We start from the raw sequence: 72,089 nt of genomic DNA, 5'->3' as shown, positions 1-72,089 counted from the left end.
AAATTCAGCAAATAGTAGCATACAAAATCAACATAGAAAAATAAACTGTATTTTATGTAGTAATATGAATAATCTGAGAAGAAAACTATGAAAACAACTCAATTTACCATAGCATCAAAAGAATAAAATACTTAGGAAGTAACCAAGAAGTAAAATGCCATTTTTTTTGTGTAGATATTAAAAAATCAATTTGTAAGTTTATGAGGAATCTCAAGGGAATGCAAAAATAATTTTGAAAAAAATACCAAAGTTAGAGAAGTCACACTTAATTATTTCAAAACTTACTACAAAATTCCAAAATAGCATGCTACAAATAGACTAATGGAGTAATATAGAAAGCCAATATAAGTAAACCCTCATATATATGGTCAAATGATTTTTATGGGAAATGAATTGCCTTTAGAACAATTAGTGCAGGGGAAATTGGGTACCCACATGTAAAAGAGTGAAGCTGGGCCCTTAACTTATACCATAAGAAAAAATTAACTAACTGGATCAAAACCCTAAATGTAAGAGCTAAAACTACAGAATTCTTAGTATAAAATGTAGGTAAAACATGTCATAACACTGGATTTGGCAGTAATTTTTTTTTTAACAGGACACCAAAAACGCAAGAAACAAAAGAAAAATAGATAAATAGGACTCTATCCAGAATATACAAAGAACAATTCAGCAATAATAAAACAAACTACTTGTTTAAAATATGGGCAAAATACTTAAACAGACATTTCTCTAAAAATTATGTGAAATGGCTAATAAGTCCATGAAAAGGTGCTCAACAAAATTAATCATTAGTAAAATGCAAATATAACCCCAAATGATATATCACTTAATACGCATCAGCATAGCTAGTAACAAAAGAAAAGAAAACAGAAAATCACAAGTGTTGGTGAGGACGTGGAGCAATTAGAATCCTTGTACACTGTTGGTGGAAATGTAAAATGCTGCAGCTGCTGTAAAATAGCAGCATAGTAACTAAAAAATTTACACATAAACTCACCATATAAACCCGCAATTTCACATCTGGGTATGTAGCAAAAGATGTGAAAGCAAAGACACAAAATAATACATGTACACCTAGGTTCATAGCAGCATTACTCACATCACCCAAAAGGTTTTTGAATTACCCGTGTTGTTTGAATTATCATCAATATATAAAATGTGATTTACACATACATTGGAATATTATTCAGTTATGTAAAATAAGGAAATTCTGACACATGGTACGTCATGCATGAACCTTAAGGACATTGTGCAAAGTGACACGAGCCAGTCATAAAAGGACAAATACTGTATCGTTCCACTTATGAGATACTTAGAGTAGTTAAATTCTAGAAACCCAAGTAGAAGAGTGGTTCCTAGGAGCTGAAGGAGGAGTAACAGGGAGTTTTTATTTAATGTGTATTGAATTTTGGTTTTGGAAGTTGAAAGAAGGTCCCTATGAATGGGAATAATAGATGCAAAACAATGTGAGTGCAGTTAATTTTTCTCAGCTGCACACTTAAAGTAGCTAAAATGGTTAATTTTATGTATACTTTGCCAAAATGTAAAAAATATTTTTTAAATAAACAAACTATAGTTATCTGCAATAGCATGAATTAATATCATAAATATAAAGTTGCATAGAAGAAAGTACATGTAAATGTGTACATATTATATAATTTCACTTATATAAAATCCAAAAAGTGAACACAACTGAGGTTCTGACTTCCAGTAATAATGAAGTAAACTAGTTCGTTGAATAACTATTTCACAGATAAGTATAATAAAGCTTAATAAAATACTATATTTTGCTATATAGAAACGCACACTGTTTAGAAGAACCGAATGAAGATTTTAGCTATGCCACTGTAGAAGAGATAAGGATTGGGGTTTGAATCTATTCAAATTAACTCCCTCTTAACATAATAATTTTCAAAGAAATGCAACACAATCCAGAGTCCCTGTAGTTCCTGTCACACAATTTAAAAATTCATGAGATGTGTGAAGAAGCATGAAAATGTAATCGATTCACAAGATAAAAAGCAGACAATAGAACCTATTCTCAAGAAGTGCAAGATGCTGTAATCAGTAGATAAGATTTGAAAGAAAGTGTGGTAAGTATGTTCATGGGGGTAAAGGAAAAGAGTCTCATGACAAGTAAACAGATGTGTAACTGTGCATTCCCAGGCCTTTGGTCACAGGACTGGGGGCCTAAGGAAGGAAATTAAAGAAAAATAAAATTAAAAAGAAAGATAAATAAGTTTTCTTGTATTAGGTTGACTTGTCCCAGAGGCAGCAATAGGCTCAGCCCAGACCCAGGAAAAGTCTTGATAATATTATCTAATGTGCTCTGGAGACTCTCCCAGCTCTTCCCCAACACAGGGAAAAGAAAAACAAATTTCCTTTGTTTTGTGGAAATAGTTTATAGATTCTTGTTCTCTGTATCTAGTGACTTCAAGTATTCTGTTTTATCGAAGAAGTACAATGAAAGTCATGAGAAGCCTGAGTAGGCTGAACTACAGCTGTTTGGGCACCATAGTGAGGGTTATAGGATAAGCCCATGCCCAGGGAAACCTAGATAATGGACATGTGGGTTGCTTGACAACGGTCATGTGTAATCCTATCTTTGTCCTGCCTCTGTATTCCTGCTTTCATGCCACTGTAAGCTTGCTTCAAGCTAGCCCACCCCCTTTTGTGAAGTGTGTCTAAAAGCCAGGTGCTGTCTTTGTTCCAGGCCCAGTCTTTTCGACGTGAATCAGCTGGTCCTGAGTGCACTCAATAAAGATTCTCCTGTTTCAACCCGAGGTCTCTCTCATCCTCCTGAATCCCGCAACAGGACAATTCCACCATGCACCAGGTTCACGGGACAGTGCACGGCACTGAAGGAAAAGTGGGGCTGGAGGGGGGTGCACGGCTGTGAGCACCTCTTGGGCTTGCTAGGAGATGTAGTCTTATAAAGACTCACAGCCCCTTGATCACAGGGCTGCAGCACCACAATCCCAGCATACAACGGAATCAGGGACAGTGTGTATCGCTAGAGGAAGAGGTAGAGCTGTGCATGACTCGCTGGGTTTGCTGGAAAATGTAATCTCATGAACACTCCTTAGTGAACAGTGCGCGTCACTGGAGGAAAAGGCGGGGCTGTGCAGGCCTTGCTTTGCTTGCTGACAGATGCGGTCTCATAAACACTCCCAGCCCTTGGTCACAGGGCTGCAGGACTACATTCCCATCATGCACCACGATCAAGGATTAGTGGGTGTATCTGGATGAAGAGGTAAAGCTTTCTGCTCCTCCTTTGGCTTGCTGGGAGATGTAGTTTCATAAAGTCACCCAGACCTTTCATTACAGAGCTGCAGAACTACTATCCCAGTATGCACAAAGTTCAAGGATAGTGCACGTTACTGGAGGATGAGGCGGTATTGTGCACCGCTCGCTGGGCTTGGTGGGATATGTATTCTCATAAACACTCCCAACCCTTTGGTCACAGGGCTGCAGGACTACAATCCCAGCCAGAACAGGGCTCAAGGAAATTGCACGTCCCTGGAGGAAGACGCGGGGTTGTTTGCTACTCGCTGGGCTTGCTGGGAGATGTATTTTCATAAACCCTCCCAGCCCTTTCATCACACGGCTGAAGGACTACACTTGCCGCCCCAGCATGCACTGGGTTCAGGGACTGCGCACGTCACAGGAGGAAGAGGGAGGGCTGTGCGCTTCTCGCTATGCTTTTTTGGGAGATGTAGTTTTATTAACAATCCTAGCCCTTTGGTCATAGAGCGCCAGGACTGCAATCCCAGCATGCACCCAGCTCAGGGACAGTGCGCTAGTCACTGCAGGAAGAGGTAGGGCTGTGTGCACATCCTGGGAGTAGTGGGAGATGTATTCTCATAAACACGTCCAGCCCTTTGCTCACAGGGCTGCCGAACTACATTCCTAGCATGCACCCAGCTCCGTGACAGTGCGATAGTCTAAGTAAAAAGAGGCAAGGCAGTGTGCGCCTTGCTGGGCTGCCTGGGAGATGTAGTCCCATGGCCTCTCCCTGCCCTTTGGTCACAGTGCTATAAGACTACAATCCCAACATGCTTGGGGCTCACGGACAGTCCGAGTGACTGGAGAAGGAGGGGAAGGTTGCGCGCACCTCGCTGCGCTTGTTGGGAGATGTTGTTTCATAAAGACTCTCAGACCTTCTTTCACAGGGCTGCAGGACTACAATCCCAGAAAGCACCGGGATCAAAAACAGTATGCGTCACTGGGAAAAGATGCGGGGCTGGGTGCATCTCCCTAAGTTTGCTGGGAGATGTTGTCTCCTGGCCTCTCCCTGCCCTTTGCTCACAGTGCTATAAGACTACAATCCCAGCATGCTTGGGGCTCACCGACATTCCTCTTCACTTGAGAACTAGGGGAAGGTTGTGCGCACCTCGCTGCGCTTGCTGGGAGATGTAGTTTCATAAAGACTCTCAGACCTTTTGTCAGATGGCTGCAGGACTACAATCCCAGTATGTATCGGGATCAAAAACGGTATGCGTCACTGGGAAAACTGTGGGGCTGTGTGCATCTCCCTATGTTTTCTGGGAGATGTAGTCTCATAAACACTCTTGGCCCTTTGAACACAGGGCTGCGGGACTACAATCCCAGCATGCAGCGAGTTCAGGGACCGTGTGCGTCACTGGAGAAAGACGTGGAGCTGTGCATGGCTCTCTGGGCTTGCTGGGAGATGCAGTCTCATAACCACTGCAGTTCTTTGGCCACAGGGATACCGCACTACAATTTCAACATACGTCGGGCTCAGGGAGAGTGAGCAAGTCAATGGAGGAAGAGTCAGGTCTGTGCGCACCTCACTGGGCTTGCTGGGTGAGGTAGTCTCATAAACACTCCCAGCCCTTTCATCACATCTCTGTAGGACTACAATCCCAGCATGCATGGGGCTCAGGGAGCGTGGGCTAATCAGTGGAGGAAGGGGCAAGGCTCTGCAAGCCTCTCTGGGCTTGGTGGGAGATGCAGTCTCATAAATACTCACAGCCCGCTGGTCACAGGGCTGCAGCGCTACATTCGTAGCATGTACCGGGGTCAGGGAAAGTTGGCGTCACTGGAGAAAGAAGCAGGGTTGTGCGCGCCTCGCTGGGCTTGGTATGAGATGTAGTCTCATAAACACTCGCAGACCTTTAATCACCGGGCTGCAGGACTACAATCCCAGCATGCACCCGGCTCTTCCTAGGCTTGCTGGGAGATATATGCTCATAAACACTCCCAGCCCTTTGGTCAAAGGGCTACAGGACTACAATCCCAGCATGCACCAGTCTCCGGGGTGAGGCATAGCCCTGGAAGAAGGGGGAAAGTGGTAGACGCACCACCTAATATGCTGAGAGCTGTAGTCCGTTCACTGCTCTCAGCCTGTTTGTCGGTAGGCTTCAGAACTATAATTCCAGCATGTACCAGGATCCGGGGTGCATAGCCCTGGAGGGAGGGAGGGACAGTGCGCTGTGGACTTCCCAGTGTCCAAAGCACTGCTGAGTTCTTATGCTATGCCAACTTTTTGCCACGGAGAGTGAGTACAGAGGTGGACCTGGAGGACAGGTCTGGGCTGAGCGTTGAGGTGGGTATTACCCTACGAAGATACCTTACCTTTGCCCAAATTGGGGGGATTGTCCTCAACCGATTGGCCCTATGCTTCTCAGGTTCCTCTTCCAGAGCATTGCACCCTCTGCAGCCCAGGGCTCTGCCTTCTTTCCTAAACTGCTGTGGAAACTGTCCTGATGTCTGAGACAGCGTCCATTGTGCCACATCCCTCTTTTTTCTCTAGCCAGAGCGCGTGCTCAATCGCTTTTTAGAGAAATCTTCCACCTGGCCTGCTTGTGAACAGCTTAAGAGCTCTGCAGGGGCGGACAAGGGCTGTGCTTTCCTGGAAACGTCACTCTCAATGGTGCCTTTTTCACGAATGTGAAAGTCGAGGCATCAGGAAGGTTAATTATTGGTTTGCACAAAATCTGCTAAGAGCAAAGGAGAAAACCCCATTTCCAAGGCGTGAGTCTTGTGAGCCATTTTCATCAACCAAGTTAAGTGGAGAAGCTTCAAAATATAACTTGAAGCTGCTATTTAGGCATTTTACACTTAAAATCATCAGTCTCATCTCAAGTCAGGCCTGACTTGTCAGTGTCTCAGAGACACAAATGGGACCGGATCCCTCAGGAACAGATAGTGTTCCAGCTTCATGGGGGCCGCTTTTAAGTTGTGGAGCACTTGGGGTCTTTGAAACCCACTATCTTCAGTAGGGACTTTTACTTCTAGAGATCATGGGCATTTTGATTTTATCTGTCCTCAAGCTGAACCTTTTCTCATTTTAATAGTAAAAACACATTCCTGGGTGCAATGTCATTGCATGCTAATGAGACATGCAATATATGCACAAATATGTACAGTTACTGCACATGTGCACCCAGAAGACCACTCAAAACATGCTTACTATAACGCTTCTTTCCACCTTCTTATGAATAATCATGTAAAACTCCCAGAAGGAGGTTTTCTCCAGCAACAATTAATGCTATCTCACTCTTATGAGCAGGCTGCCCTGGAATCTCTTTCTCAGACTGTACCGTCTATTATGCAGTTAATTTTCAACGTATTGTTCTCTCTTTTGTGTGCAATAAATTACTCTGTGCTGTACTTCTTTTGCTGCGTGCTTCTTGTTTAAATTCTTTTAAGCTAAGAAGATAAGAACCAAGGTATTACATCAGCCACCAACATTTCTGTTGCCATGGTCCAGAGAGAGCTTTGTACGCTTCATTAATTTCAGTTTCCCTTTACTTGCAGTGAATACTATGGCACTTCCACACTACTGGGTTAACTATCGCTGGTTGTTCCAGCGCTGTTTCACTAAACTTCTGGGGGAAACCTGTTTAAATCACCTACATTCTCTAGAGAGAGAATATATGTCCACTCCCCTTTTGGCTGCTGCCTCTGTACTATCCATAAATAACACTAACCACATGGGTTGCTCTTAACATTTCATATTAGGGCTACTTTGCTGCTTAGTTTCACATCTTTCTGGCCACACTTCAGACTCAGCTTAGCGTTTGCTGTCCCTTCGGCAATACTCGATCACCACCTAGTGGCTGTTGTAATTTATTTTCTGGTCAGGTTTTCTGTTTACAATTTTCTTTTGTTTTGTTTTCAGTGGAATATTAAGATAACCCTGTCCCTTCAGGCTTTATGCGTTTCCCAGCTCCTTGAAATTGTTCTTCAACAGGTTTTCTTTGCTGAACAAAAGACGCACAGTCATGTAGATGTCCGGTCGTGGGGTTTGAATCGGAGTATTGAAGGTGTTATAATTGGGCATCATAAATGGCAAACCAGTAAATTAGGGAAAGGCTTGTCAGCCAGACATCTGCCCCCCAGCCAGCAGTGGGGGTCATCTCGGTTGGGCTGGAGATGTCCAGCACTGGTGAGAGATAGGACGGTGTATGGCAAATGACTATGACCTCCTAGAGCTTCTGTTAATGGAGTCTTGAGGGGAAGCGCTGGACACTTTGGTGGTTCCACTTTTCCCGTTGTGATGCCCATGGCCTCCCGGACTTAGTACATGTTCTGACGTTGCAAGAGTCTCTCGGCACCATGGGAGCCGCTTCCTCTACTGCCATTAAAACACCCCTGGGATGTATATTTAAAAATTGAAACAGCTTTTGGCTAGATGAACCAAAAAAAACCTTATCTTCTTTTGTAATACTATTTAACCTGGATACAGAATAGCTGACAAAACATAGCTGAAGAATGAGACTGTGAACTTTTTAACCCCTCCTACAGCTAGACCTTTTCTGTAGAAATCAGGGAAAATTGTCTGAAATATCCTATGTGCAAACATTTTTGGCCTGACAACAAAACCCAGCTCTATGCAGCACCTGTGGGCTAAAGCCTAGTAAGCCACAAAGCTCCTCAGAAGCATTAGAAGATCATCTCTTATTAAGTGGAAGGGTCCCGAGACTGCACAGCCCAACAGCAGCTCCAGATAGGGGCCCTTATAGGCCCACACATCCTTTAGAATCCCCAGCATCTCCCACACTATCAGAGTCTTCTGTAGAATCTAAGCTTGTTTCACCTCCTCCTTATACTCCTCTCTATCGGCCTTTGCCAGGTACAATAGAGACCAGCCCAACTGTAGCTTTTCTCAGTGGAGCTTCACACCATGCAGGGCCAGAGAAATTGCTCCCCTTACAGAAAGTCTCAAATGGAGAGAGGACCATCAGACTGCTTGTTCTCTCAATAAATTATCTAATCCAATGGAAGCAACAGCTCTGATGGCTCTCAGACAACTTCAGCACATTTACTGCAGCCTCCCATGTTCTAACTTTGACCACCATTCAACTTCACCTTTCATAAATGGAACCAATGACTGCTGCTAACTTAGCTGCACAAAACTTTTGCTTATTGGCAAAAAATAGAAAAGACTTAAAACTTTTGTTGCTTTCACCATTTTAATGCAGAATACTTTTGCAGCACAAATGTCACCATAAGGTGGAGGCTCTGGAATCCATTATAAACTATCTCAGAAAACCTCAATGTGTCCCCAACAAGCAGTAGAGGGTCTCAATAGACTCAACAACGTCTGGACTCCATGGCCACTGTAGTCCGACAAAACCAAAGAGCCTGGGATCTTCTCCCAGCCAGGCAAAGAGGAGCATGTTTATATCTAAAAGAAGAATGCTGTTTTTGAGATCAATCAGTCTGGTTAAGTCCAAGAAAATATTAATAATATCATCACCCAGGCAGACAAAATTGAATCTCTAGGAACATCCATGGGAACATGAAAGAGATGTCCATTGCCTGCCTTGCTCTCTTTAATAGTATCAGTCATTATTATACTTGCAGCTTTTACTTTTGTTCCAATTTTGTTTAAAATGTTAACTGATTTCTTGCTGTCTTGCTTGCGGCAGCTCCATGTTTGCATGATAGTTTTGCAAGGCTTTCTACCTTTGGCTGCCAAAATCTTGCCCACTGGCTCCATGAACGATGTTGTTTACACCCGGTCAGATCACACAGGAAGAAGCTTTAAGGCCCAGGCTAGGCAGAAGTAACACCCACTCAGCAGGAAACAGCTCTAGAAAAAAATGGCCTAACCCCTCAACTTCCAATATGAGGATTGCCCTAAAATATCTTAGGGGGAAATTGAGGCCGAATAGATAGTCAAGAAAATGACCATGATCTCGGGATAGAGAAACTGTGGTGACTGTACAGAAAACACAGTAAGCCTTAGCATTCGCATTGTAATTGGGCTTATTTGAGCAAAGCTATCCCCATTAAGGTCTTTCTGTTCTAGAAAGCATGTGCGTTTAGAATTTACCTGTCCTCAAACTTAACTTTTGCTTATTTTAATAACAAAAAATACACCCCCTAGCCAGGCACGTTGGCTCATACCTGTACTCCCAGCACTTTGGGAGGCTGAGGAAGATGGATCACTTCAAACCAGAAGTTCGAGACTCAACTGGCCAACATTGTGAAACCGCGTCTCAACTAAAAATACAAAAATTAGCCAGGTATGGTGGTGCATGCGTGTAATCCCAGCTACTCAGGAGGCTGAGGCACAAGCATGGCTTGAACTCAGGAGGTGGAGGTTGCAATGAGCAGGGATCACACCACTGCACTCCAGCCTGGGCAACACGGCGAGACTGTGTCTCAAACAAACAAACAAACAGAAATACACTCCTGGGTGGAGATCTAAGATGCTAACGAGACATGCAACATACGAACAAGCATGTACAGCTACTGCGCATGAGCACCCAGAATACCACCCAGAACATGCTTAGTAGCAACTCCTCTTCCTTCCTTCTTATTAATAATAATGTAACACTCCTATAAGGGTGTTTCTCCAGTGACAATCCACGCTGTCTCACTCTTATGAGCAACCCACCCTGGAATATCTCTCAGGATGTACTGTATTCTGCACTTAACTTTCAAATATTTTCTTTTCCAATAAATTATGCTGTACTTTTTTTCTTCGTGTCTCTTGTTTAAATTCTTAAAAACTAAGAAAACAAGAACAGATGTATCACATCAGCTGTCAACACAGCAATAAGTCAGCGTCCTTCTTGTAAGCATAGCCCATGCAGAAAAGGAGAATCGCATCACCTAGGTGCTGGATCCAGAGATATGTCACAATTTATCCCATGCACAAAGTTAAGGTCATTGAGGAGAGTCATATTAAATAGTTTCTGGGCCCAGGGATATGTCACAATGGCTCCTGTGAGAAGAGATCAGGCAGCATAATCACATAACCGGTGTGCTGGACACAGTGATAAGCCACCCGTTCATCTGTGGGCATGAACCAGACAAGGAAGAAGAGTCACAGCATTTAGGTGCTTGCTGCAGAGGTACTTAGCAATCCCTCTTATGAGCAAAGCTCAGGTAAGAGAGAAGAGTCAAATCTCCAAGGTGACTCATGTAGAAGTTTGTCACAAGAAACTTTTTAGGCAGGGCCCATGCTGGATCTTCTTATCTTCCAGATGTTAGGTCCAGGGATAGGTCAGAATACCCAAAATACACAGGGCTCAGTCAATAAAGAAGACTCACATCACCCAGGTGCTGGGTCTAGACATATGTCACATCTCTTTTATGGGGAAAGCTCAGGTATAAAAGGAAGGTCACATCAAGTAGTTGATAGGCCCAGAGATATGTCACATTGCCTCCTGCTTGAAGTGTCTAGGCCAAAGACTCTCATCACCTTGGTGCTAGGCCCGTGTTCATATATAAACATCCAACCAGAGTTGAAATGGTGGCTCATTTCTAAACTCAGCTCATAGGCAAGGGAGGACTCTCCTATCCTGACCTAGTTAATTGTAATGATGTTGACTCTCATACCTGGGCTTAATGCTACAAGTACGATCATGGGTCCCTACCATTAGGAAGCTCTCATAGTTGATTACAACTCTCATTCATACTGTATAGGGCCATTGGGTAGTACACAGAGCGTGCTAACTGGGCTGAGCACACAGGTGAGATTGTGACACTCATATGCACACCCAGCCAACAGTAACTATTGTCATCCTCTCACAGGAACATAGGTCAGTCTGCAGAGGAATTGAGGCTCTCATGCACAAATCCAGCCTGGTTTTGAGATGGTTATTCGTGGGCTTAGACCCAACATATAGGAGGTGTTGAATGTCATGCCTACAACTCAGACAGTTGTGGGATTTTTAATCTAATTCCTGGACCATTTTGCAGCTTTCATTGTGAAATTTGCCAGTGCCTAGCACCTGAGAGACTTGACGGTCTCGCATGGACCCAGCCCACGGATGGGATATTAACATATTTCTGGATCCAGCATATTGAGGATGTAACTCTGTTCTCCTTCCTTGGCACTGCCCACAGTGAGCATTTTGACATACCGCTAGACCTTGCACCCAGGTGATGTGAGTCTCCCCTTCTGCCTTGGCGCTGCCCACAGGAAGCGTGGTTATATATAGCTAGGCCTCACTCCCAGGTTATGTGACTCTCTGGCTTGTGCACTGCCCATATGGGACACTGTGTTATATTGCTGGGTCCACTACTCAGGCGATGTAACTCACCTGCCTGGGCCCTTCCTTACAGGGGCATTATGATATATCTCTGTGCTCTTCAGCCAGGTAATGTGATTCTCTTCTCCTGCCTGGTCCGTTTACACAGAAGGGATTGTGACATGTTGCTGGGCTTAGCACCAACTTGATGTTGATGTGAATCTTCTGCCAGGATCTAGTTTACAGAAGGCATTGTGAAATATCTCTGGGTGCGTCACCTATTTTATGTGACTCTCCTCTCTTACCTGAGCGTTGCCTATAAGAGACATTGTGACATATCTCTGGGTCTAGCACTGGGATGATGTGACTCTTCTCCCTGCCTAGGTCATGCCCACAGAAGGAAGTGGGACTTATAAATGGGCACAGCACACGGGTCATGTGATTCTTCTCCCTGGTCCCTACGTACAGGAGTCATTGTCAAATACCTCTGGGCCCATTATCTAGAGTATATGACTCTCTACTTCTTCCTAGGGCCTGCTCACAGTAAGGATTGTGACATACTACTTTGCCCAGTACCTACATCATGTGACTTTTCTCTCATGTCTGGGATCCATCTTGGAGATGAATGTGACACATAGCTAGACCTAGCCCCTAGGTTCTGTAACTTCTTTTTCAAAATCCTACCCACCAGGGGCATTGAAACATCTCTCTGGGCACTTCACTTAGGTAATGTTACCCTGTTGCTTGGAGCTTCCACTCAGAGGATATTGTGACATATTGCTGGACTCAGTACCTACGTGATAGTACTCTTCTTTCTTGCCTGGGCCTTGTATACATTGTGTATTATAATATATGGCTGGGTTCAATGACTAGGTGATGCAACTCTTATGTATAGCCCCTACCCACAGATATATGATGACATTTCTTTAGCTCTGACTCTCCTCTTTTTCCTTAGTCCTGCCAAAAAGAGAGGTGGTGACATATAACTGGACCTAGCAACCAGCTAATATGACTCTCCTTTTTCACCTGCACCCAGCATATTTTAGGTGTTGTGTCATATCCTTTGTCTCAACACCTGCAGGATGAAAGGCTCCTGCCTCTGCCCAGCCATCAGTCAAAATTGTCATTCTCCCACATGAACATGGGCCATAATTGAGGTTCTGAAACTCACACCCAGAGGCAGCCAAAAGTTGGAAAATTGGCCTTATAAGTGGATTTTGTCCGCAAGTGGGTTTGTGACTCCCTGACCAAGATCTAAAACACTTGTGAGGCTGTGACTACACTAAGATAACACAGTTTTCCAAAGGGATTAAGGCTCTCATGGAAAAAATCCATTCCACCATTGAGATTGTGACTTATGCACATAGATGTTACATACAGGAGGCGTTCACTCTCATACGCAGAACCGGCACTTATGTGGGATTGTTAATCTCATCCATGGACCTTCCTGCAGGTGTGATTCTAACGTACACCTCTAGCCAGCAGCTGAGTGATTTGACTTTTTTGCCTGTGTATAGCCCACAGATGAGATTGTGATATATCCCTGAATCCAGCAGCTAATTAGTATGCTTCTATTCTCCTGTCTTGGCACTGCCCATAATGGGTATCCTGACCTATCACTGGTCCTGGCACTTTGTTATGTGAGCCTGTCCTGTGCTTTGCCCACACGAGCCATTGAGACATATTGCTGGGTCCAACACCCAGGTGATGCTACTCTTGTCTAGGCTTTGCCTACAGGGGGCATTGTGACATATCTCTGCACTGATCACCCAGGTGATGGGACTCTTGTCCTGCCTGGTGCCTGTTCACAGCTGGGATTCTTACGAATCGCTGGGGACAGACTCTAAGTAATGTGACTGTGTTATTACTGAGCACCACCCACAGGAGGCATTGCAAAATATCTATGGGCTTCTCACTTAAATGATGAGACTCTTTGCCTGGGCTCATTTCTCAGGTGTATTGTGACATATGGCTGACCTCAGCATCGAGGTGATGTGAGTTTCTTCTACTGCTAGGGATCTGACCTAAGAGAGATTAAAATGTATCACCGGGCCCAGCACCTGGGTGATTTGACTCTTCCCTCTTGGCTGGGCCCTGCATATATTGTGCCTTGTGACATATCACTGGGTCCAATGCCTAAGTAATGTGACTCACCTGCATGGGCCATTTCCACATGGGTATTATGACATATCTTTTTGTTCATCACTTAGGTGATGCAACTCTCTTCTTTGCCTTGTGCCCTGCATAATTTAGCTATTGTGATGTATCACTGGGCCAATCACATAGAAAATAGGAAGCTTCTGCCAAGGCCATGACTACTGGAGGCCTTGTGATATAGCTGTGCATTTATCACCTAGAAAATGTGATACCCTCCATTTCTGCCTTAGCCCTGCTCACAGAAAAATTGTAGCATACTTCTGGGCCCACCAAACAGGTTATGTGTTTCTCCTGCCTGTGCCTTGTTCACAGGGAAAATTGTGACATACCACTGGGCCCAGAACCCAGGTGAGGTGACTCTGATGCATGTGTCGTGCTTTCAGGAGGGAGCAAGAACATATCCCTGGCAGAACACCTAGGGATGTGACTCTCTTGCCTTGTCCCTGTCCTCAGGGGAGACTGTGACATATCCCTGACACAGACCCAGGTGATGAGACTCTCCTGCTTGCTGACTACCCAAATGTGAAGTTGTCACATATATTTTGGCCTAGCACGTAGGTGTGATGATGACATTCATACCTTAAACCAACCAATAGGAGAGATACTTTCTCTCATAGCCAGGCTTAACAAAACGTGCAAAATTATGGGTCTTCTCTTACTATGAAGGTCAGAGAAAATAAGCACTCTTGCATATCACATAAAGCACTCAAATGGTACAGTGTCATCACAGGGCCCAGAACACAGGTGAGATTGTGTTCTCTGTGTGCACACCCACCAATCATCAGAATTATCATTCTTACACAGGAACAGAGGTGATTGCAGATGTCCTAAATCTCATACCTGAATGCAGTCCACAGTTGGAATTGTAACTATCATATGTGAACATCCAGTCACAGTTGGGATAGTGACTTATTTCTGAATCCAGTTTACAGCCAAGTAAAGATCCTCTTATCTGGATCCAGCCAGCTGGAGAGATGTTGACTCTCATACCTGGGCTTATGGCCACAGGTATGATCATAGCTTCATATCAGCATGAAAACCTCAGAGTGGATTATGTTTAATGCATACTGTACAAGGCCCACAGGAGGTAAATAGTGTCTTAACAGGGCCCAGCAAACAGGTGAAATTGTAACACTCATGCACACTCTGGTAACAATAAAAGTTACCATCCTCAAAAATGGGCACAACCGGCTGGGCTCGGTGGCTCACGCCTGTAATCACAGCACTTTGGGAGACCGAGGCGGGTGGATTACGAGGTCAGAAGATCAAGACCATCCTGGCCAACATGGTGAAACCCCGTCTCTCTATTATTTATTTATTATTATTATTTTGAGACAGACTCTTCCTCTGTCACCCAGACTGGAGTGCAGTGGCACCATCTAGGCTTACTGCAACCTCTGCCTCCCAGGTTCAAACAATTCTCTTGTCTCAGCTTCCCGAGTAGCTGGGACTACAGGCTCATGCCGCCATGTCCAGATAATTTTTATATTTTTGGTAGAGACGGGGTTTCACCATAATGATTAGACTGGTGTCAAACTCCTGACTTCAATTGATCCACACACCTCGACCTCCCAAAGTTCTGAGATTACCGGTATGGGACGCCGCGCCTGGCCACCTCGTTCTCTACTAAAAATGCAAAAATTGGCTGGGTGTGGTGGCATGTACCTGTAATCCCAGCTACTCAGGAAGCTGAGGCAGGAGAGTCGCTTGAACCCAGGAGGCACAGGTTGCAGAGAGTCGAGATCGTCCCACTGCACTCCAGACTGGTGATAGAGTGACACGCCATCTCAAGGGAGAAAAAAAAGAAAGCAAAGAAGAAAAGAAAGAAAGAAGGAAGGAAAAGAAAGAGAGAGAGAGAAGAAAGAAAGAAAGAAAGAAAGAAAGAAAGAAAGAAAGAAAGAAAGAAAGAAAGAAAGAAAGAAAGAAAAAGAAAAAATTGACTCTCATATAATGATCTTTTCCACAGGTAGGTGGGTGACTCTCAGAACAAAATTCATTACATCTGTGAGACTGTAACTCTCCTAAGGGGACACGGTCAGCCAGAGAAGACTCATTTATGAATCCAGTTCACTGTTGAGATTGGGACTGGTGTACTTAGGCCCAACATACAAATTCTCGTACCTGGAATCTGGACATGTGTGGAGTTATTCATCTCATCCCTGTCGCTTTCTACAGGGGGGATTGTGACATACATCTCTGCCCAGCTCCCGAGTATTTTAGCTCTGTTTCCTGTGCCCAGCTCACAGATTGGATTCTGACATATCACTGAAGCCAGCACCCAGGTGATGTGACTTTTATCTCCTGCCTTGGTGCTACCCACAGGGGACATTGGGATGTATCACTTGGCCTTGCACCTAGGTAACGTAAGTTTTCTGTCTTGCATTAGTGCTACTCACAGGGGCGTTGTGATGTATTGCTGGGTCCCACATCCAGGTTATGTGATTCTTCTGCCGGTGTCCTGTCCACAATGGCCATTTTGACATATTGTTGCATCCAAAACCTAGATGATCTACCTCTCCTTCCTGAGCTTTGCATAAGGGGACATTGTGAAATATCTATATGCCCATCACCCATGTGGTGTGATTTTCTTCTCCTGCCTAGTCCCTGCTTAAAGAAGGGATTGTGACATATCACTGTGCCCAGCATCTAGCTCATGTTACTCTTCTTCTCTTTTCTAGCATTTGTTTGGAAGGAGATTATGATACGTTGGTGGGTCCAACTCCTAGGTGACATTACTCTGTTGACTTTGCCCTGCAAGCAGAAAGCACTGTGACACATTATTGGGCCCAACACCAAAGTAAGTCTCCTGCCTGAACCCTGCCTACAGAAATTTGTAACATATGGCATTGGGACATATCTCTGAGCCCATCAAATATTTGATAAGACTCTTCTTTTTTAACAAAGGCTTTGTCCATAGGAGAGAGTGTGACATAATTTTAAGCCCAGAAAATAGGTGATGTTTCTTTTGTTTTTTGCTTGAGCCCCACATTGTGATGTATTTCTGGTCCCAACAACTGAGGGAAGTGAATCTCCTGCCTGGGTCTTGCCTACAGGGAGCTTGTGAAATATTTCCGCGTTCACCACCTTAAAGATGTGACCCTCATCTTCTGCCTTGGCCGCGTTTACAGAAGGGAGAGTGAGTTATTGCTAGGCAAAGCACACAGGTCCTGTGATTCTGCATCCTGGTCTCTCCAGAGGGGTCATTTTGATGTATCTCTAGACTCATCAATTAGATGATGTGATGCTCCTCTTCTCCCTGAAACCTATCCATAGTGGGGATGGTGAAATACAGCCTGGCACAGCACCTACATGATTGTACTCTCTTCTCATGCCTGGGTGCTGCCCACAGGGGTCATTGTGACTTATAGCTGGGTGCAGTCTTCAGGCGATGTAACTCTCCTCTATTTTTGGGCCCACACACCCAGGGCATTACCATATAGCTCTGCTCCACTGACCTAGGTGATGTGACTCTCCTGTCTGTTACCTCCTCTTAGGGGAAATTGTGATATATTGCTGGGCCCAGAACCAAGGTGATGTGGCCTTTTCTCTTGCCTGGGCCCTGCATACATGGTGTATGGTAACATATATCTTTGTTGAACACATAGGTGATGTGATTCTTCTGCATAGATCTTGCCAACAGGGGTATTATGACATACCTTTCTATTCATTGCCTAGGTGATGTGACTCTGCACTCTTATCTGGGCCCCTCCAAAAGAGGGGATTGTGACATATCACTGACCCTACCACCAAGGTGATGTGACTGTTCTCTTTTGCCTGGGTTTGCACATTTTGGGTATTTTGACATATCCCTGGGCCCAACACTTAGGGGTTAAAAGGTTTATTCCTGTACCTTATACACAGAGAAACTTGTGACGTATTTCTGCATTCATCACCAAGAAGATGTGACTCTCCTACCTGCATCCTGACCACAGAGAGGATTGTGACATATTGCTAGATCCAGCACCCAGATGATGTGACTCTGCTGCCTGGGTCCTAATTTAAGGAGTGGATTACAACATACCCATGCCTGAGCATTCAGATAATGTGACTCTGTTGCCTGGTCCCTTTTCTCAGGGAAAGGACATATCCCTGACCCAATGTCCAACTGACTTTACTCTCCTGCTCTCTTTCTATATGCAGGTGTAATTCTGACGTATATCTTGGAGCACAACTCACAGGTGCAATAATGACTTTGATATGTCAAACCAGCCAATAGGAGAGATCCTGCTTCTCCTACCTAAACTTAGGGAAATGAAAAAAAAAAAAAAACCCTGGTTCTCCTCGTTAAGATCATCCACTCTCTCACATATTACATAAATCCCTCAGGTGGCAGAGTCTCATCACAGGGCCCAGAACACAGGTGAAATTTTTTTCTCCTATTCACCCCCTGCACCCTCCTGACCATTATGATTTTCACCCTCACATATAAACAGAATCCACTGGTGAGGTCCTGAATTTCACACATGAATGCAGTTTATAGTTGGAATTGTGGCTCTCATATGTAAAGATCTGGCCACAGTTGGAATGGGAACTTCGTTATAAACCCAGCACATAGATAGGTGATGATTCTCTTATCTGGACCCCGCCAATTGTAAAGATGTTGACTCATATGTAGTCTTAAGGCCACAGGTTTGATCATGGGTCCACACCAGCATGAAAATCTCAGAAAGAATTGAGACTGTCATGCATACCATATAAAACCCTCAGGTGCAACACAGAAAGTCCTAATAGGGCTCAGCACACAGTAATATAATGACATTGGGATGCACACCCAGCCAACATTGAAGATTGTCGTTCTTTCACATGATCATATATCACTTTTGAGGCTCTGAATCCCATACCAGAAGGCAGTTTCAAAAGTTGAAAAATTGAGCATTTTTTCCTGTGTCTTTTGGCTGTATAAATGTCTTCTTTTGAGAACTGTCTGTTCATATCCTTGGCCCACTTTTTGATGGGGTTGTTTGCTTTTTTCTTGTAAATTTGAGTTCTTTGTAGATTCTGGATATTAGCCTTTTGTCAGATGAGTAGACGGCAAAAATTTTCCCCCATTCTGTAGGTTGCCTGTTCACTCTGATGGTAGTTTCTTTTGCTGTGCAGAAGCTTTTTAGTTTAATTAGATCCCATTTGTCAATTGTGGCTTTTGTTGGCATTGCTTTTGGTGTTTTAGACATGAAGTCCTTGCCCATGCCTGTGTCCTGAATGGTATGGCCTAGGTTTTCTTCTAGGGTTTTTATGGTTTTAGGTCTAACATTTAAGTCTTTAATCCATCTTGAATTAATTTTTGTATAAGGTGTAAGGAAGGGATCCAGTTTCGGCTTTCTACATATGGCTAGACAGTTTTCCCAGCACTGTTTATTAAAAAGGGAATCCTTTCCCCATTTCTTGTCTTTGTCAGGTTTGTCAAAGATCAGATAGTTGCAGATGTATGGCATTATTTCTGAGGTCTCTGTTCTGTTCCATTGGTCTATATCTCTGATTTGGTGCCAGTACCATGCTGTGCTGCTAAAAAGACACAGGCACACATATGTTTATTGCGGCACTGTTCACAATAGCAAAGACTTGGAACCAACTCAAATGTCCAACAATGATAAGCTGGATTAAGAAAATGTGGTACATATACACCATGAAATATTATGCAGCCATAAAAAATGATGAGTTCATGTCCTTTGTAGGGACATGGATGAAGGTGTAAACCATCATTCTCAGCAAACTATTGCAAGGACAAATAACCAAACACCACATGTTCTCACTCCTAGGTGGGAATTGAACAATGAGAACACTTGGACACAGAAAGGGGAATGTCACACACTGAGGCCTGTTTTGGGAAGGGGGAGGCAGAAGGGATAGCATTAGGAGATATGCCTAATGTAAATGAGGAGCAGCACACCAACATGGCACATGTATACATATGTAACAAACCTACACACTGTGCACATGTACCCTAAAACTTAAAGTACAATAAAAAAAGTTGAAAAACTGACTCTCATGTGTGAGAGTCACAGATGTGTTGATGACTCTCAGATCATGAGTCAGCACACCTGGGAATCTATGATTTCAATTAGGGGACAAAGTCTGCAAGAGAAAATGGGGCTGCCATGCACAAATTTAGTCCACTATTGAGATAGTGACTTGTGTACTTAGATCAAACATACAGAAGGTGATCACTCTCATGACTAAAACCAGAATATGTGTGGGATTAATCTCACCTCTGGAACTTCCTGCAGGTGTCATTGTGACAAACATACACATTTGTCCAGCACCTGAGTGATTAGACTCTTCTGTTTAAGCCCAGCTCACAAATAAAATGCGGACATATCATTGGACCTAGAATGTAGGTGATGTGACTCTATTCTCTCGCCTTTGTGCTGCCCACAGGGAGCATTGTAACATATCACTGAACTTAACACCTAGGAGATTGGGGGCTCCTGCCTGAACCCTGCCCACAGGGAGGCTTGTAGCATATTTCTGCCTCCATCACCAGATGACGTGACTCTCCTTTCTCCCTTCACCTTGCCCAAAGGAAAGATTGTGACATATCACTGGGCCTAGTAATCAGTAACCAGGTGATGTGTCTCTCCTGCCATGGCCTTACCCACAGGGAGTGTGGTGATATATCACTAAGCCCAATATTCAGGTGATTTGACTCTGCTGCGTGTACTCTGATTTCAGGAGGGGATTGTAACATATCCCTGGTAAGCACACAAGTGATGGGACTCCCTTCCTAGCCTCCAACCTCATAAAAGATTGTTACATATCCCTGGCCCAGCCTTAGGTATGTGACTCTCCTACCTGGTGCCTGCCATCAGGGAAGATATTGACAGATCTCTGGTGAAGCATCCAGGTGATGTGACTCTCCAGCTCACTCCCTACCCAGAGGAGAGATTGAAACATATATCTTGGCCAGCTCACAGGTGTAATAATGACTCTCATACCTCAAACCTGCCACTAAGAGAAATGCTGTTTTTCCTAGTGAGGCTTTGGAAAATGGGTAGGTCTTAAGTCTTCTCTTTGTATGAAGGTCTTAGAGGAATACCACTTTCTCTTATATTATATAAAGCCCTTGAAAGGTACAAAGAGTGTTATCACAGGGATATGCTGCATAACCTAGGGGAGGGGCCCAGTTATATGTCACATTAGCCCGGGGGCAAGGCACAGGCATGAGAAGGGAGTCCCATCACATGTGGGCTCACCTAAGTGATATATCATCATCCCCACTGTGGACAGATCTCAGTAAGATCAGGAGAGTCACATCATTCTAATAATGGTCTCAAAAATACATTCCAATGACTCCCCTGGGCGGAAACAAGGGATAAGAGTCACATCACCTGAGGGCTAGGCCCAGAGATGTCACTCTTACTTCTGTGGGCATGTCTCAGGCTGGAGAGGAGAATCACATCACCTAAGCACTGGACAAAGAAATGCGTCACAAACTTTCCGATGGGCAAAGCCCAGGTAAGAGAATAGAGCCATATCAAATATTTCATGGGCTCAGAGATATGTCACTATGCTCCCTGTGGACAGGGTTCAGGTAGGACACTCACATTACATTGATGTTCGTTCAGCAATATGTCCCAATGCCTTCTAAGGACAGAGCCAAGACAAAAGAGTAAAATCATTTTGGTTTTTTACCCATCGATATGTCACAATCTCCCTCCGTGGGCAGGACCTGAAAAAAGGGAAGAGCCACATTAGCTAAATGCTGCGCCTGGTGATAAGTCACAATTCACCCTGTAAGCAGAGACTAGACAGAAGATAGAGTCACACCATCTGGTGACTGGTGCAGAGATATGCCACCATGCCCTGCACAGGAAAGACAGTCACATAACCTGAATATTAGGTTCAGTGGTATGTCCCAGTGCCTCCTGTGAGCATTCCAAGGCAGGAGAGGAGGCTTAAATTACCTGTGTACAAGACCCAGTGATATGTCACACAGAGGACTACCACTGACTTGCATATTGTGTAAACAATGTGCATATGGTAGAGAAATTGTCACCACAGGACTCAGCAGACTGGTGAGATTATGCTTCTCAGATGCACTCCCCACCAATATTCAGGATGGTCTCTATCACAAGTGGAGAGAGCCCACTCTTGAGGTCCTGAATTACACATTCAGACCCAGTCCACAATTGGGATTGTGACTTTTATATGTGAACACCCAGCCACAGGTGGGATGGTGACTCATTTTTAAACACAGCTCGTAGGCAGTTAAGAACTCTTATTTGGACGAAGGCAATTAGAAAGATGTTGACTGTCATAACAGGGCTTAAAGCTAAAAGTACAAGTTGGGGGCCGTGCCTGCTTAGGGTTTCAGACAGGATTGTTACATTCATGTATACTCTATAAAGGCTTCATATGGTGAAGAGAGTGTCCTGACAGGACCCAGAACAAAGGTGAGATTGTCACACTCATATCTACTCTGAGCCAAGAGTAAAAATTGTCATCTTTTTACATGAACACGGCCCAATGTTGAGGTTCTGAATCTCACACCAAGAGGCAGTTGAAAATTGAACAATTGACTCTTATAAGTGGATGCGATCCATGTTTGAGTTAGTGACTCTAAAACCAGCATTCATTAGACACATGAGGCTGTGACTCGATTATGGGGCCACAGTCCTCAGGAAAGACTGAAGCTGCCATGCACAGATCCAGTGCACCACTGAGACTGTGACTTGAACACTTAGATCCAACATACAGAATGTGTTTGCTCTCACACCTAGATATGGGACATGTGCAGGATTGTCAGTCTCGACTCTGGACTTTCCTGGAAGTGTAACTGTGAAATATGTCTCGGCCCAGCTCCTGAGTGATTTGAGTCTTCTGCCTAGCCCAGCCCATAGATAAAATTGTGACATTATTGAACCAAGCACCTATGTGAGGTGCCTCTGTTCTCTTGCCTTGGCACTGCCCTTAGGGCTCATTTTGACATATCTCTTGGTCTTACACAGAGTTAATGTGAGTCTCCTCTTTTGCCCTAGCACTGCCTACAAGGGATATTGTGACATATCCCTGGGCCCCACACTCAGGTCATGTGACTTTCCTGCCTGGAGCTTGTAACATGGGATATTGTGACATATTGTTGGGTCCAACACTCAGCTCATGAAAGTCTACGGTGTGGGCCCTGGCTGTAAAGGACATTGAAATATATCTCTGTGCTCATCACCCAGGTGTTGTGACTCTTCTCCTGCCTGGTCTGTGCTTACAGGAAGAATTTTGGTATGTCGTTGGGCTCAACTCTTACCTGACGTGTCTCCTTTCTTCTTTCTAGATTCTTCCATCAGAGAAGATTGTGACATATCACTGGGCTTCTCACATAGGTGATTTGACTCTCCTACCTGGCCCTCCTTTTAAAAAGTGATTTGTCTGTCCTCTACTGCTTTGTCTCTGCTTTAGGGTGGATTACTATGTATCAGTGGAACCAACACCTACAAGATGTGACCCTCCTCTCCTACCTGGGTCCTGCATACCTTGTGTATTGTGACATGTGGCTGGATCCAACACTTAGAACTCTGCTGAATGGGCTTTGCCCTCAGGAGTATTATGACACACCTTTTCATTCATCACCTGGGTTATGTGACCCTCCTCTTCTGCCTGTGTCCTGTCAAAAGGAGAGATTGTGACAAATCACTGGGACAAGCGCCCACATGATGTGACTCTCCTCTTTTGCCTGGGATACTGTGACATACTGCTGGGCATAATACCTAGGGAATTGATGGCTACTGCCTGAGCCCTGTTCTCAGGGGGCCTTGTGACGTCTCTCTGCATTCATCACCTAGAAAAAGTGCCTGCACCCTGCCTACTAAGAAGAATGTAACAGGTCACTTCTCCTAGCAACCAAGTGATGTGAGTCTCCTCTCCTGCCTTGGTGCTGCTCGCAGGGGACATTATAACATATCACTTGGTGCTGCACCTATGTTTTGTAATTTTTCTGCCAGGGCCCTACCAAATATGCTATATTGCTGGGTCCAACACTCACGTTATGCAGCTCTCCTGCCTGGGCTCTGCCTACAAGGGACATTGTGACATATCTCTGCACCCATCACTCAGGTGATGTGACTTTCTTATGCTGACTGATTCCTGCTCAAGTGGGGATTGTGACATATCAATGGAGGCAGCACCTAGCTGAAGTAACTATTCTCTTCTGCCTAGGTTCTTCCTGCAGTGGAAATTGTGACATATCACGGGGCTTAACATCAAAGTGACATTAGTTTTTTTCCCTTTTTTCTTCCCTCAGAAGACATTGTAACGTATTGCTGGGCTCAGCACCAAAACGATGTTAGTTTCCTGTCTGGACCCTTCACACAGGAGTCCCTGTGACATATCTCTTGACTCATCAACTATTTGATGTGACTCTCCTCTGTTCCCTGGGCTTTGCCTATAGGAAAGCATCAGCCTGGGCTCCAGAGTCAGCCACCCATCCGTGCACAGACAAGGAGAGGTCTCATTAAGCTTCAGCGCAGTGTGGGACCCTAGCTTTTTTGGTAAAGATTTGTTCGGCGTGAAGCCCACTCACGAGGGCCTTTCAAGACTGGACTCAAGGAAAACGAAAAGGTCAACTTGTTTTGGCGACTATCTGTTGTTTTTCATTAACTGTTTGTCAGAAACAGTGATGGATGAATTCCACAAGGGGCTCATACAACCTGTTCCAGGACTTAGTGACCATTGTTTCTGTCCATGTTCATTGATTTCAAATTTAATATTTAACTTTTCCTCCTCATTCAGTCTCAATTTGACACTTAATTGTAGAAAAAATATTTTTACAGATATACTGGGAAGGCACACGTGGTATAGATTACAGACACAAGGTAAGTAGAGGAGAATTAAAACCACAATTAATGAAAACCACACCCACCATGGCCAACGCCAATGCCAGTTTGACAGCCAGTCCATGATGGGGTCCTGACGGTTAGATTCTAACTGTTTTACTTGTCCTTGTATGTCTTGGGCAAGGAGAGTAATATTGTGAGAACTGTCAGGGATACACACAACATTCAGTATGCAGCAAGGTTCGAAGCCCTCCTTGGGCTGCTGCAAGCATACCTAATGCCATTCGATTTTGCAACACAATAGTACGCAGCTGAGCAAATTCTTCTGATAACAACAGAAGTCCAGTGCTGCTATCATTAAGAGCTTTTTCTACATGTAGGCTTAATATTTTAATTTATTCCTGAAGCAAGATTGTACCCGGGGCAGCAGAAGAATACTGTGATAGGGTACCACCACCAGGGATTCTGGCACGTTCATAACCAGCTATATTTGTAAGCATCTAGATTACTGGAGACGGGAATATTATCCCGGATGGCGAATGGAATTAATGGCACCCTCAAGTGAATCACCCCATCCAATATGGGGACAGGTAAGGCCACCCATAGGATCTGCATACCCAGAGGGCCCCCCAGGAGACAACAATGGTTTTACCATAACTATAGTGTATTAAGATGTTATTAAAGTAGCAAAGGAAGTCCAGGTTGGATTGCAAGTGTTGTTTTGGCCCCACTGGTAATGACAGAGCCATTCAGAAATGTTGGCAAGGGCAATTCTCCAAGGTAGTCCATTTCCTGTGGCCTCTGGCAACTTGATGCATAGCCAGCATTGACTACGGTTGGCTTCTGTTGCAGCGGTTGCTGCCCAGTTGATGAACTCATTCTTGGCCTCACACATGATTACCCCGGTACTGATTACTAGCAGAGAGCTCATTCTCTGTAACAACAAAAATGAAGGGGAACATGATATTGTTTTTCATTTTTAGGAAATTGTACTACCCCTTTATTTTCTGCTCCCATAGCTAAAAGGTCACCAGCCTTAGGAGCGGGATCTGATGGAGGCTGTAACCATATTTTGGCTCCAGGATTTAACCTATCTATACCAGTGGATCTGAATTTCCCAGTTCTGTACATAACCTCTGTTCAGGCAGAGATTTCCTCAGGGTTTAATAGTTAACAAGGTACCAGGTACCACTGAAAATTGAGCAACCCACATCGGCAGTCTTGTAACAAAAGAATCTGGAGTGATATTGTGTAAAGTGAACTTTAACTCTTCCCGATAATCACTATCAATTATACCACCATACATTATAATGTGTCTCATTGCCAGGCTTGAACGTGTTGTAATCCATTCACCCGCATTCCAGTTTGCATTTGTGATGGAAACTTTTGCCTGTTGATCTTCCTGCTGATTTGTCTGTCTAGAGAAAGCAGAGATGCATGAGCATCAATATGGAAAACAGCAATAATGGTAGTGTGTGCCAGGATTCAGACATCTTCCTATTATTGTTTTCTCCAAATCTCTTTATTCGCAATTCACCATTTGTTTCATTGCCATTCGGGCATCTAGGTAGTAAGACCATTTTCTGCTGACCAAGGGTCGGTATACAAGTAGAAAATCCCTCTGGCCTCCTCCTGAATAGCTCGGAGGACGGCTTCTAGTTCAGCCAGCTGGCTGCTCACACCCCTCCCTTCATCAGAAATGCTTATGTTTTTAACAGGATTATAAACCACGGCCTCCCAGCATCGGGTTCCATCAATGTCTTTAGTGGAACCATCAGTAAACCAAGCGTGTTTCTGATCCTCTGGGATTAGTTCTTTAAAGGATTTGCCCCATTGGGCAGGGGAGGTTTCCTTCCCTCTCTGCAGGACTTACTCGGTGGTTTCCTGAGTTGGCAAGTTTTGCACATCCTGATGGAAAAATGATACCCCTTTTTAATTCCAGCTTAGCCTGGTCTTGTAAGTACAATTTCCATTTTATGATGCTACTTTCTTGAGTGTACCCTATCCAATGGGTTTTGAGGGAGGTCATTACCCATGTCATGATACGAATTTGGGGCCTCATAAAAACATCATGATTAAAACAAAGGTGTTCTGTTTCCTGTAAAGCCCAGTAGCAGACCAACAGCTGCTTCTCAAAGAGAGTATAAGCTTTGTCAGCCTCTGACAGCTTCTGGGTTTAAAACTCCAAAGGTACCCTCTTCCCATCTTTTTTCCACCTAAGGCTCCAATTAGCATGTTGATATAGGACAGTAACTTGCAGTTCTATTGACCCATCCTATAAGGGCCATAGATCCAGGGCCAGTTGCTCCTCTTCTTTGGCTTGTTGAAAAGCCATGCTCTTTCTCTCTCCAGTGAAATTCATAGCAGTTTCTAGTGACTGCCTGCAGAGGTCACAAAATGTTACCCATGGGGGGAATAAGATGTCTCCGGAATCCAAACAAGCCAATAAATTTTTAGACCCCCTTTTCAGTGGCAGGGCTGCAAATTCTAGTGTTTTAACCTTAACCTTTGGTAAAATGGACTGTTTCTCTGCATTCCATAGGATGCCAAGGAAGGTTACAGTTTGTGCACGTCCTTGAACTTTACTAGAGTTAACTTCCCGTCCTTGAGATAGGATTTGAGTTTTTACCCTCTCCAAGCCCTGAAAACTGACTAATTCTTCAGTTTTACCCTGACTGAGCCACTCAGACAGCTGCTTTTTTCAGCAATAGGCTGATAGCTCGGAGCCTGATCAGTCAAGACATAGACCTGGCATTGGACCAGGGCCAGTCTGGAAGTCAGATTAGAATTTTTCTTTTCCGGCATAAATTTCTCTTGTAGCAACCAGTCCCTATATTGACACATTAACTTATAAGCTGGAAGCAAGCACCATCCATACCACGAAATTCCCTCAGCATCCCATTTAGCAACTGGGATTTCCTGCAGCACCTCTCACACAGCCAATGATTCAAAATGCACTAATTTCGATTCCTAATTTTCACAAAGGCCAACTCCCTTGGACCTGTCAATGGCCAAGGGAAAAAACTGGGGGGAGTTTCCATCCGAATATATGGGAAGTCCCCGAGCTCCCAGTCTGGTTCCTGCAGCCAAAAAATGGCTTGTTTTTGCTTTCTCATCCTGTTCGTGTTGCCAAAAATGTTCTGTGCGGGGAACACACAACAGGAGAAGAAAAAACACACATGCACAGTAGCTTTACGGTTTAACAAAATTTATTTCACTTAAATGACAATGCAGATATAAAAAGCACATATACAATAAGCAACTTGCAATGGGATGGGGAGAAGGGAAAAGAGATATATATATTTACACCCACCAGACTATGGAGGATTCACCACCAGACTGGGAAGCAACACCCTGGGCTCCAGATTGGCCACTCGTCCATGCACAGATGAGGAGGGATCTCATGAAGCTTTGGCGCAGTCTGGAACCCTAGCTCTTTTTGTAATGAGTTATTTGGCATGAAGTCCAGTCAGCAGGTCGCCTCATGACTGCGCTCAAGGAACACAAAAAGGTCAACTTGTTTTTTGTGATTGTCTATTGTTTTCCAATAACTAACATATAGGAATAAATTGAAATAGAGAGTTATCTGAAACAGCGCTGGATGGAGGCCTCAGGGGGCTCACACAACCTGTTCTGGGACTTGGTGACCATTGTTTGAGACCATGTTCAATAGAGTTCAAATTTAATATTTAACTGTTACTCCACAAAGTGTCCGAAGTAATTCCTTCAAATGTAGGATATTATGTAACTACTCACAAACTAAATTTCTCAACCAAAAGTCATAAATTGAGTACAGAGATTAAAAAAAAGTACTTCTAACTACATCTGTCTACAGGGGACTCAAATTATTTATTTATTTATTTATTTATTTATTTATTTATTTATTTGTTTGTTTGTTTTAGAGACATGGTATTGCTTTGTTTCCCAGGCTGGTCTCAAACTCCTGGACTCAACTGATCCTCCCACCTCAATCTCCTTAAATGCTAAGATGACAGATATGAGCCATCATACTATATGGTAACAAAAACAGACTAAAAGTGGTGAGATGAATCAAAACAATTTTGTGCAAATCATAACCAAATGAAGACCGACTATGTCACAATTATATTATGCAAAATACCTTTTAAATAACGGTCTTAGTTTATTAAATGTACTATAAATTAAAACTGTCAAAGAAAACAAAAGAGAAAATATTAAAAGGGTTTATTCACTGGAAACTTATGACAATTATACACATTTATATAATTGTGTGTATATACCTAATTATGTATACACACACACATATATGCACCTCACATGAGGATTTTAAAATAAATCAATAATATCTTAACAGAACACAAGCAAAAAGCAGCAATATACAGAGAACAATATTTTAATACACCAATTCTGTAATTAATAATAAAGCCAGATAGAATATTAAAAAGAAAACACGGGACATGAAGGTACTCTAAAGCAGTTAGATGTAAGAGATGCATAGAGACCACTCTACACAAAAACAAAACTCACAGTCTTGTCAAAAGCTCATAAAACATTTTCCTAAAAATAAATATTAGGCAAAAAAATTTTAAAAGTATTTTTAAAAAATTGAATGTTACAGAAAACCCTTCAACAGTGAATCCAGGAGCTGGTTTTTTGATAAGATTAACAAATAGACCTCTAGTAAGACTAATAAAGAAGAAAAGAGAGAAGAATCAAATAGACACAATAAAAAATGACAAAGGGAATATCACCACTGAACCCACAGAAATGCAAACTAACAGCAGAGAATATTATAAACACCTCTACGCAAATAAACTGGAAAATCCAGAAGAAATGGATAAATTCCTGGACACATACACCTCCCAACCAAGACTAAATGAGGAAGAAGTTGAATCTCAGAATAGACCAATAACAGGCTCCGAAATTGAGACAATAATCAATAGCTTACCAACCAAAAAAAGTCCAGGAGCAGAAGAATTCACAGCAAAATTCTACCACAGGTACAGAGAGGAGCTGGTACCACCCCTTCTGGAAGTAATCCAATCAATAGAAAAGAGGGAGTATTCCCTAATTCATTTTATGAGGCCAGCATCATCCTGATACCAAAGCCTGACAGAGGCACAACAACAACAAAAAAGAGAATTTTAGGACAATATCACTGATGAATATCGATGCAAATATTCTCAATAAAATGCTGGCATACCAAATCCAGCAGCATATCAAAAAGCTTATCCACCGGCTTCATCCCTGGGACTCAAGTCTGGTTCAACTTATGCAAATCAATAAACATAATTCATCACAGAAACAGAACCAACCATATAAACCACACGACTGTCTCAATAGATGCAGAAAAGGCCTTCGACAAAATTCAACAGGCTTTCATGATAAAAACTCTAAATAAATAGGTATTGATGGAACGTATCTCAAAATAATAAGAGCTGTTTATGACAAACCCACAGCCAATATCATGCAGAATGGGCAAACACTGGAAGCATTCCCTTTGAAAACCAGCACAAGACAAGGATGTCCTCTGTCACCACTCCCACTCAACATAGTATTGGAAATTCTGGCCAGGGCCATCAAGCAAGAGAAAGAAATAAAGGATATTCAATTAGGGAAAAGAGGAAGCCAAATTGTTTCTGTTTGCAGATAACATGATTGTATATTTAGAAAACCCCATCGTCTCAACCCAAAATCTCCTTAAGCTGATAAGCAACTTCAGCAAAGTCTCAGGATACAAAATAAAGTGAAAATTCACAAGCATTCCTATACAACAGAAACAGACAAACAGAGAGCCAAATCATGAGTGAACTCCCACTCAAGATTGCTACAAAGAGAATAAAATATCTAGGAATCCAACTTACAAGGAATGTGAAGGACCTCTTCAAGGAGAACTACAAACCACTGCTCAATGAAATAAAAGCAGACAGAAACAAATGGAAGAATATTCCATGCTCATGGAAAAGAAGAATCAATATCGTGAAAATGGCCATACAGCCCAAGAAAACTTACAGATTCAATGCTATCCCCATCAAGCTACCACTGACTTTCTTCACAGAATTGGAAAAAACTACTTTGAATTTCATATGGAACCAAAAAACAGCCTGCATAGGCCAGATAATCCTAAGCAAAAAGAGAAAAGCTGGACGCATCACGCTACCTGATTTCAATCTATACTACAAGGCTACAGTAACAAAAACAACATGGTACTTGTATCAAAACAGATATATAGACCAAAGGAACAGGACAGAGGTCTCAGAAATAACACCACACATCTACAACCATCTTATCTTTGACAAACGTGACAAAAACAGGCAATGGGGAAAGGATTCCTTATTTAATAAATGTTGCTGGAAAAAATGGCTAGCCATATGCAGAAAACTGAAACTGGATTAATTCCTTACACCATATACAAAAATTGACTCAAGATTGATTAAAGACTTAAATGTAAGACCTAAAACCATGAAAAGCCTAAAAGAAAACCTAGGCAATACTATTCAGGACATAGGCATGGGCAAAGACTTCATGACTAAAACATCAAAAACAATGGCAACAAAAGCCAAAATTAACAAATGAAACTTAATTAAACTCCAGAATTTCTGCACAGCAGCGAAACTATCATCGGAGTGAACAGGCAACCTACAGAATGGGAGAAAATGTTTGCAATCTACCCATCTGACAAAGAACTCATATCTGGAATCTACAAAGAACTTAAACAAATTTACAAGAAAAAAAAAAGAGCAATCCCATCAAAAAGTGGGCAAAGGATATGAACAGACACTTCTCAAAAGAAGACATTTATGTAACCAACAGACATATGAAAAATTGCTCATCATCACTGGTCATCAGAGAAATGCAAATGAGAACCACAATGAGATACCATCTTACGTCAGTTAGAATGGGAATCATTAAAATGTCAGAAAGAACAGATGCTGGAGAGGATGTGGAAAAATAGAAACGCTTTTACACTGTGGGTGGGAGTGTAAATTAGTTCAACCACTCTGGAAGACAGTGTGGCAATTCCTCAAGTATCTACAACAAGAAATACCATTTGACCCAGCAATCTCATTACTGGGTATATATTCAAAGGATTATAAATCATGCTACTATAAAGACACATGCACACGTATGTTTATTGTGGCACCGTTCACAATGGCAAAGTCTTGGAACCAACCCAAATATCCATCAACGATAGACTGGATTAAGAAATTGTGGAGTATATACACCATGGAACACTACGCAGCCTTTAAAAAAGGATGAGTTCACGTTTTTACAGGGACATGGATGAAGCTGGAAACCATCATTCTTAGCAAATTGTCACAAAGATAGAAAACCAACACTATATGTTCTCACTCATAGGTAGGAGTTGAACATTGAGAACACATGGACACAGGGCAGGGAACATCAAACACTATTTCCTGTTTGTTGGTTGGGGGCTATGGAAGGGATAACATTAGGAGAAACACTTAATGTAAATGATGAATTGATGGGTGCAGCAAACCAACATGGCACATGTATACCTAAGTAACAAACCTGTACTTTCTGTACATGTGCCCTAGCACTTAAAGTATAATAAAAAAGTTGAAGGTTACAGATTATAATTTCTGACCAAAATGGATTAAAGCTAAAAATCAATAACAGAAGAAAATTCATAAAATTCACAAATACATGAAAATTAAACAATTTACTCTTCAACATGCTTTTGTTCAAGAGTTAGAAAACTTAGTATTTTGAACTTGTCTATTATGCACAAAGTGAGCTACAGATTTAATACAATCCCTATGAAATTCCTAATATTATTTTTGACAGAAACAGAGAATGTGACTCCCCAAAGTATACGGAATTTCAGGGGACCACATAAAAAGAGTTGGAAGCATTACAATTACTGATTTCAAAACATGTTAAAAATCTACAGTAATCAAAATCATTTGTTACTGTCAGAAAGTCAGAGAACTAGGCTAATAAAAAGATCTTTGCCAATTCTGCGGACACTGCCTGCATCCTCCTGCAGACTGACAATGATCATTTTGCTGCTGATAAGCTTAAAGTGTGAGGCAGAGCTGGCCACGTGCCAGTCTGTGGAGAGCGACATCACTGATAACACCAGTGTCACGCAATCTCTGCTGGAATCAGAGATCGAGGCCCTCAAGGAAGAGCTGCTCTTCATGAAGAACCATGAGGAGGAAATTAAAGGTCTACAAGGCCTGATTTCCAGCTCTTGCTTGACCATGGAGGTAGATGTCCCCAAGTCTCAGGACATTAGCAAGATCATGGCAGGCATCCAGGCCCAATATGAGGAGATGGCAGAGAGAAACTGAGAGGAGCTGGACAAGTACTGGTGCCAGCAGACTGAGGAGAGCACCACAGTAGTCACCATGCAGTCCGCTGAGATTGGAGCTGCTGAGCTCATGCTCAGGGAGCTGAGAGGTAGAGTCGAGTCCTTGGATATTGACCTGGACTCGATGAGAAATCTGAAGGCCAGCTTGGAGAGCAGCCTGAGGGAGGTAGATGCAAATGGAGCAGATCAACAGGATCCTCATGCACCTGGAGTCAGAGCTGGCCCAAACCCGGGGAGAGAGGAACCAGGCCCAGGAGCATGAAGCCCTGTGGAACATCAAGGTCAAACTGGAGACAGAGATTGCCACCTACTGCCGCCTGCTATAAGACGGGGAGGGCTTCACTCTTGGTGATGCTCTGGACAGCAACAAATACCTGAAAACCATCCAAAAGAACACCCCCGCAGGATAGTGGACGGCAAAGTGTTGTCTGAGACCAACAACTCTGACGTTTTGAGATGCTGAGCCAGCAGAAGCAAGGTCCCTTTGGGGAGAAGGAGGCCAATAAGAAGTTCAGAGGTCAAAAAAAAAAATTACCTGCAAATCACAGAAGTGTTTCCTTCACACAAAAGTAATATAGATTCATTAATTCATAGAAGTGGAAATTAGGAAAATTTACACAACTACTCACCCAGAGAGGATTAAAAAATTAGTTGACCATCAACTCATAAAACAAATACACAACTCATAAATAAAGTATGAGTAATGTTTATACAGGCAAAAGAACAGAGAATTATGTTGGCAATAGGCATATGGTTGATTCATATTTGACTTATTTTCTACACTCCTTGAAAGTGTACACAGTTGAATATAGTCATACAAAATTAAAATATATAGGCAGAATCTAAAAACACAATTAAATGATGTAAGGCAGCCTATGTTAACAAGGAAATACAGGAATATAAAATATTAGAAAACAAAATTAAATAAACATTAACCTGTGAAACACTGAATAAACAAAGCACACAACTGAAGAAGACACTTTGTAGATAACTACAATGTTCAACCACAACTGGGCACCTATAAAGAGCAGATTTTGAACTATTAGCATATGGTTAGAGTAACAAAATCGCACAACAAATGCATTAAAATCTGCCATAAAGAGCATTTAGAAGAAAGTTTTAATAAAGATTTCAATGATATTAGAAACAATTTTTATTATTTTCTTAATATATTACTCCTCATTTTATACAAATGGAAAGGCTATAATTTATTTTCTTCTATTTTATTTTTTGAGACGGAGTCTCTGTCACCCAGGCTGGAGTGTAGTGGTGAGCCATTGGCTGACTACAACCTCCACCTCCCCAGTTCACGCCATTCTCCTGCCTCAGCCTCCCAAGTAGCTGGGACTACAGGCACCCACCACCACCCCCGGCTAATTTTTTTTTGTATTTGTAGAAGAGAACGGGTTTCACCATGTTGGCCAGGATGGTCTTGATCTCCTGACCTAGTGATCCTCCCGTCTTGGCCTCCCAATGTGCTAGGATTACAGGCGTGAGCCACTGCGCCCGGCCGGCTACATTTTTTGTATTTTTAATAGAGAAGGGATTTCACCATGTTGGCCAGGCTGGTCTTGAACACCTGACCTCGTGATCCACCCACCTCAGCCTCTTAGAGTGCTGGAATTACAGGCGTGAGCCACTGCACTGGCTTATAATTTATTTTTTTAAAAACAAAGAAAAGCCTTACATTTTTAAATATGGGAACAACATGAATATTGTAAAATGTGCTGTGGAACACCACAATATAATAAGCAAATAGAAATAAATTATAATATCATTCAGATAAATGTTGAGGAAAGTAAATGGAAACACTAATGATAAGTTTTTCTATGCAGTGAACTTAGACACAAACTAAAACTTTTCTTAATGTGATGTGCATACTATCTAATTCACTTTCTATATAACACATAAATTCAAGTGTGCTATTCTGAAACCCCTGAAGCTAAAATTATACGCTAATTTGGCATACATAAAAATAAGACAGGGAAAACGTACAGATCACAGTCCCACTAAGCTTTATATAAGATTAATTAATAAAATAATTCATTAAGAAATAATGTAACAATTAAGAATTTATTCTATTCTTGGCAAGTTTCTAAGTTTTTTTTATGGCATTAAGTTCTTTAAAAATTCTTTGAAATGAGTGGTTACAATAAACTATTCCACAAGTGAGGCGCTTGGCATAGAGAGTTCACATTTCTAAGTTAGTTTCTACTAAGGAAAAGAAAACTTTTTGACCTACATTACCAGAGATGAAAAAAAGAATAAAGTGAAATAAAAGATTCAACTTTATCATATGTGCTGAAGTTCTTTGTGCTCTGATAAATTTTTTTCTGATATTTTTGCACGATCACTTTGAAACACAGGACTGAAAATTATGAAGCAGAAGCATTTGTCCTTGGTGTTTCTGAAATATGTGAACCAAAACCCAATGTCTGCACTTTTACTCTCACAAACTTCTGACATGAGGCACAGATTTTACAAAACAGCTTAAAATAAAAGTCTCGCAAAATGTGCAGATTTCCTCAGATCCCAAAAAGCAATGGAAAAGCACTCAGACCACAAGGCCTTCATGCGAATAACAGAAAGAAGAAGAGAACTTTGGCTCTCACTGTGAATGCCCTGGAATGTTAGTGGAGGAACAGGAGAAGCCTTAGAAGATTTAGGAGCATAATCAGCATAGGGTAGGAAATTTCCATTTGTGGCAGCAAAAGAAGTAAATCTAGGATTTTCCAGAACCAATTTCTTTGAAGCAGAACTTCCAACACCACATTTTTAAGGTTTTCTCCTTGGCCTTTGCACCTCTTATCTTTGTTATTTGTTCATTCTTTCCTATTGGGGTGATGCTTATTTTTCTCTCTCTTTTTACATTCCAAAGATAGTTCCTTTACTGTGGAACAGGGGCGTCCAAGGGAGACCTCAGCCATGAGTTCTTAGTTTCTGTTTCTGGTTGAGCCAGCAAGGCCCTTTCCTCATCCCCCTTTTCTGTTTATCACTAGAGACAGAACCTGAAAACCATGGTTGCAGGCTGCTAAAAGCCTAAAATAAAACACAGCCATAAAAATAACAGAACAAGTCGGGTTGGAAAAGCTTGCTTTACAAAGCAACCAGGTCTGGCTTACATTCACCACATCCTTTCTTCTTTCCCAGCAATTGGGCTCAAGAGAAAATGTCCAACTTTTAGTATCTCCCTCAGTATACAATGAGAATAGTGGAACATATGTTCAAAGGTTTGGCTTTTTGGGCTACCGCTGGTGACTAGATTCTGTCTCCCCCAACAGGGAGTGCTAAAGGAAATGGCAGAGTAATAAGAATGACAACTTATGACTGCTGAGAAAAGAAGCTGAATGCTTATCACAGCCTCAGAGAAACAAACACTGCAATCAACTGCGGAAGCAAAGACTGCCGTGTCTGGAAAATAAGGGGAAAAATATCTTTACCTTAAAAATACACACACAAGGCCAGAGAAGACACACCGAAGACCCTGTTAATGAAGCACCAGAATATTCAGCCTCACTGACTGCTGTATTATCCTGTAGTAAGAAACTTTTTACATACTACGTTACACAGTTGTTTTATAAATTTCTGAATCTCATCAAAAGATTGCAGGGCATATAGAGAAGGCAGAAAACAGAGAAAACATGTCCCAATTAAAGAAATAAAATAAACCTACAAATATTGACCTTTAAAAATCTTTGTTGATCTTGAAAGGTCAAAACCTGTAGGTTTATTATTTTGTTGTTGTTTTGTTTTTGCATTATATAGTTTAAAAAATCAAAATAATTATCAAAGCCTCTTAATGAGACCGGCACTCCTCCGGTACGCGGGGCACCGGGAAAGGAGAAGCCTGGAGACTATGCCGGACACATTGGTGGCCCCAGGCTCAGAGCAGGAGCAAGGACCAGGCTGCACCGGGCCAAAACCGCCTCCACTTCCAGCTTTCACGGACTCCAGGAGCTCCAGATCTGGGGTCGTGGTGAGATTCTTTGATTGATTGTGTGATGGTGGCTGAGTTGCAAGCAAACAGGTTTCATCACCTAAAATTGCTTTGAACAAATTAACCTGTATTCCCTTACAAAGAAGGACAGCCTATTGTGTGAACTATAGATTTTCTGAACAAATTTATATTGGATTCATAGTGGTGTCATGCACGCAGACGCCTCCGAGTTCCCCTAAGTTCTTAGAGGACTGCTTTGACTTTTGATCTGAGAATTGCAAAGTTCCGTAAAGAATGACATTTGTGGATAAGCGCAAACTTAAGAGACAGCGATTGGACAGAATTTGTGTAGGAATTCGCCTCCAGATCATGAAAGGCCCCCTGCACCCCCGCCCTGTGGTGGCGCTGCTGGACGGCCGCGACCGCATTGTGGACATGCCCATCCTGAAGGACCTGGCCACCGTGGCCTTCTGTGACGTGCAGTCCACGCAGGAGATCCACGAGAAGGTTCTAAACAGACTCGTGGGCGCCATGATGTACCACACCATAACCCCCACCAGGGAGGACCCGGCAAATTTCAAGGCCCTTAGAGTGATCGTGCGGGTGGGCAGTGGCTACGACAACGTGAACATCAAGGCTGCTGGCGAGCTCAGAATTGCTGTGTGCAACATCCCGTCCGCAGCCGTGGAAGAGACAGCCTACTCCACTATCTGCCACATCCTCAACATGCACCAGAGGAACACATGTTTGTAACAGACACTGTGGGAAGGCAAGCGGGTTCAGAGCATGGAGCAGACCTGCGAGGTGGCCTCGGGGGTGGCCCGCATTCGTGGGGAGACGCTGGGCCTCATCGGCTACGGTCGCACGCAGCAGGCTTTTGCAGTTCCAGCCACCGCCTTTGGATTCAGCGTCATATTTTATTACCCCTAATTGCAGGATGGAATCGAGCAGTCCCTGGGCGTGCAGAGGGTCTACACACAGCAGGATTTGCTGTATCAGAGCGACTGCGTCTCCTAGCACTGCAGTCTCAGCTAACATAAACACCACCTCATCAATGACTTTACCATAAAGCAGATGAGGCAGGGAGCATTCCTTGTGAACACAGCCCGTTGTGGCCTGGTGGATGAGAAAGCCTTAGCACAGGCCCTCAAGGAGGGCAAGATACGAGAGGCAGCCCTCGACGTGAATGAGTCATAGCCCTTTAGCTTGGCTCAGGGTCCATTGAAGATGTTCCGAATCTCATCTGCACTCCTCACACTGCCTGCTACAGCGAGCAGGCGTCACTGGAGATGAAGGAGGCAGCTGCCACCGAGATCCGCTGAGCCATCACAGGTCCCATCCCAGGAAGCTTAAGAAACTGTGAACAAGGAATTCTTTGTCACATCTGTGCTTTGGTCAGTAACAGACCAGCAAGCAATTCATCCAGTCATCGTCGGCGTGGCTCCAGGAGGACTTCCTGCATCCATGGAAGGGATCATCCCTGGATGCATCCCGGTGACTCACAAGCTCCCGATAGTGGCACATACTTCCCAAGAGCCCTCTCCCAACCAGCCCACAATCACGGGGACAATCGAGAGCACCCCAAAGAGAAATAGTAGAGAATGCCGGAGGGTAATCATTCTGATACACTTGGGAACAAGGACAGTGAAAAATAGATGAACTAACAGAAAAAGAATGTGACTCTCTTTTTAGCTGATTCTGGACATATACATCATTGATGCTGCAGTGTTAAAACTACAAGAGTTAGAAAACTGAAGATGTCGTCTGCTTACGGATGCTCTGAAAGAATAGGGTGTGATTTATTAACCATCAACTTCGGTTATTGTGTGTTAAGTTATTCATCTGTGAGTCAAATCACAAATAATAAATAGAACTTTTTCCTTTATCAGTCCCTTGGGCACAGCAGGACAGGAACACCCTGCTCAGAATGTTGCATCAAGACTTCCAACATCAAAATAAAAACCTTGAGGAGGAAATCCACATCTTGTGACTTGAGTCCCTTCAGTCTACAGGGACTGGTTACCGCTTTTTGCTAATAGGAAGATCATATTACTAGAAAATGTGGAGTAAACTGTTTGCCTCTGTTAGACATCTGCACGCATAGGATTGAAGACAGTACCGGCTCCTGTACAGAGAAACGTCTCTCATATCTGAACTGCATACTGAGCGGGCAAGTTGGTTGTAAGTTCAGTAAAAGCCTCCGATAACGCAAAATAAATAAATAAATAAATAAAGCAGTATTAAATTTCACAAGCTGTTTGTAATCAAATATATTTTCTCAGTTTCAGATGCTCTGCTATTTTATTGAGTGGAAAGTCTTGCACTAAAAGGGTTCAAGAAAAATAATATTGCATTTCCTTATGTCACAGGAAACAGTTTTAATGGTAACTTGTCAGATTGTCTATGAACAAACCCACTATTTAAGACACTGATAAAATCTTCTTTTCTTCACGTATTTTATACAAGAACACTTCAGATGTAATAGATGTGACTGATTTTAACAAATCCCATTAGATTTACATCAATTAGTTACATGTTCTATTCATAGTCTTTTGTAAATCATTGCCTTTTTGTTTAAAAAGATGGCCTGTTTTGAGCCTTTCATTAGGTACATTCCTGTTTTTCTGACAAAAGAAAAACTTTAAAATTGTCCCAAACAGAAAAATAATGCCTATCAGAAGTATGCTTTGTTTTAGTGAGAGTTACCATTACTGTAGATGTTCATTGTAAAGATGGACATTTAGCATTCAGTGCAGTTTTCAATAAAATGTAATTAGAAAAATACTGCTTAATGAACAGAAACAGAACATAGACAACAAAATAATATTAGAAGAAGTGATACATAAAGAAAATGAGATATCAATAAAAAGATTTTTAGAAACCAACAAAAATTGTGAATCTGAGGAACACAACAACCATATTAAAATTTCAATCAACAGTCACAAAAGCAGACAAATAAAGCAGAAAAAATCACACAATTGATGACATTGTAGTTGTAAATATTGAGCCATGAAAACAAATATTTTAAGTAGAATAGAGAAAAAATATGGGACGTACTGCACACCATCAAGTGGACCATTGTATTTATAAAAGGAGTCTAAGAAAAACAATATAGGAGAACAGTAATAAAGAGGTTACTTTTAAAAAGTAGCTGAGAAATCCCCAGATGACAAGATAATTAAAGAAGAAGAAATACTGCCAAACAAAATCCTTCAACTGGAATAATTTCACTTCAGAAATAAAAAAAAAAAAAGCCTTTCCAAAATAAATAAAAGCTGAGTGTGTTACTAACCACTAGAACAGTCCTAAAGGAAATGTTAAAGAAAGTCTATCACATCCGAAAATGAAATGATGCTGCCCAGCATCATAAAAGCACATGAAAATAGAAAAACCTCTATTAAAGATAAATATATAAACAGGTATAAAAATCTCTATTATCATAACGATGGTGCAAAAAACTTTCAAAATATTGCCATGGAGTTTAAAAAATGTAGCACAAATCTGCATAAATGTGTGTTCATAGATAATAAGAAAAGATAATATGTGATATTAATAACACAGGGGGGTATGAAAAGGTACAACTTTGCATTCAGTTGAAATATAGTTGTTATATATTGTCATAACTTTAAGATGATTTATATAGTCTTTATTTCTCAAGATGATTACCAAAAAAACCTGTAGAATGTATACAAAAGCAAATGAGAAAGAAATTGAATCACGTCACTACAAAATCAACAAACAAAAATAAAGCAGTAAGAGAAAAAATGATAAACAACACATCTAGAAGAAACACAGAAGACAATTACAAATAATAATAGTAACTTCATTAACTGCAGTAATTGCTTCAAATATAAAAATTAAATAACTTAAAGGAAATGAATCAATAATTTAATGGATTAAGAACAAAGAAGATCTAGCAATGTGCTCTCTACAGGAGTCACTTTAGCTCTAAGGACGCAAATGACTTGAAAGTAACAGTATAAAGAAAATATATATTATACAAAAAGTAGCTACAATTGGAGCGTCATGGTAATAATTATATTAAACAGAAAATATCTTAAGTCAAGTGTTAACGAGACAGATTGGTAATCTGTAACGGTGAGATGTGTTAACTTGAAAGGAATCTATAACAATAATTTATAAATCATACAAATATAATTTGAAAAATCTGCAAGTATATACCATTGGGATTTTCACAAAAAATACATTAAATTTTTATATTACTGTAGATAACACTGACGTCTCTCCTTTTTTTTTGGAGACAGAGTTTCTGTCTCCCAGGATGGAGGGCAGTGGCACGATCTTGCGATAGGCTCACTACAACCTCGTCCTCCCAGGTTCAACTGATTCTCGTCTTTCAAATATGTAAAACAAATATTGACAGAAGTCAAGCAAGAAATATATAGCAACACAACAATTGTAGACTTCAAGACTCCACTTTCAATAATGACTAGAATAGTCAGATGTAATATCAGGAAGAAAGCCAAACCTGAACATTATAGACCTAACCAGCATTTACAGAACTCTGCAATCAAAAGCAGCAAAATATGCAACATTCTCAATCACAGATGGTGCATTCTGTTAGGATACATGTCTTATTAAATTTAAGAAAACTGAAGTCATATAATGTAAATAAACTAGAAATCAAAAGCAAGAAAATTTGGCAAATACGTAAATAAGAGGAAATTACACAAAATCTTACATATAGTCTTGCTGAAGTGTGAGGTGATTTAATATTAAGATGTCAGGGCCGGTGCGTGACTCATACCTGTAATCCCAGGAATTTGAGAGGCCAAAGTGGGTGGATCACTTGAGATCAGAAGTTTGAGACTAGCCCGGCCAACATGGCAAAACCCTATCTCTATCAAAAATACAAAAGTTAGCTATAAGTAATGGTGCACGACTGCAATCCCAGCTACTCTGGTGGCTGAGACTGGAGAATTGCTTGAACCTGGGATGCGGAGCCTGCAGTGAGCACAGCTCACACCACTGCCCTTCAGCCTAAGTGACTCATTAAAACTCCATCTCCAAAAAAAAAAAAGAGGTTATCAGTACTACTCATGATGATATAAAAATGTAATGTAATTTTCATCAAAATCCCAATGGTATATATTTTTGCAGAACTTTTGTGTATAATTCTAAACGTTGTTTAGGAAATGTGACTAGCCAAACACCCTTTAAAAAGGACAAAGAGTTATTATATTTTCTGATTAAAAATCATGATACAAAGCTATAAAAATAAAAACAATATGGTATTGCCACAAAAACAGATACATAGATGATGAAACAGAATAGAGATCCCAGAAATAAACCATTGCATATGTGATAGAATAGTCTTCCATAAACTTTCCATGACCACACAAAATAAAAATAAAAATCTCTTTAACAAAGAATTTCCAAAATTGAATATTTACAGAGAAAAAAATAAAGTTGAATGCTTCCTTTGTATCATATACAAAAAGAAAAGTTTTTTTTCAATGGATTCAATACTTAAACATAAAAATTAATAAAATTCTTAGAAGTAAACGTAGAGGAAATGCTTATGACATAAGTCTTAAAACTTTGCTTAAGTATGACATCAAATTCATAAGAAACAAGAAAAGAACAAAAAAAGGGACTACTTTAAGCTTCAAGTATTTTACACATCAAAGAAAACATTTAGTGACATACAAATGTCACCTAATAAGTGGGTGAAACCTGGGCATGGTGGCTCATGCCTATAATTCTAGATCTTTAGGAGGCCAAGGAAGAACGACCACTTGAGGCCAAAAGTTTGAGAGTGGCCATGAAAACATACCAAGACCCTGTCTTGTATAGGGTTATATACGTGCATACATACATACAACAGAAAAGAGTAAAAATATTTTCTATTCACATATTTGGTAGATGGTAATTTTCAAAATATATAAACTCCTAAAACTCAACAACAAAAAAAGTTAATAACTTGATTTAGAATGGTAAATGTTTGAAATGACTTTCTCCAAAGAAGATATAGAAATGACTAGGCATTTAAAAGGATACTCGACATCACTCTTCTAGAAAAATGCAAAGCAAAATCACAATAATCTATCATCTCAAAGTGATTTTTAAAATAGTATGAAAGCTCTCCAAAAAAATTAAAATGAGATTATTATATAATCCAGCAAACTCCCTTCTAGCTATATATTTAAAATATACAACACATGATCCGGGAGAGATATTTGCACATCCAAATTTATTGCAGCATTATTAACACAAGCCAAAAGGCAGAAACAACCGAGATGTCCCTTGAACAATGAACAGATTAATAACAAGTGGCACATACGCAAAGTGGAACATTATTCAGTCTTTAAAAAGACACATTATATGATAATTATTGAGAATATCATGTTAATTGAAATAAGCCAGCAACAAAGTGACAGTGTATGATTCCCTTCATAATCAGGTACCTTAAGTAGACAAACTCATAGGAAAAAAAGTTAGAATGGCATTTATCAAGGGCTGAAGAGATGGTAAAATGGGCAATTGTCTTAAAAGGCATTTAATTTTAGTTTTGCAAGACATAGAAGTTCTACGGGTCTTTTGCATAACTATGTGAATGTACTTAACACTAATGAAATATACACTTAAAAAGAATTAAGACGGTAAATTTTACATTATGAGTTTTTACCACAATTACAATTTTTAAAAGAAAAAATATGGAGTTATGAAGCTTTCCAAAAATTAAATTTGGTTCACAAAAGATTTTCTCTCACCCAAAGGAAGTACAGATTTATAATTAAACACATGGTGAAATTAAGACGATTTCAATGACTATTCATCCATACAATATAAGAAAACCATTGAAAATCAGCCAAAAAATACAGAAGATGAGCCATGAGCAAAGTTGGGGACATATTTATAGAGACAAACAAACGCACATATAATTTAATTTTGAAAACATATGACCGACTTATATTTAATTAATCCCAACATTAGTTTCCTGAGTGAAATTTGGTTTTCAATTTGGGCAAATGAAGACCTTTCTGGGGTTAAATGGATTCTTTCTTCTCCGTTTCTTGATATGGACCTGTGCTGGGGACTGGTCAGCTGTTCAAGGGCAGTGCACTTGGTTTTGTTTCTGTGCCAGGATTAAACCTATATTTCACGTTTCATATATAAACCCCTATGAAGTGCTTCTAGCAGATGGCTGCCCCATAACCTATGTTTTGCCAAGTGTTTACTATGAGTTTCACTACCATCCTCTTGAACGTGGTATTGTAACTAAAACTCTTCAGGAAATTCTACTTAAAACTAAAATCACGTATATCTCAAGAAACTCCTTTGTGATTTGAAATGCATCTGTCACGTGTTGTCTGCAATCAGCATCCTCTTTTAAAGAAAGTAGAAAGGACAGATGAGGAAACTGATAGTGTTACTGCATGGGAGACAGAGGTGAGAATACACATGGTGGACTTCAGGTTGTATTCTCATTTAGCAGAGAGAGGGAGAGACAGCCATCTGCGGTTTCTTTTACAAAGCCAGTAATCAATATCATGAAGGCCTCATTCTTAGGACCTAATTACCTCTGAACTCTTAAGGCCATCACACTAGGCATTAAGGTTCTGGAATGTGAATGGGGGAGGAAATCACATAGTCTATTGCAACTTCCAAAGTAACATTTTTAAAAAAAATATTATTTTTCTCCTACTTGCTCTGTCTTGTGCTTCCTCTCTCAATCTCTCTGTCTCCCTTTCTCTCTTTTTCTGTGCACATGTCTGCCTATCTCTTTCATTTTTCATCTCTCTATTGTAATCCTCAAGAGGAGGAAGCGATCTCCAGTGTCCTAAGATGCTCTAGGTACAGACCCACATGATAGAGAACTGAGGAGGTGCCCAGACCAATGGAGAGGAAGGAACTCGGGCTCTCGGTTCACGCTGAATCGTGCCAATTTCCATGAGGCAGAGTGGAGGCTGATCTTCCCCAATATCCCGCTTCAGTTGAAATCAGAGCCCCACCCAAGTAAGAGACCTTGAGGCAGTGACACCAAACTAAGCTATGTCGAGATTCTGGTTCACAAAAATTGTGAGATAGTATTTGTTGTCAAAATGTGCTAAAATTCAGGGCCATGTTGTCAGAGAAGAGCAAATGACTAACCTCCTCTTTCAGGCCCCAGGATCTTCCCTCCACTCTGTTCCTTTCTTTCTCAGGCTGCCTGCAGCCACACTGGTCCCTTCCTAACCTCCTCTGCCGAACTGACCTGTGCCTGTGAGTCTCTTCACAAAGAGTGGCTTTTTCCTGACACACTTTCCACAGGACTGGCTCGCTGTTGCCATTCTGGTCTCAACATAATGTCACCTCAGCAAGGCATTCATGTCCCCTCCAGGCAACCTCTCCCCAACCATCCTTCCCAACATTCTACCTTATTTCCATTATAAAATGCTCTTTTATTTTGCATGTACTTGCTTTAGTGTTTTTGTCCTGCAGTCCTTAGACTGTGGACTTCCCGCGGAGAGGCAGGGATAACATAATCATTTTTGGTATCACGTGGTGAACCTACCAAGGTAGCTGCCACAGGGTGAGTGCTAGGGAAAGAGTCGCTGAGTAAAATAACATGGAAAATCACAAAGCCCTTCTTCCTGCTTTTGGCCACCCAATAATGTGGAGATCATGAATGATAACAGGAGGTGCAGGACCTCAGCGTGACTCTGCCTCTGGCTCCAGCTGCTCCAGTAAAGCCCAGCGGGCACAAGAAACACGGAGTCTGCCATCACCTAGAGGCTGTCACTAGCACTGTAGCCCCAGGGTGAAGCATCACAAAACAGGTACCCGTATTGGGGGATTCTCAAGGCAGTGGCTCTTCAGAGACCCCTGGGGAAAAGGAGCAGTATTTGAAGGCTCCAAGGGCCATAAAAGTGACCTAGGAAGCCTCCCTTGATTCCTATTTTCCTCAGCCTCTTTGGATGTGCTGTGTACTCATTAAACATTTTAACAGCATTCAGAGACACTATTTTCTTCCACTTCCGAATGAAGACCTCAAGGACACCCCAAAAACTAGTATTTTTTCCTCGGCCCCACACTCCAGAGCCCAGTGAATTGTCACATTCTGCTTTATTCCAAGTCCTCATCTGTCCAAGTCTCTAGGCCTCTCTTTTCTCTGAAGGACCTCTAGAAACTGAAGAGCCTCTTCTTAGAGTCTCAAAGTTCAGTGAGTTACCAATGAAAAGCCAAGGCGAAGAGACACTTATGAGTATCTGAAATCCTTGATATTATTCCCTTCAAGTACCCCTATTTATGAGGGAGAAAATGGATTCTTTCTTTCCCGTAGCCTCTCTTTATATCACATGGGGTGGTGGGGGGAGGGCAGAGCTCATTTTAGTTCCAGGTGCCCACAGAGGTGGGAGTCACAACCCCAGTCCTGTCCTCTTGAAACAGTTGGGGAGGTCCCCAGGCCCGGCAGAACCCAGGGAACCTGGAGGATCCTTCAGCCCATGCTGTCAGCTCCTGGAAGTGTAGCTGGGGTGAGGATGCCTCTGCCTCATGGCAAAGCTGTCTGTACTATTTCTTCCCCTTTTGTCACTTCTCTGGTTTCCTCTTCCCTAACCTCACCTCGATGATCTCCACTTTAGAAGCTTGTGTGTGCGTGTGTGGTGTTTCTGTGTGCGTGTGTGTGTGGTGTGTGTGTGTGGTGTGTGTGTGTGGTGTGTGTGTGTGTGGTGTTTGTGTGTGGTGTGTGTGGTGTGTGTGGTGTGTGTGTGTGGTGTGTGTGTGTGGTGTGTGTGTGGTGTGTGTGTGGTGTTTGTGTGTGGTGTGTGTGTGTGGTGTGTGTGTGTGTGTGGTGTGTGTGTGTGTGGTGTGTGTGTGTGTGTGTGTGGTGTGTTTGTGTGTGCATGCCTGCACACCTATGTGAGAAGTGGAATAGTAGAATGCCCGGGTAGAAAGTAGAGCACAGGGTTTGCCAGGACTTAGGGGCGCTCATTTCCAAAGCAAATCTGATGGGTGGGGTGCATGCAAAGCCTAGGAAGCTGGCTCCCTCCCCAATACTCTGTGTTCTGCCCAATTTCTGCGATCTGGACCAGTGTTTGGCTTTTTTGGGCCTCAGTCTTCCTGTTGTAAAATAAGGAGTTGAACACAAAACTGTATAAGCACATGTTCAGTGACGACATGTTATGTTCAATACCAGATACAATATTGGGATGGGGTGAGTTTGGGCAGACTTAGGTGTCCATAGGTGCTCAGAGCTCTGGAAATGGCCAATGCAGGTAAGCATAGAGCACGGTGCAGCCAGGTTTTTTTTGCAGGGCTAGGGGATGAAACAATGCACTATGGGCTCTGCCCTTGAGGCTGGTCCCACAAGAATTTATCACGTTCAACCAGCAACTCTTTGATGCATTTCATGTCCTGTGAAGCCCATGTCCATCCCCATTACAGTGAGGGGTACAGGGTACTAGACCTGTAAAATAATATCTTTTGCCTTTTTTTCTTTTTCTTTTTAACTGCGTAGATATTTCTTTTTCCTCTTTTTCTGTTTTGTTTGTTTTTTAACTAATTTTCAAGACGTCTTTACACGTCGGCTGTGGTTCTTCAGACCTTTAATTGCAGCATTTCGAGAGGCGGAGGCAGGTGGATCATTTGAGGTCAGGATTTCAAGACCACACTGGCCATCATGGTGAAACTCCGTCTCCACTAAAAATACAAAAAAAATTAGCCAGACATGGTGGTCCATGCCTGTACTCACAGCTACTCAGGAGGCTGAGGCAGAAGAATTGCTGAAACTTGGGAGATGGAGATTGCAGTGAGCTGAGATTGCACCACTGCAGTACAGACTGGGTGACAGAGGAGACTCTGTTAAAACAAAAAAAAAGAAGATAGAGATCTTTGTACAGTGTATGTGTGAGCCCCTTTGTAATTTCATGAGTTGCAAATATTTATTCCAATTTTGGAACTTCTTTTCTTATTGTGGGGTTCTCCTTAAGTTTGGTTTGGAGGTTATTAGTGTTTTGTTTTGCTTTGTTTCTATGTACCTTCTCTCCAAATTGATTTACAGATTTGTATTTTCACAATACAATATATTGGCAAAAATCTTGTGGAAGCTGTCTAATCAATTAAAAAAATTTAAATACATATAAATAATCAGAGAACTGTAAAAACTGTCCTGAAGAATAACAAAGTTTGTGAGCTTACAATGGCATATATTCAGACTTAGATTAAAGCTATAGTAATAAAAGTTATGTATGTTAGTAATGCCAAAATAGGCACAAAGAAAATTAGAAAAATTCGAGGGTCCAACTCAGACCCACACAATTGGATATTTTGTATATTAAAAAAGAGGCACAGAAGAGCAGTGGAGAGCAGACAGTCTTCTCGGTAAATAGCCTTGGGTCAACTGGTTGTTTATGTGAGAAAGAAATACTCCTATCTTACATCATTAACAAATTTCAATGATAAGTGGATTTTAAATTTCAAGGTGAAAGTTGAAAAAAATATTTCTAGTAGATGACATAGATAAATATGTTCATGACCTTGACATAGACCAAGATTTCTTAGGACACAAAGTGCACTAACCATCAAGACAAAAATATTATAAATTGGATCTTATTAGAATTAAAACCTTCTCTTCATAGAAATTAAACCTTCAGGAGAGTAGAAAGGAAAGAACAAATTGGAAGTCTACATTTGCCATATATTTATGTGGCAAAAGCCTTATATGTAGATTATTTAACTGAATACGATCAATTAATAAACAAAGATGCAATACTTTGAACACAATTGGCGAATATATGACTAGGAATTCCACATACAGAACCGAAGGGCCAACAAGTAGATCAACATATCCACATCCTTATGCATCAGAGCAATGCATAATACAAATACAATTTAATACCACTATGCAATAGTTAACATTTTTGAAACTGATAAAATTAAGTACTAGTGATGATGTCAAGCAACTGGAAGTTTCTTATACCGTTCTGTGTGTAAACTGTTATAACCATATTCAAAAACTTCTGGGTAGTATCTCCTAACTTACATGATGTACTTAACCACACTCTAGGACCCAGCAACTCCACTATTAGGTATAATAGAAATGCCAGCCTAGTTTGCAATGCAGAAAAGTGCTCGAAGCAGCATTATTTGGTACTTTTCCAAACTGAAAACAAATCAAATGTGCATCAATAATAAAACAACTAAATAAAACAGCTACGTATTCCTTTATAAGGGGACATTATTCAGATATAAAATTAATTACAGACATATTAAAATGTACAAAAATCGCTCAAACACAATTTAATTAGATTTAAAAGTCCTAGCCGAGCAATCAGATAATAGAAAAAAAAAGGGCATCCAAATAGAAAAAAAAGTTGATTTCTCTCTCTCTATTTGAAATATGAGTCTCTATGTAGCGAATGCTAAAGCCTCTCCAAAACTCCTTTTGGAGAAAACTTGAAAAGCCTCCTGGAATGGATAAGAAAGTAAAGTTTTAGGACACAAAACCAATGTACAAAAATCAGTGGCATTTCTACGCACAAATAACATGGAATTCCTGAACATCTTCTATTTTTATTGCATTCTCAATTTCTCAGTTACCTATTTTTTTTTGTTTTTTCAGCTAACTAATGTATTCTTCTGTGTAATTTCACCTTCTTAATAAACCCCAGGGCTAAAAAGTGAGAATAAAATACTTGTATGCATCTTGTTCCCTCATTTTGAAAACTTGTCTGGATGAAACCGATACTTGTCCTAGGGAGTTGGCATAGACAGCATTTATTTCCGTTCTCAGCAGGGATGCCAGACAGCAAGAGGGAGTTCCTGAGAAGGAGCCAGCTGTCCCATACATACAGGGAATTCTCAGCCATGTTACGTGACAACCACAAGCATTTTCACTCCGGTTAGACAGGACTCTGGATGGTTGTATGGGAAAAGAGCCAAACTCTAAGGGAGGGAAATACGACATTGCAAAGATGTATGCATTTACCCGGGGAGGATTTATTGTGTAAAATTATGTGCAAAACACTGCACAAAGAGCAATTAAAGTGAAAATTATTAAGGCATTACCTTTACTTCGGGAAACTCACACTAGTCAGATTCTTTGAACCCCAAAACTTAACAACAACCTAGTAAAAGCTTTTTCAGAGTGGAGAGAGGGTGGGGGAAGGAAGGTAAGGTTAAAAATCAGGCTAGGTGGATGAGATAATTACCCCAGTAATGCACTGGAAGTATGGATGGGTTTGTGCAGATAAAAAAGAGCAGAAACCCAGAAGGCTTATGTAGGAAGAGGAATGAGATTGCTGGACTGGGGAGAGTGACAGTAAAGAGCAGAGGATAATAGGCCTCCGTGGTCATCTAGGGACTATGGGGTGGGTTAGTTGGAGTTTACAGAATCACTGAGGCACTTTTGAATGGTAGCGTGGGTAAATAAGAGTTATATTTTGAAACAATTATGTAGCAATGGTGGTTAGGAGCAATAGAAACTCAAAGTATTACATAAATCTGCCTTTTTCTTATTATCCCACACAAGCCTTTAGCCTTTCCTCTTAAACTGAGAAAGGAGTGGTTTTCTAAGATGCTTTTAAGTTCCCACAGGCAAGCATTACTCTGTGCTGCCTTTTTGTAAAGGTTTGTTTTAACCAAATCAAAGAAGATTGAATGGATTTTCTTGCTCACAGTGGTTCAGTGCAACATCTCATACCTTCTGCTAGTTTTCAGAACATTTAATGTGATGCTCCTGACAGCCCAAAAGTCTTCCCTTGTGCAGAAAGAAACCAGCATTGATGGAAATAATTGGCTGACTGCCGATACTCCATGGAGGGGTGCTCTGTTTGCTAAGGCTCCTTCCTCTGGCTAGGCCTTCCACACCATGGGTGTCCTGCTGTGGCTGGAGCTGGAGCCTGGAAGGAGCCATGTGAGTCTTCCCAGCACACAATAGGTGCCCAATTAGCGTGGCCAGAATCGAGCTGCTCCCTCTCACCATTTCTTTCTCCATTTGTCCCTTGTTGGGAATGGAGAGTCCTGCAACTGAGTTCAGCTCAGGGTTAAAGCTCAAATCTCAGCTGATACTTGGTGCATGTTGACTTTTTTAAGAAGAACTTGGGAGAATAAAACATTAAAGAGGCCCTGGCCAGGGACGGTGACTCATGCCTGTATTCCTGGCATATTGATAGGCTGATGAAATGGAATTGGTTGAGGACAGGAGTTTGATACCAACATTGTCAACATAGTGAGACCCTATTTATACAAAAAACTTTAAACATTACAAAAATTTAGCCAGGTGTGATAGTTCCCAACTGTAGTCTCAGCTATGTTGGAGTTTGAGGCAGAGGATCACTTGAGCCAGGAGTTCTAGGCTGTAGTGAGCCATGATCATGCTACTGCACTCCAACCACGGCAACCGCTCAAGATGATTCAAAAATAAAATCTTTCATTATTGTTCACCCCTATAATCCCTCCAGAATTTGTGCACTATGTAACAGAAAGAACCAAACTCCCCAAGAGTTTGGTTCTGGCTTAAGATTTGGTTTACTACTGCTTGGCTGCACCCTCATGTCCTCATTTTGTATAAAATAAGAATCCCCAGGTGAAGTAGAGTTTCTCCCCAGCAGAGGGTCTCACCAAGGCCCCAGGACTGGCACTTTAGGTGGAGGCTTGCCTTTCAACCTCTGGGTAATAATTGACACTATAATTGAGAAAAGTTTTACAGACACCAGCTTCCTGAAAGGAGCATCCATTCAGAAGACAAGATGTGGTCAGTAGCGAAGATTACCCAGGCTGAGTGGTGAAGTCCACCAGCATATCTGAAGACTGAGCTAGCGGAGGATTTCCCTGATGTTCACTCCTTCTGCCCTCCATTCATTCCTCTACTTTTCCCAAACTTCCCTCTGACATCCTCCAAATTTTCTAACCTCCCAGGGCTTTCTTGCCAGGGTGTCTAGTGAAGTAAATCTTTAAAATTGGTTGGATTTTAAAAATAATTTTATTGATTCTTAAAATGTACTGACACAAAATTAGAATAACAATTCTTGAAATGTTTAAAAAGTAAATTAAGTGTAAATCGACATTTAACTAATTTATTTGATTCCTAATTAAAATGAAATGTTTTTTGAAACAAGCTCTTGCTCTGTCACCCAGGCTGGAGTGCAGTGGTGAGATTGTGGGTTATTGTGACCTCCACCTCCTAGGTTCAAGCGATCCTCATGCCTCAGGCTCCCAAGTAGCTGAGACTACAAGTACACGCCACCAACTGGCTAATTTTTGTGGTTTTAGTAGATACGGGCTTTTGCCATGGTGCCCATACGGGTCTCAAACTCCTGGTCTCAAGTGATTCACCCACCTCGGCCTCCCAAACTGCTGGGATTACAGACATGAGTCACCGCACCTGGCCTTAAAATTTGAAAAATTATAGGTAAATTTAAATTACTCAGAAATAGCCAGAATTAACCATTAAATACTCTGAATCTTTCTCTCATGCATAAGCCTTTCTAATCTTTCTATTTAAATTTAGGATTTGACTCGGTTTTAGTGTTTTAAAACCTCCTTTTTTCCTTCAAGGAAATGCAGGCCATCTCACAGGCCAATAGACATCACGGACTTTCTGATGCTTAGTAGCTGATTGGTTGTTTATCTGTGACCTCCCATAATGTACTTAAGTAACACCCTCTTGATGATGGGGTTAAGTAGTTGAAATTACCTGGTCTTTTCTGAAGCACTACGTGGAAAATATTAGATCTTGAAAGAAACACTTAGACCCATACCAAACTCTTCCTTTGAACTTCTCTACTGCTTATTTAAAGAGATGCTTATTCCTGACTAAGGTCCTACATTACACTCTCTGTAGAACTTTTGGAAACTAAAAAAGTACAAGAGAATCAATAAGGAAATTTAATTTCTCACAGGATCCTGATTCCTATAAAAAACACCTCAATTCCTGTAATTCGGCATATTTCCTCTCAGTCATTTTTCTGCACATTTCAAATTTTGAGCTCTAATGTATAAATTTTGTTATACCTTTTAATGTATGCCTTTAATTAATATGTTTAATGCTATATCCTCTCATAAGCACTTCTCCATGTTATAAAAAAATTCTTTGTACATCCCATTTTTAATACATATCTGTAGCTCCAAAGAAGACGCATAACTTCTTCACTCTTCTAATCCTCTATTATTGGAAAAATTAGTTTTTCCAATTCTTTGAGATAATAAACTGGTTAGGATTAGTATTTTGGTCTTCATTTAGATTTTCTAAGTGTTGCCTTTCTACAAGTGGCTAAGTGACTGTTACAAGGAGAAGAGTCCTCCTGCAGGGGTGTGCCCCGGGGTTGAGGACTCCCTGCAAAGTGCCTCCCTTGTGGCAGATCCCCATGTGTCTTTCTAATGGCAGCACAGTAAGACTGAGGGTGCTTGGAATTCTGCAGCTGTGACCCGTCTTGAATCTTCCTTGAATTCAGGTGCAGCTAATCTCCTCCACTATGGATATCAGGAAGTAAGCTGTAAAGCATTCTGTGACTCAGAAGAATGACACGACGTCCTTGATAAAGAAGATGTAAGTTCCTGAAGAAGAAATAATGTTTTCTCAACAGCAGAAGTAGATGAAGACTCTATTCAATGACTGGGTCATGGAAAACCCTGTTCTCCACAGGTAGATGCTGCCTTCCAGACAAACCCACACCCTAGGTGTATGCCAGAGGCTTCGGAAACACAAAGCAGCTCATACAAGAGTGCCAGGTAGCAATGAAGCCTCAAGAAATTCCACCGGGACAGAAGATAGTAACTTACTCTGCAGAATTTTTTGCATCTCCTTGCCCATCCCCTGGCTACTGAGTGCAACTATGCAACTCAATTGTATGCAACTATACATAGCTAAAATTATGAAAAGAGCTGAGATTGTACATCACAAATACAGACAACTATGAATATAGATAAGAACAAAAACCACAAGCCTTCTAAAGGGTGTACAACATGTAAAACAGCTCTCATTAACTCATGTTTAGGTACCAAGGAAATAATAGCAGGAACGCTTTATGTTCACATTCCAGACAAAACCTATTAACATCCATCATCAGTTCATTTATTCCTATTTTACTCATATTTGTTTTACTCTATCTTGAAAGCACATATGCTTTTCAGGTAGAATTAGAGAAAAAATTAGTACACTGATAATGTCTCAAAGTTACATAAGTCATTCTATCAGAAGCCTGTTTATAAGGCTGTTTATAAGAGTAAACAGCCTTATAAAAGGCTGTTTATAAGGCTGTTTATAAAAAGCCTGTTTATAAGAGTACTTGGTGCAGTTATTTCTATGGGTCTCTGAGACATTCTTATTTTGTTGAAGACAAAGCCCTGTGACCTGGAAGAGATTCGCAAGCACTTTTAGAAAAATAGCAGAGTACAACCCAAATTACATACTAATGAAAAATTAAGACATGCCTACAGGAATGTAGTTATTTGACACCATTAAAATGTTGTTTTATATAATGCAAACAGCACAAACACTTTGACAAATAGAATTATATTTTGTACAGTGAGGGCACTTGAAATATTTTTAAAAACTTTAAATAATTTCTGGATTATTTATGTTAATAACAATTATGTAAAAAATTTAACCTAGGGGAAGCTAAGCATATGTCTGATTATTTAAAGTAACAAAATGCAAAATAGGCAAATATCCATTTATGATAGTAGGACATAAACACTTTGTTCTGATACAAATATCAAACAGAAAATGTAAGTAAGAAATGGAAACAAAAGACCTGTGTATGTTCATTATTTATATGTGTGTAAATTACTCTGCAAAATTATATAATTTTTAGTAACTGAGATTATGTAAATATGTATTATATTTTAGGCAGCAGGAAATATTAATACATTTTTTAATGTGCAGCTTAGATAATATTTGATGATTACAATTTATTAATATTAGCTACTTACAACAAATGGTTATGCAAAAAGAAATTCTAAAATTAATTTTGTATTAACTGAAAATTTTAAACTCTTTTCTACAGAAGTTTTTAAATTACAAACAACACAATAGAAAGTTTATAAAAAAAGAAACGCTATTCAGAAATAGTTGGATTTTGATTCATTAATTTTTCTGAACATTAGTACTTGGAGCTTCACCGTTAATAATTCCAATAGGCTACACAAATTTTCTCCTCAGTTAAATGGCAAAACAGAAGGCATTCAATTTTTAAATATATGATGCAATTTTATTACCATTTTTTCTATATAAATGACTCAAAAGTTAGACCAATAAAAACAGAATTTCTTCTTTGAAATTTCAAGAGCTGAGCTGAGCTGGGAAGAGCTAAACTGCTTGATATCAGAGTTGGAAATTAAAGCAATAGGCCCACATCAAAGTAATAGTTAAGCCTTTTTGTCTTCCTTTCTGTGATTGTGTTAAGCTACAGGCAACATCAGATGAAGCACCGACTCCTCATTGTTCCATTTTTCCCTCTTGGAGAAGCACCAGGAAATGGTCAGATGGATCAGCGCAAACATGGGGCACTGTCTCACTGCCGAGGTGGCCCCTCATTAAAAACAGGCCTGCAATGTTGTGAAAAAGGGGGCAGGAGAGCGTAGAGGAGAATGCATGAGCAAGAGTAAAAAGCATGGAGTATACATAAGAATGTATAAAAATTATTATCAAAGTTCCATTTCTTCTCCAGAAACAGGGATCTGAACAAAAGTTTCTGAAGGAGGCCTCAACCAAAAGCCCGTGAGGAAGGTACCCCTGAATCTAGATGCATGGACTGGGAATGAAAACTACATGTGAGCCTCAGTGGCCAAGATTTCCGGTATTGTTTATTTCAACCCCTCAGAGGCTGCAAAGCACTGACATTTATATGCTTCTCCTAAATGCACATGTCAGCAGCAGTGTGATAATCAATGCTTTCAAAGATATAATGTGGGTATCACAATTTCTGGCAAAAATTTAGATATTCTTATCTTTTCAACCTGAAATAACCATATATGCTGAGAAACTTCAAAGGCATCTACCTCCACAAATAATTTTTCAGGAAAGAGTAAAGAAGCACAGCTGTAGAATAAAAATTAGACTAGAAGTTGATGCTACCTTCGGGAATTGCTGATAATGGAAGCCCAGGTTTTTAGAATTGAACATGTCTTATTGGTGAATATAATGTCACAGCAGCACAGATGCAGGAGTATTTGGATCTGACTAGGCTATCTAAAGCTAGAATGCTTACATTTTCAAAAGTTTAGAAAAAATATGTAAGAGTAGTTCGTGGAAGTGATATTTCTTCTCTGAGGTTGATTTGCGAATTAACACAAATCCTTATATGAGTTTCTGGTTCATATGTACACCATATGTTTTAATCAGGACAATTTAGGTAAATACATTGACTTGATCATTTTCAGACGTCTGTAAAGGGAGCATTGTTCACATTACAGATATCTTTTCACTGGAATAAAATACCTCGACCAAGAATCTTCAATGACCCCATCAATTGTGGTCAGTCATTCATAATAAAATGAAATCTACTATTCTTTTTAAAATATACAAAGTAAAAGTCATCAAGATCAAAGTTATTCGGAAACAAAATACTAATGAAAACATTGCTGTACCATTAGATCTTAATAAATCTCAAAATTATATATAGTGTAGAAATAATGTAAGTAGTTATAATGATTAAATATAGTAGACGAATGTGTCTACTATATTTAAATGAAAGTTTAAAACTAAGAAAAAAGTATATTACAAAAATAATTAGGTAAAAATTTTAAATGTAAAAAAATTTTAAACGTAAAGGATAGAATAATTTAAAAAATTACATAAATGAAAAAAGAATTACGAGTTAGAATGTAGATGAAGTGAATATTTAGAAGTCCCAATAGGGATAAAACAAATAAACAATACGAAAAATTACAATATATAAAATTCTAGAATAAGTCATGTAGTTTAAGTCCAAGTTTAAATAAAAAAATAGAGTGAATGTCAAATAGGAAAGAAAATATATAATTGTTAAAATAATTAAATATAATAGCTTAAAGGCATACGTATTAAAAGAAAAACAATAGTTAAAAGCACAATACCAAAATAAAGAAAATCACATAAAGTCATCTAAGAGAAGTTTCAAATTAATTATAAAGCAATGAAAACAAACCTATTTCCCAATATGTGAATCAGTTCAAGAATCCAACAGATTATGGTCTTCAACATTCTGAGGGAAAAACATGGAAATTTAATATTACATATATTTCAAAAGTTATTTTCAGGATTGAGGACAAAATGTAACTTAATACACAAAAACAATGTAAACTGAGTATATTTACCTCAGAAAAATGAACTTAAAATTTGCTGAAAATTTAGTTTATGAAGACAAATACACTTCCTGAGAACAAATATTGAGATAAAATAAATGTGCAAACATCTAAATAGGTCAAAACTGTATTAACACTGTGTCAAAATATACACAATGTGTGATATATCCATATGAAGCACATTTATGGGAGAATAAAAGAAAATGTTATCCCAAGTGTTATATTAAATAAAAGAGTAAATTTCGTAATAGATGATTAAACAAGAAAAATAATTCTTGCTCAAGTTTCATTTGATTTAACTTTAGTGGGGTAGAGCCAGTCACTACTAATACAGAAGTTGAGAATCCATGAGAGGAAGAAAACACATAGTGTATAACTAAAATCGGTGAGTTTGAAATTCACCAACGAGTAGGTTCTGGGATTAATGGCAATGGCTTGTAGTATGTTCAAAGAATAGGTGGTGCATGGGAAGAAGCTGCTCGTTATCATGTTAAGGTAGACAGCAGGCTTCTATTTGAGGCCACTCTAGAGAACATCTTCCCTATCTATGTCTGTAGAGAACAAGTTTGTCATGGCAGGAGCATCACTATTTAGATGAAGGCCTAGTTACTGATGTTCTGGTCACAGGACCTGGGCCTGCAATTCAAAAAGGACGCAAAAATCCAGAAGACAGGAAGGAACATGACAGAGATTCCAATGCTATGGAATAAAAAGCACTTTTATGGCACTATTATTTGAAGATGTGCTCTTCATCAGAAAAGTAAAGGCATATCTGGAAAAACAAACAGGACACCAAACAAAGCCTCTTTTTAGAAAATCTCTGTGATTATGTCAACCAAGACCACCACTCTCCTCAGTGCCGACCATCATGGTTATCTCAATCAAAAAGTCCTGTTTCATCCCTAGCAACCCCATGTGCACCATCCCCCGAGCCTGCCCTTTCCTTCACTTTCCATAAACATCAAATCTGCAGTGATGCCATTGAAGCCCCGTCTTTTTGTACTTTTATTATCTTGACATTTCTTGAACAATTACAAGTGCCAAGTGTCCTGGAAGTTTTGAGTTTATTTGTATATCTTCTCTTAAATTCCACAAGATCATGGACAATAACTTATGAACATTTGTATCTGCACACTTTGTACAGTGTTATGTTAATGTTTTTTAAAAAGGTGAATGACTGGAGATAAGTAGATAATCCATTGGTCAGTTTTCTTCACTCTACTACTTAATATGAAATGGAGAGAAGTTATAATGTGTAATTGACCAAACTTTCTTCATCAAATGTTTTAATAAGAGGAGTAATCTATTTACGAGGATAGAGCAGTCCTGACCTAAACAAAACCCGAAAGACCACACCTCTCAATACTGCTGCTTTGGGGATTAATTTTCAACATAAAATTTTAATGGAAACAAAAACATGAAAACAATGCCTCATGTCCCCAATTTATTTTTAATTCCACACAAAATACAATCATTCCATCTACTAGATTCTATAATTCTAAGCTCACTCCAAAATCAACTTTAAAATCTAACTTCAAAGTCTTGTCCAAACCTCATATTGGTGAAAGTCAAGGTATAATTCATTCTAATGAAAGTTTTTCTTTAGCTGTGAATCTATGAAAGCTAACATGTTATGTGTTTTTGAAATACAACGGTGGGAAAGACAAAGGACAGACATCGCTGTTTCGAAAGGGAGAAACAGGCAAGAAGAAATAAATAACAGGTCCCAAGTGTGTCATTAAAAAAACAAAAGGCAGGCCATGCGTGGTGTCTCATACCTGTCATCACAGCAGCTTGGAAGGCCAAGGCAGGTGGATCACTTAAGGACAAGAATTCAAGATCCGCCTGGCAATATAGTGAAACCCCGTCTCTACTAAAAAAAAAAATATATGTACACACAAAAATTAGCCAAGCCTGGTGGCAAACACCTTTGGTCCCAGCTACTTGGGAGGCTGAGGCAAGAGAATCACTCTATCCCGGGTGGCAGAGGTTGCAATGAGCTGAGATCACACCATTGCACTCTAGTCTGGGCAACAGAGTGAGAATCCATCTCAAAATAAATAAATAAATAAAATGAATGGACAAAAACTGCTCAAATTTGAAAAAAGAAATGGACAAACAAGCTCAGGAACATTAATGGAATTTGACCAGTATAAATTTAAAAAAAACCAAAGTGAGTCACAATATAAAACTGTTAAATATCTTATAGAAAAAATTTCAAAAATTTCAAGAGAAAAAGGATTAAACACATACAATTTAGGCCCACTAAAAACAGATGTCTTTAAAGATATTTTGGAGTTCAGAATGTGGGATGATATATTCAAGTTCAAAAAAAGAGAGAAAAATTACCAACCAAGAAACTAATATATGGCAAAACTCTCATTGAAACATGAGGATGAAATTAAGATTTTTTCAGATAAACTGAAGCTGAAGGAATTTATGACCATTAGGTTTGTTCTTCAAGAATTGCTAGAATGTCCTTTGAGATTAAAAAATGAGAGTACCAAAAAAGCCATACAATACTATAAACTCTGTTGTAAAGCAAATATATAGACAAATATGGCATCCTGTATTATTGTGATGTTGGTAAGTAATTTTAATTCCCTTATGGAATTTGATACAAAAATATATGTCTGTTAAAGAATACACCATATAAGAAGGCCTAATTTGTGACATCAAGAGCAAAGTATGTGTTAGGAAAGACTGTCACATAAAAGACAGGAGTTTTTTCATGCTACTGGAGATAACATCAGATTAAACTGGTTGTTATAACTTTGAGACGTTTCGTGTAATCTGTATAGTGATCACAAAGATAATACATATAGAATATATAAAAAAGAAAAAGAAATAAAAACATATTAGTACAAAAATTAGACAAGAAGGAAGACAGCAAGAAATAAAATAAATAAATAAAAGAACTACAAAAGAAATACAATACAGTTAACAAAATGGCAGTAGTAACTCCTTAACTGCAAATAATAACCTTATATGTAACAATGTTAAATTCTCCAATAACAGACACAAGGTCACTGAAAAAAATAAAAATATAAAATCAAATACATTCTGTTTATAAAAATAAAAATATAAAATCAAATACATTCTGTTTATTTAAGGATAAACATGGACTGAATGTGCAGGGATGCAAAATTATATTCTATATGGTAACCAAATCAGCCTAAATAGCAAACAGAATAGAACAAAATTGCCACATTTACATTAGATGATTAGACTTTAAGCAAAAAACTGTCATAAAGACAAACAAGGACATTATATAATAAAAATAAATCTCCAAGAAGATATCATAATTAAAATACGCACATGTATCAGCAACTATTCCGAACACATAACACAAATAATGACAGCATTGAAAGGAGAAATAGGCTGAGTACAGTAGCTCACGCCTGCTTGTAATCCCTACATCTTGGCGGGGGCTGAGGCAGGAGGATAGCTTGAGCCCAGGAGTTGAGACCAACCTGGGCAAGATAGCAACACTTCGTCTGTATAAAAAATATATATATATAAATAAAAATAAACGGAGAAATAGAGATCACTACCGAAATGATAGCAGATGTTGACAATGGAGAGGACAACCTGGCAGACCAAATGTAGACAGAGGATTGAGCAAGGAGTGATTCAAACAAATCCAACAGAATTTTAGAAACTGTCTTCTCAACAACAGAATGCACATGCTTCTGGTGCGCACATGGAACATTCTTGAGACTATATCACAAATCGGACCACAAAGGAATCAATTAAAGAAAATTAAAATCATACAAAGCAACATTTGCAACTAAAATTGAATGGAACTAGAAATTACTACCAGAAGAAAAATTTAAAAATTTGTAAATACATAAAAATCAAGTAACATGCTCCTAAACAACATTATGGGTTAAAGAAGAAATCACAGTGAAAATTTCAACATAACTGGGACAAAAAGCATAACAAAATTATTGAATTCATCTAAAGCTTGTATTCAATTGTAGTAGTAAATTTGTACTTTTAAAAATATCTATCTAAATCAACGAGTAAATATAACCAAACATAAGTAAAGAATAAAAATTATGGCAGTTATAGATAAATAACAATTAAAAACCATAGAAAAATCAATTAAAGTTTGGTTTTACTGAAAAGATTAAGAAAACTGACAAACAGATTAAAAGAAAAAAAGAAAATATCTCAAATAATTAGATTCAGAAATAAAAGAAGGAGCTATTACAACTGATGCCACAAAAGTAGGAAAAGAAGAGATTTTTAAAAGTTTAATTCAAATTATATGCCGCAAATCATCATAAGCTAAGAGAAATAGACAAATGTCTAGAAATATATATTATACCGAAAATAAACCATAAAAAATCTGAATAGGCATATAAGTAGTAACGACAACCTCCCCTCAAAAAGCCCAGGCCCAGATCACTTCATTAAATATTTTTTTCAATATGTTAAAGCAGGGTTAACACCAACCCTTCTTAAACTACTTCAGAAAAATGAAAAAGAGAAAACAATTTCCACCTTATTTTATGAGTCCAGCATTAACACAACACCAAACCCCACAAAGACACTAAGAAAAAATAATACAACTACATATCAATTTTCCTGATGACGATTGATGTAAAAATACTCCTCGGAACATTAGAACACCAAATTCAATAACATGTTGCGAGGATTATGCACCATGACGAAGAAGGAGTTATCTCTCCAATGTAAGTATTGTTCAACACATGTAAATCAATCTATTTGTTTTTTTTTTAAATTGTACTTTAAGTTCTAGGGTACATGTGGACAACGTGCGGGTTTGTTACATAGGTTTACATGTGCCATGTTTTTTTGCTGCACCCATCAACTCCTCATTTACAATAGATATGTCTCCTACTGCTATCTCTCCTCCAGCCCTCCAGCCCCTGACATACCCCGTTGTGTGATGTTACCTGCCTTGTGTCCAAGTGTTCTCATTGGTAAATTCCCACCTATGAGTGAGAACATGTGGTGTTTGGTTATGTGTCCTTGTGATAGTTTGCTGAAAATGATGGTTTCCAGCTTCATCCATATCCCCTCAAAGGACATAAACTAATCCGTTTTTATGGCGGCATACTATTCCATGGTGTATACGTACTGCATTTTCTTACTCAATTCTAATTGATGGACATTTGGGTTGGTTCCAAGTTTTTGCTATTGTGAATAGTGCTGCAATAAACATACGTGTGCCTGTGTCTTTATAGTGGCATGATTTATAATCCTTTGGGTATATACCCAGTAATGGGATCGCTGGGTCAAATGGTATTTCTAGTTCTAGATCCCAGAAGAATGGCCACACTGTCTTCCACAATGGTGGAACTAATTTACAATCCCACCAACAGTGTAAAAACCTTCCTATTTTTCCACATCCTCTCCAGCATCTGTTGTTTCCTGACTTTCAAATAATCGCCATTCTAACTGGCGTGAGATTATATCTCATTGTGGTTTTGATTTGCATTTCTCTGATGACCAGTGATGATGAGCATTTTCTCATGTGTCTCTTGGCTGCATAGATGTCTTCTTTTCAGAAGTGTCTGTGCATATCCTTTCTCCACCTTTTCATGGTGTTTTTTTCTTATAAATTTGTTTAAGTTTTTTGTAGATTCTGGACATTAACCCTTTGTTAGATGGATAGATTGCCAACAATTTTCTCCCATTCTGTAGGTTGTCTGTTCATGCTGGTGGTAGTTTCTTTTGCTGTGCAGAAGTGCTTTAGTTTAATTAGATCCGATTTGACTATTTTGGCTTTTGTTGCCATTGCTTTTGGTGTTTTAGTCATGAAATCTTTGCCCATGCCTACGTCCTGAATGGTGTTGCCTAGGATTTCTTCTTGGGTTTTTATGGTTTTAGGCCTAACATTTAAGTCTTTAATCCCTCTTGAATTAATTTGTGTGTAAGGTGTAAGGAAGGGATCCAGTTGCAGCTTTCTACATATGGCTAACCAATTTTCCCAGCACCATTTATTAAATAGGGAATCCTTTCTCCATTTCTTGTTTTTGTCAGGTTTGTCAAAGATCAGATGGTTGTAGATGTGTGGTGTTATTTCTGAGGCCTCTATTCTTTTCCATTGTTCTATAGATCTGTTTTGCTATCAGTACCATGCTGTTTGGTTACTGTAGCCTTGTAGTATAGATTGAAGTCAGGTAGCATGAGGCCTCCAGCTTTGTTCTTTTTGCTTAGATTGTCTTGGCAATATGGGCTCTTTTCTCCTTCCATATGAACTTTAAAGTAGTATTCTCTAATTCTGTGAAGAAAGTCATTGGTAGCTTGATGGAGATGCCATTGAATCTGTAAATTACCTAGGGCAGTATGACCATTTTAACAATATTGATTCTTCCTATCCATGAGCATGGAATGTTCTTCCAGTTGTTTGTGTCCTCTTTTATTTCCTTGAGCAGCGATTTGTCGTTTTCCTTGAAGAGGTCCTTCACAAGCTCACTCATGATTTGGCTCTCTGTCTGTTATTAGTATATAGAAATGCTTGTGATTTTTGCACATTGATTTCTTATCATGAGATTTTGCTAAAGTTTCTTATCAGCTTAAGGAGATTTTGGGCTGAGATGATGAGGTTTTCTAAATAGACAATCATGTCATCTGCAAACAGAGACAACTTGACTTTATAATTGAATACCTTTCTTTTTTTCTCTTCCTGATTTCCCTGGTCAGAATTTAGAACACTATGTTCAATAGTAGAGGTGAGAGAGGGCTTTCTTTTCTTATGCCAATTTTCAAAGGGAATGCTTCCAGTTTTACTGATTTAGTATGATATTGGCTGTGGGTTTGTCATAAATAGCTCTTATTGTTTTGAGATACATTTCATCAGTACATAGTTTATTGAGAGTTTTTAGCATGAAAGACTTGAATTTTGTCAAAAGCCTTTTCAATGTCTATGGAGATAGTCATGTGTTTTTTGTCATTGATTCTGTTTATGTGATGGATTACATTTATTAATTTGTGCATGTTGAAGCAGCCTTGCATTCCAGGGATGAAGACTACTTGATCGTGGTGGAGAAATTTTTGATGTGCTGCTGGATTCCATTTGCCAGTGTTTTATTGGGGATTTTAATATCTATGTTCATCAAGGATATTGGTCCAAAATTCTCATTTTTTTGTTGTGTCTCTGCCAGGGTTTGGTATCAAGATGATACTGGCCTCATAAAATGAGTTATGGAGGATTTCCTATTTTTCTATTGATTGGAATAATTTCCGGAGGAATGGTACCAGCTCCATTTTATACTTCTGGTAGGATTCAGCTGTAAATCCATCTGGTTCTGGATACTTTTTGGTTGGTATGCTATTAATTATTGCCTCAATTTCAGAGCCTGTTATTGGTCTATTCAGAGATTCAACTCCTTCTTGGTTTAATATTGAGAGGGTGTAAGTGTCCAGAAATTTATCCATTTCTCCTAGATTTTCTAGTTTATTTGTCTAGAGGAGTTTATAGTATTCTCTGATGGTAGTTTGTATTTTTGTGGGATCAGTGATGATATATCATTTATCATTTTTTATTGTGTCTATTAGATTCTTGTCTCTTTTCTTCATTAGTCTTGCTAGTGGTCTATCAATTTTGTTGATCTTTTCAAAAAATCAGCTCCTAAATTCATTGATTTCTTTAAGGGTTTTTTGTGTCTCTATCTCCTTCAGTTCTGCTCTGATCTTTCTTGCCTTTTGCTTGCTTTTGAATTTGTTTTCTCTTGTTTCTCTAGTTCTTTTAATTGTGATGTTGGGCTGTCAATTTTAGATATTTCCTCCTTTCTCTTGTGGGCATTTAATGCTATAAATTTCCCTCTACACACTGCTTTAAATGTGTCCCAGAGATTCTGGTGTTTTTTGTCTTTGTTCTCACTGGTTTCAAAGAACATCTTTATTTTTGCCTTTATTTCGTTATTTACCCAGTAGTCATTCAGGAGCAGGTTGTTCAGTTTCCATGTATTTGTGCTGTTTTGAGTGAGTTTCTTAATCCTAAGTTCTAATTTGATTACACTGTGATCTGAGAGACAGTTTGTTGTGATATCTGTTCTTTTACATTTGATGAGGAGGGCTTACTTCCAATTATGTGATCAATTTTAGAATAAAAGTGTGATGTGGTGCTGAGAAGAATGTATATTCTGCTGATATGGGGTGGAGAGTTCTGTAGATTTCTATTAGGTCTGCTTGGTGCAGAGCTGAGTTCAAGTCCTGGATATCCTTGTTAACTTTCTGTCTTGTTGATCTGTCTAATATTGATGGTGGGGTGTCAAAATCTCCCATTATTATTGTGTCAGAGTCTAAGTCTGTTTGTAGGTATCTAAGGACTTACTTTATGAATCTGTGTGCTCCTGTGTCGGGTGCATATCTATTTATGGTAGTTAGCTCTTCTTGCTGAATTCATCCTTTTACTATTATATAATGGTCTTTTTGTGTCTTTTGATCTTTGTTGGTCCTCTTTGTTGGTCCTCTGTGAGGACAGCAGCCTTGTCTCCACCGTTCCTTCAATGCTCAGCATGTAACACAGAAGCTGACTCCATTAGATTTAGTTGGCCAACTGAGACTAAATGTATGTTCCTCTAGATCTTAAAAAGTTACAGAAACATAGTACAATAGTCAAAAAAATTCTCTTTGGTCAGGAGTTCTCTATATATGTACAACAGTTTGAAGTCATTATTAAAGCAAAGTGAAAGAGAAACTGTCACAGAATTCCCTAAGATAAATTATTTTGCTTTAATCTTCAACTCATTATGTGAGATAATCAAGACCATGTGTTATTGTAAATATTTCTAGCTTACAACACAGTGACCTGATTTTTATTGTTTGAAATAACCGCAATATAAATCAGTTAATTAAAAATTGCATAAATAATCCTTTCAAATAAAATTCTGCCTAAATTTTACATTGCTCATATTTTCAAATGATAATGAGTTCATAGGCTTTTCCAATACCTCATTCAAAACATTGTACTGATTCCAGCTGTGGGAATAGTAGCTGAAAGTTATTTTACAGCTGGGGAAAAGCTACTTACATGGCACTGGCCTTTGTACTACTGTGCCCTTTTGGGTCAGGAAAACGCTGTTCCCTTAAAATCTTAAAATCTCTTCTGTCAGGTCTGAAGGGTGTGTGGGAAACATAGTTTTTAAAATTTTAGCCACAGATGTTTTATTCCTTGCTTAAAGCAGTGAATAGATAAAGGCCACTAGAAGAGCCTCCAATGTTTCTTTAGAAGCGTGTGCCTGAGAACATCTTCCTGAAACACTCCCTTTTCTCTGCCCAAAATCACCTTAGGTAGGAAAATCATAACTCAGCAGACTGAGGAGATCCAAGGGGATCACTGAGCTCTGAGGCTTATGAGAGAAGAGAGCAAGGTCTAAGAATTTTTGTGCATAAATTTATGGATTCCAAGTGCAATTTTGCTGTAAGCATGGATGACATAGTGGTGAAGTCAGGGCTTTCAGGTATCCATCACCAGAATAATGCACATTGTACCCATTAAGTAATTTCTCACTGTTCTCCCCTTCCATCCCCTCACCCTGATGAGTCTCCATTATCATTCCACTCTCTACATCAATACCTACACATCTTTTAGCAACCGCTTATGAGTGATAAAATACGATGTTTACTCTGTGTCTGGCTTGCTTCACTTACAACAATGGCCTCCAGTTCCATCCATGTGTCTGCAAAAGTTATGATTCTATTGTTTTTTATGCCTGAATAGTATTTCATTGTGTATATTTTCTACATTTTCTTTCTCCAATCATTTGTTGATGGACATTTAGATTGATTTTATATCTGTGCTACTATGAATAGGGTTGTAACACATACACAAGTACAGTTATCTTTCTGATAGATTGATTTCTTTTCCTTTGCATAAATACTCAGTGGTGGGATTGCTGAATCAGACAGAGCCAATAGATGATCAGTAATGGGGGCCAATCATCAGTTAGAAACAAAGAACTTAGCAGGGCTTGAAAACACCAAAACTCTAGACCACTGACCTTCAAAAGCTTCAACAGCCCTGAGTGAAAAGTCCAAACACATTTATCTACCATTCAAAGACGCTTTATTGTCTGTCCTCTGTGCATCTCAGTAGTCTCTTTTTACCACACTGTCTATATACTGCATGAGCCATTTATATGAAACTATCTGACACTCCCAGGCACCTTATACTATATATTCAACCATGTATCCACAGTAACTAGCACAGTCCTGGCATATACTTTGCTACTGAACTTCCGCAGAATGAAGGAATTATGTTGTATCCAGGTTCCAAGTTTTAAGGTGATTCTTCACTTAAAAAAGGTATTACAGTTCACAAATAATCTACTTCCTTTTTTCCAAATGGGATCGATTTTCATCTTATCCCCTAATAACATTACTTTCATTTACTCGCATCTAAATATACTGTCCTAAGAGAGCAATAAGAAAGAGAGTTGAAGCTGGAGCTGGAAGAATTGTACATGGTCCTGTGATACCCTACCTTGTTTTAACCTGAGTGACTCTCTCCTAGTGGAGAGAGAGCTGGACAGACTCCATTTTAGTTTCTTCACGTGAAGCCCCCTTTACCTCCCTCCCTTAAGGGCATAACTAGTGTAAACAGACTCAAAGCACGTCCAGGAATGCACTTACTGATAAGATATTGAGGCGAGCTGCACCAGCAGCTCCTGGGGACTGGCTCAGTGAATGGCACCCAAAACCCCTGCATTTCTCTCTTTGTGATAGTTTAAGCCCCTGCACCTGGAACTTTTTTTTTTTTTTTTTTGGTAACTGCTTTTGTAACCAATTAATTTTTTTAACATTTTGCCAGCTCTGCTTCTGTAAAACTTGCTTCAGCTAAACTACCCCCTCCCCTATTTAGACCACGGTGTGAAAACAAAACCAGCCCCTTCTTCAGGGCCCAGAGAATTTTGAGCGTTAGCTACCTTTCGGTCACCGGCTAGTAAAGGACTCCTTAATTCGTCTCAAATGGTGGCGTTCCTCTATACCTCGCTTGGTTACAACAGTCCACACTGTGGCCTGAGGTGCATCGTCCACCTAAGCTTCGTTTGTTAGGTATGTCAGAGAAGATAAACAGGGTGAGAGTGGCCTCATCAGAGGGCCCCAGATCTCTGGCTTCCCCATCTGGCAAGTGCACCTCTTTGAACAAGACTTCAAAGCCAGATGACAAGAATGGCCCAAGCAGTCCACTAGGGAAACCTGGGGCCAGTGTACATCAATGCAGAGCATCAAGCACGGTGTAACAGGTGCACAGTTGCCTATTCCTGTTCAGAGATGACTGCATCCCAAATTCTGTAAAATGAAGAAATGCAGAGAAGCAGATGTAACTGAAGAAGACAGCAGGAGCAACAAGGAGGGACAACCACGACCTAGGAGGGCACCACGCCGGAGACGCCTGGACCCCACGCTAGGCTCAGTGCTTGTTATACTCTTGGGACCCAGTGCTTTCATTCTCCATCATGTGGCATACTTGCCATATTTGTTGTTTAAAATATTATCCTTAGTTTTCACTTTTCCTAGGAGACACAGGCACACCCTGTGACACTACAGGATCTGGCACACAATAGGTGCATCACAAACATCTGCTGAGTTCACACACTCTTGCCTTCTCAAATCTTCTTGTCAACTCTTTAGTGAAAAGGAATTGCTGATTGAGCAAGAATTAAACTTTTAGAGACTCCTGGATCCACTGAAGTTTGAGACAAGGTGAGATTTGTTTACTGACATATTCCTAGCTCATAGCATACTGTAGTCAATTAAAAAATGTTTGTTGAATCAGTGAGTGAAGTGATTCATAGGTCATACTTACCTATATATTTTCTGAGTAAAATTGATAAATTTAATAGATTACTTCTAGTATAGTTTTACTTTGCTTATTCAACGAACCTGACAATTCAGCTAGGTTCCAGGCACACCACTGCTGAAGAAAAAGAGGAATAAGATGCAATTTGTGTCTACAAGAAAGCCACAGTCTAAAAAGTAGAAACATATGAACAAATTATAACAATAAATAGGCTAAATGCAAGATCAGAGGGGCTTGTTTCTATTTTAAACAGCTCTAGTCAGGAAGTGTTAGAAAGTCCTAAACAGGAAATGTTCCAACACACCATATAAGCATGAAGCAGAAGACACCCATAATTGAGTTTGCTGCCACCAACCCCAACAGCAAGAATTCCAATCCTCCTGCTGCAAAGTAATGTCACTGATTTTATTACTGTTGTGTAACGCAGTTTTAGACTCTCTAGTTGTCACCTAATGTTATAAAAAAGTATTAAAGAGAAAATATTATTATGGTGTTGAGCCTATCCACTGCAGCCATCTCAACATCATACCAATTATAAGGCCTATCATTTAAATAGAAAACAGTTAGTTTAACTTATTTATCCAAATATCAGTATTACATAAACATATTTATCATCAGACTTTGGATTTATGGGTTAAATAGCATATAAAGATAATTAGAGCCTTAAAGTTTACACTTTTCTGGTTCGCTCAAATTTTTTTCAAAATAGCATAAACCTTTCTAAACAATTGTTAGTATATTTTTTAAATGAACATTAAAATGTATATTTTCCAAAAACAAAGTACAGCTCCCATTGATAAATGATGATGTTGAGATACAACAGACAACTTCTCTTGGGAACCATTTAATCAGTGCCCACTTTCGCACTCTTTCCAGAAATGTCAATGGCTTTAACATATAGAAGTACATTATACAACTAGACTTACACTTATTCAGTATTGTGCAATATTTAGTACTTGTTCCAGCTATCTCTTGCTGAATAGTATGCCATTCCAAAACTTAAGGAATTATTTATTTTTTAATATGGTTTATTGTAATTATTTGTTTAGTAATTTTAAATAATGTTATTTCTCGTAGTTTTGTGGGTTGACGGGCACTACAAAGGTTCTCTTTCAGAGTATTTCTTGCAGTTGAGGTTGGTTGGCTGCTGCTGAAGTCACCTGAAAGCTCAACTAGGCTAAAGAGCCTAGACATGTCACTCACATGGCTGGCAGTTCATATTGGCTGCTGAGTGTGATGCCTATCTGACCTCTCCATGTTACCTGGAGTCCTCACAACGTGGTAGTTGGTCCCAAGACACACAGGCAAATACTACAAAGCTTCTTAGGATCTAGCCTTGGAGGTCCTAGAATACAACTTCTGCTCTATCCTATTGGTAAAGCAAGTCATTGTGATGAGCACAGATTCAAGAAATGGGAGATTCGACTCTACCTGTCAATGTAAAGAGCAGCATGTGCATACAGGGAAGCAAGAAATTGAGGGCATCATCTTGAAGACTATCATATCACACCATTATTCCAGCTAATGAACATTATGTTTTAGATGGGTGGTACTAGCTACTCTTCTCTCCCCCAGAAACCCAAGCTAGGCATGGACATATTGAAGAGAATGTCAGCACCATTAAAAAAACTCTAGAAAAATCACATGTGATGACTGAGGTTAATTCAGTCTGTCAATTATATCTATATAATTTCCTTCTCATAACCCTAAATATGGTGAAACAGAACTGAATTCTACAAAAGTCTTTCATCTGTTTTCCTATGGAATAATTAACAAACCCAATAAATGTATAAATATTATGAAGTCCAATTTATTTTAGATTTTTACCTGTTAATTTCAAAGCTTATAGAAATCCAGAGAACTAATCATGATAATCCATAATGCCTGGACCAGAAGTCCTTGTTCTAAGAGTATCCTGTGGCATGCTAAAAATGTATTACTAACTCGGAAATTTAAAACTTTTTGGTTAGTGATTTTAAGAGAGCTGACTAGCTCTTCAGCACAATTCACACAGTTTAAGAATGGAGGTTACTCTGCTTAGTGGATTCATAGTGATCAGAAAGAAATTCACAAAAGAGGAAAGAAGATAGAGAAGGGGAAATATACTGTCAATCCCTACAATTAAAGTGATTTTTCGAATGGTTTGATTTTGTATTTGCAAAGGAAAGGCAGCTTATTGTGATAGAATTAGAATCCCAATTCTATATCATTTTTTTTTTTTTTTTGAGACGGAGTCTCACTCTGTCGGCCAGGCTGGAGTGCAGTGGTGCAATCTTGGCTCGCTGCAAGCCCTGCCTCCTGGGTTCACGCCATTCTCCTGCCTCAGCCTCCCGAGTAGCTGCGACTATGGGGGCCCGCCACCACGCCTGGCTAATTTTTTGTATTTTTTGCAGAGACCGGGTTTCACCGTGTTAGCCAGGATGGTCTCAATCTCCTGACATTGTGATCTGCCCCCCATGACCTCCCAAAGTGCTGGGATTACAGAAGTGAACCACTGTGCCCGGCTTGTCTTCTTTTGAAAAGTGTCTGCTTATGTCCCTTGTCAATGTTTTAATGGGGTTGTTTTCCTAATGCTCAACATCACTAATTGTCAGAGAAATGTAAATCAATGTGAGACACCATCTCATATTAGTCAGAATGGCTACTATTAAAATTAAAAAATAAATTCTGGTTAGACTTCAGAGAAAATGAAATGCTTATACACTGTTGGTGAGAAAGTAAATTAGTTCAGCCACTGTGAAAAGCAGTTTGGAGATTTTTCAAAGAATTTAAAACAAAAGTACCATTCAACCAGCAATTCCATTACTGAGTATATATCAAAAAAATTAAAAATTCTACAAAAAGAAACCCCACACACACTTGTATATTCGTCATACTGCTATTCACAATAAGGAAGGCATGGAATTAACTTATGTGTGAATCAATAAACTGGATAGAAATATGAGCCACATATACACCATAAAATACTACGCACACATTAAAAAGAATACAATCATGTCCTGTGCAGCAACATGCATACGTCTGGAGGCCATAATCCTAAGGAAATTAATACAGGAACAGAAAACCAAATGCCACATGTTCTTGTCTATAAGTAGGATCTAAACATGGGGTACTCATGAATATAAAGATGACAACAATAGACACTGAGAACTATTAGATGAAGGAGGGAAGGGGGAGGGCAGAGGATGAGAAAGTATGGGTGCTATGTTTACTACCTAGGTGATGGGATTAATTATACCACATATAGCTCAGCGTCACACAATACATCCATGTAACAAACCTGCAAATATACTCCCTGAATCTAAATAAATTAAGGCAGAGACAGAGTAAGAGGGCAGAATAGAAACCTACACTCTCATCCCCCACACAAAATGCCAAATTTTCACAACTCACTGCGTTCAAGAAGCACTGTCAAAGGGACCAAAAATTGTGTGAGCAATCACAG

The 72,089-nt window shown here is 40.0% G+C and overlaps 2 pseudogenes; both read left to right on the top strand.

Moving 5' to 3' along the window:
- The first annotated feature begins 32,376 nt into the window (after positions 1–32,376).
- On the top strand, positions 32,377–33,022 carry LOC134738305 (keratin, type I cytoskeletal 18-like; annotated as a pseudogene).
- A 3,905-nt stretch (positions 33,023–36,927) lies between these two features.
- Positions 36,928–38,599, top strand: LOC134738227 (C-terminal-binding protein 2-like; annotated as a pseudogene).
- The last annotated feature ends 33,490 nt before the right edge of the window (positions 38,600–72,089 follow it).

Source organism: Pongo pygmaeus, chromosome 16 (genome assembly GCF_028885625.2).
Source record: "Pongo pygmaeus isolate AG05252 chromosome 16, NHGRI_mPonPyg2-v2.0_pri, whole genome shotgun sequence".
Lineage (NCBI taxonomy): Eukaryota > Metazoa > Chordata > Mammalia > Primates > Hominidae > Pongo > Pongo pygmaeus.
Note: the sequence above shows the minus strand (reverse complement) of the source record. Positions and strands in the feature narration are given on the sequence as shown.